Source organism: Trichosurus vulpecula, chromosome 2, assembly GCF_011100635.1.
Source record: "Trichosurus vulpecula isolate mTriVul1 chromosome 2, mTriVul1.pri, whole genome shotgun sequence".
In the NCBI taxonomy this organism is placed as follows: domain Eukaryota; kingdom Metazoa; phylum Chordata; class Mammalia; order Diprotodontia; family Phalangeridae; genus Trichosurus; species Trichosurus vulpecula.
In genome coordinates this window covers 6,493,590-6,565,678 of record NC_050574.1, presented here as the reverse complement: position 1 = coordinate 6,565,678, position 72,089 = coordinate 6,493,590, and the positions used below count along the sequence as shown (strand labels likewise).

At 40.7% G+C, this 72,089-nt stretch overlaps 2 protein-coding genes across 3 annotated transcripts; one reads left to right on the top strand and one right to left on the bottom strand.

Moving 5' to 3' along the window:
* Positions 1-24,171: 24,171 nt before the first annotated feature.
* Positions 24,172-43,718, bottom strand: LOC118835846 (zinc finger protein 665-like). 2 transcript variants are annotated; one of them, XM_036743125.1, is made up of 4 exons: positions 43,571-43,718; positions 35,850-35,919; positions 32,333-32,459; positions 24,172-27,556 (listed from the first exon to the last, which is right to left on the bottom strand). In XM_036743125.1, the coding sequence occupies exons 2-4, from the start codon at positions 35,880-35,882 to the stop codon at positions 25,158-25,160; spliced, it is 2,559 nt and encodes an 852-aa protein (XP_036599020.1). In that variant the 5' UTR covers positions 35,883-35,919; positions 43,571-43,718; the 3' UTR covers positions 24,172-25,157. The 2 variants fall into 2 exon arrangements, with proteins under 2 accessions (XP_036599020.1, XP_036599021.1); XM_036743126.1 differs by having other exon boundaries at positions 32,333-32,456; positions 43,571-43,655.
* Positions 43,719-52,765: 9,047 nt separating this feature from the next.
* On the top strand, positions 52,766-53,734 carry LOC118836168 (vomeronasal type-1 receptor 1-like). Its single transcript, XM_036743530.1, has one exon. The coding sequence runs from the start codon at positions 52,766-52,768 to the stop codon at positions 53,732-53,734; it is 969 nt and encodes a 322-aa protein (XP_036599425.1).
* The last annotated feature ends 18,355 nt before the right edge of the window (positions 53,735-72,089 follow it).

Below are 72,089 nucleotides of genomic sequence, written 5' to 3'. Positions count from 1 at the left end.
TCTTTGTTTATTTTCTGAGCTGATCTCCAGATCACAGGAATGTGGGTATATTTTAAACCGAAAGGGGCTTAGTTTGAGGTCACCAAGTCCAGCCCCCTCATTTTGCAGGGGAGAACATTGAGGCTCAGTGACTTAGCAGCCAAGGCTAAGTGGGGAGATCCTGGAGTCAGTTAGAGCTGAGAGAATCCTCCCTCTGACATGTCTTGGCTAAGACTCTAGGAAAGTTGCTGCACCTCTCAGCCTCAGTTTCCTCATCTGTGAAATAGGGATGTGTGGGGTGAGACCACCCCCCAGTTATTAATTAAAAGAACCAGAGGTTTCTCCAGGCAGGAACAGAAATCTTCTTTATTATGATCTCGAGAAAGGGCATCACCACGGCTAGCAGCAAGCTAGGATGAGAGGCCCTGCACAGGAAGTGAGGTACAACTACATGCCCTAACGTGCAATGCAGCACCCTCCCACCTCCCACCTCCACCTCTATTGGCTGGAGGGTTGGCCTTACATTCTATGCACAGGAATCTAACCCAATTACCAGGAAAAAGGAAATACAGAACTAGCCAATGTACATTCACCATTATCTCTCATCCTTATTTGATAGGGTTTATGCTGAGGTGGCAGTAAAGGGGGACAGGCCAGGTGATTTCGGTTTCCAGTTCCTAGAAGTCAGGTGACCCCTGGTAAATGAGAACTGAGGCCTAGGGTCTCATCTGCTTTAGTACAGTGTCTATTCTGAGAAGCCTTCAATACATATCTACATATCACTCAGGGATAACAACCCCTACCTGGCAAGGCTGTTGTGAGGATCAAACAGATCACATATGTAACACACTGTCTGGAGTAAAGCATTGGGACCTGGGAAGCTGGACTCGAACCCAGATCTGCTTCTTCATTCCTGATCACCAATGTTCTTGAGTTCTAGCTGTGTACTGAAATAATTTCTTTTTCATAAATAGTGTCAGTGTCTCTCATGCATCAGCTCAGTCTCCAACCCCAGCTCATAAAACATTACATTTGTACTGAATCAAGGAACCCTCCTTTCCTCACATAGTTACATTCATTTCTCTATGATTAAATAACACACTGAATGACTATATTCCTTGAGCAACTGCAAGCAATCATAAAGCAAGGGCTGCAGATGCTTTTGCCCCTGACACATCACAGCCAGTGTCATCTGAACCCCTCAGTATAAGAGTAGAGAACTCTTCTTCACTTGGCTGGAAACAATCACTTTCTATTCACTTAAGACCAGCTTGTCAGTAATATCTCTTCATGGAAGAAAAGATAGCATGGTAGCTGGTTTTGCTTCCACAGAAGCTATGCATACAGCTGAACTAAAGTTTACCTACCAAGACAATGGCCATCCTGTTGTCAGGAAAACTAAAGAGGCTAAACCTGTTGAAGCAGTTCAAGCTTATCATGTCAGTTCAAGCGTCAGGTCCTGGTCAAGTGTCCAGGTCTACTAATCTCCATAATTTGCATATGTTAAAGAGGGAAGGTAGGGAAATAAAGAATGTAGACTAATTCTAACTCATACAAGGAAGCTTTAATGACCCACATGGGGAGAACTTTTTAGTCCCTTATATTGGTTTTAATCAGGAGCTTCTGCAGAGCAAGAAAATGAAACTAGTTCATCGAAGTTTCTTTAGCAACCCCCCATCCCTCCATTCTCATCAGGCAAATATTCCTGGAAATTCTGGGCAATAGGGTGCCGGTTTAAATGATGTTGGAGGGGTCTGAAGCAATAAGTTCTGATGAATCCATGCTCATTTTCCCATTTCCAGGATGGTCCAAGAAAGACATCCTTCTGTCTTGAAGGCACTGGGGAAGAAAGGGGTCACAGTCCCAAGGCTCCTAGGTTCTTAGATGAAGGAGGAACCTCAGAGATCACCAACTTCCATGCCACTCCCAGCCAATAAGGCTGAACAGGCCAATCTATCAATTAGCATCCATTAGTGGTGCAGTGGACCCAGTCCCTGCTCTGGAGTCAGGAAGACCTAAGTTCATATTGCAACCTCTGACACTAGCTATGTGACCCTGGGTAAGTCATTTAACTCTATTTGTCTCTATTTCCTCATCTGTAAAAAGGACCTGGAGGAGATGGCAATTCACTCTAGTATTTTTTTCAAGAAGACCCAAAAGAAGGACCAAAAAGTCAGATAGGACTGAAAACCTTTAAACCTGCAACAAAATAAGCATCTATTATGTGCCATGCACTGTGCTAAGGCCAACACAGCTTCTTGGAACAGTCTTTGAAAATGGGTCAGTGCTACAGGGAGAGAAGGAGGGTATTTTATGTTTGTTCATTTAAAGATTCTAGGAGAGAATGACTAGGAGGCCAGAGCCTGTCCCTGAGAGAAGGGCAGAGCACAGAGGAGTGGAGAATGAAAAGATCCCACAGGAATCTAACTAGTCTGGGAAAATTGGAGCAGGAGGGAAAGTAAGTGGTTTGATTAGGATTCATTCAGGTCCCCAAAATGTTTGGGAAGGATTCTCCCAATTGAGTCTGGGAACCAGCATGGGCTGGGGTGCTGTCCAAGGTAGGAGAGTAGCAGGGAACCAGGACACTGAGGAAAAGAGATGGTTTCATAGGCTGGAGTCCACTATTCAAGTGGCCAACCCTCCAAGGACCCTGGGTGGAGCCAGGAAAGGCCTCAGGGCTCCAGGCCCTTATTTTGCCTGAAGGAACAACCATTGTTAAAGAGTTCCCCTACTTGTCAACCCAGATGTTGATGCTTTCCTGGTAACTATGAAATGTGATTTTTGTCTGTTTATATTGCGTATGTTTGTAATTTGTTTGTATCTGCTCTGAAGTTCAGGTTGCTGGCTTTTCTTCCTGAACTAAGTGGATGATATTTGTATGTTGCATTAAAGTAAGACTATTAACCCCCTAACATTACTTTCCTTAGCAAAGCAGATCAAAAGGACCTGTGCTGGCAGCTCCCGTATGCTGGTCTTGTTGGGTCTTATTCCCTACAACAGCTGCTAACTGGTCTCAGCTTCAGTAATTGCTTCCTGCTGGCAAGGGGTGTAGAGTTGTCCCTGCCTTGATGGGTCCCAGTCTGAGCAGTCATCTGGAAGTTGACAGCTCCGAGCCTGGAGGAGATAAACTTGGCAAAGAGGTTAAGCAAACAAGCAGCAAACAGGCAGTATAGGAGTATGGAGAAAGGACAATTTCCCTGGTGTAAAAGACAATTTCCCCAGAGGGAATCAAAGGTGACTATGTCATACCTAGCTCCCCTAACCACTTGTTCTATGTACCACACTGCTTCAGGGTCCAGAAGTGTGTAGCACATCCAAATTAGGTCGGGGGTATCTAAGAGCAAGGTTTGATATTTGGTGAACCTGTGGTTAGCCAGGCACTGGTGGCCATCTGCTTCTAGGATACTCTGGGGAGTCAGAGCTTCTAGGGGCTGGTCTGCTAGAGGTTTAGAAGCTTCCTCAATTGGAATGGCTGTAGCAGCCAGAGAATCTAATTGTTTTGGAAAACAGGCAAGTGGCTTGGGGTCAGGTCCTAAGGACTGGATTAGGATTCCCAAAGCCTGTCCTCTCCTTTCAGCAACATACTGAGTGAAAGGTTTTTCTAAATTACATAAGGCTAATGCTGGAGTGGTGGTCACTTTAGTTTTCAAAATCTCAAAAGTTTTAGCCTGGTCCAGGCCCCACTGTAGAGGGAGCAAGTCAGGGCCTTGAGTGGAGTCATAAAGAGGTTTAGCAATGGGACCAAAATTAGGGAACCAGAATCTACAAAATTTAGCCATGCCTAGAAAAGTTTGGAGTTGTTTCTTAGTGGCTGGAATAGGAAGGGGCAGTATTGTCCTCTTCCTCTCCGAGGTTAAGGATTGAGAGGTAGGCATTAGCTCATGGCCCAGATACTTTACAGATTGGCATGCTGTCTGGACTTTGTTGAAAGAGACCCTATAGCCTTGAGTACCCAGGAAGTTCAGGGCTTCTGGGGCCACAGCCAAAGAAGCCTTCCAGGTGGGGCTACAAATAAGAATATCATACACATACTGAATTAAGCTACTATCAGTTAATTTCAGGTCCCTTAAATCTTTTTAGAAAGCTCGGCCAAATAAATGAGGGCTATCTCAAAACACTTGGGGCAAAACTGTACATATTAGCTGACATGAACTTGATTCCCCTAGAAGTATCCATTCAAAAACAAAAATAAATTGTGAATCTGTGTGCAAAGGTATACAGAAAAAAGCATCTTTGAGGTCCAGGGTGGAAAACCATTGGGTACCCCAATATGGGTTGTGGCAATGCATAGGAATAACAGCTTCATTAACAGCCCTGAGATCCAGAACCTGTCGGTACTCTCCATTAGGCTTCCTCATGGGAAGGATTGAAATGTTGCAAGGAGATTGACAAGGGACAAGGATTTTATGCCTAAGGAATCTTTCAATTAATGGTTGCAGTCCCTCCCAAGCCTTGGGCTTAACTGGATATTGAAGGCGATGGAGGGGAAATATGGCTGGGGTGGCAGAAGTAGCTTGCCCAGGAATTCCCTGATCCCAAACAATTGGCTTGTTTGTCTCCCACACTTCTGGGGGAGGTCTGGTGAGCAGAGAGAAAAGGGAACTGGGAGGTTTAACTAGAGAAAATTGGCTCCCCAATTTCACCATCAGGTCCCTTCCCAACAAGGGGGGAGGGCCAGAGGAGAGTGTAAGGAAGGAGTGTTCCAACAACAGATCCTTAATGCCCATGACCTGATGGGTCAAGGGGCCTGTAGGGCCAGAGCAATTAGTTAAAACAAGAGAACATAGCCATGATAAAGTGGGTAACCTTACCTTCAGCCTCGATTTTGCCCAGGGCTCCGTGAGAGAGGTGGAGAAAGTGGGAGCACTGCCAAGCCCCAGGTTTTCCCTTCCTTCCAAGTCTTGAAAAGACTTGAGGACAGGGTACTGGGAGGAGGCTCTACCACTTTTTCAACCTTGGGGATAAACCTTCCTCCAATGTCCTTCCTGGTTACATGCTGGGCACGGTCCTGGAGGCGTGGATCCTGGAGGCTTCCTCCAGGGAGGCACACTAGAGGGGCACTCCTTGGACCAATGACCCTCCTTGTGACATCAAAAGCAGGTTTCCCCATGGCCCACACTGTCGGGCTTCCTCCAAGGGGGCCCCCTGGAAGGGCACTCCTTGGGTCTTTTCCTGGCCATGGCAGCAGCCGAGAATAGAGCATGTTCTCTGTCTCTAGCCCTTTCCCTGCGTTTCCTTTCCTCTGCTGCAACCAGGTCTCTATTGTTGAAAATTCTGAAGGCCAAGTCCAGTAATTGGGCCTGAGGTGTTTGGGGTTCCATTATCAATTTCTTCAGTTTCCTCCTAATATCTGGGGCAGACTGATTAATGAAATACATGCTAAAGATTGCCATCCCTTCTATAGAATCAGGTCCAAATTTGTATACTTTCTAGCTACAAACATCCTACAACCTTTTCTGAGGACAGGGTTCTTTTTAAGTTCTTTAGAGAAATTGAATTGAGTTGAAGGAACTGAAAAGGATTGACCCATTTTGGGCATGGGCTGGAAGTCTCTTCCTCCATAGTAAAGGAGAAGTTAGGAGTAAGTGCAGAGAGACAAACAAAATAAATCAACACAAAAAAAAAACCCATGAGAACGTACCTGCTGGAATTTCCCAATTCCCTAGTGTGAAGAGAATTGAAATAATCTGGCATATGCTTCTGGATGGGGCATCTGTCCATGTCCTCCATGCTTCAGAAGCCGTGCCTAGGTCCATGGCTTCCAATATAGCCACTGGACCGAGAACCACCTGAGAGCGTCAGGCTGAGTACAACAAGACCGCCTCCTAGCTGTCTGACCTACTGGGACCTGCTGAGGTCAGGCCCGAAGAGCACCTTCAAGCTTGGAAAGCAAGAAGGGGATTGGGAGAGGGGGAGGCCCACATACCTTCAGTCTTGGCTGGAGAAGAACTTGAGATTAGCAGTTTTCAGGGAACCAGCTGAAGAGGTTTGGGGTTGAGGGGTGCTCAACACCCCAAAATACCGATACACCGGGTCCTGCCGAAAGAATTCGACTCAAGCCTTCTCAGTCAAGGGAAAAGACAAAGTTTATTAAGGGTTAGCCATATTGGTCTGCTCCAAGAGATCCCACCCTTTGTGATGCTTGTAACAAGCGGGCCAGATCAATCTGAGCTAGATTGGATCTGAGCCTCTTCATGGAGGCAAGAGGGAGATTATATACACAAAGATTGTGGGAGGGATTGAGGGGTGGTCTGGGGTGACTAGAAGAGGAATTTAGGGAGGGACTTGAGGAGGAGTCTAAGGAGGAGCTTGATGAGACTGAGATGAGGTCAGAGACTCCAGGGTGGGAAATAGCTGAAGGCTACATGGAGACATACAGACAATAGAAGGCTGGGGTAACAGAGCTAGGGTATAGATATTTTGATCAGGATTGTGTGGGGAAACAGCTGGACATTAGAGGGCTAGGCTAGGCAGAGACTTTGGCCCAATGATAATGGAAAGCCCATGGCCTTAGGGGAAGGCCAGATACAGTTGGAAGACTCAAGGAGAGTTCAAGGGGGCTCCCAGAGACTGTATTCCGAGTTCAAGGATATTGCATATCCTTGTGAGGAAGAAGGGGCAGCAGGGGCAGAGCTGAGGGACCAAGAGATTCTGCTGAGTAGAGTTGGAGTCTCAGAGTTGGCTAAGGGAGGGAGGGAGAGAGGGGTGGAGCACTGGGGGAGGGGAGCTCAGAGATGACTAGCCTGGTTGGCTGTGTCCTTGGTGGGAAGATTGGAAGCCTGAGAGAGAAGGGGAGGGGAGAGTAGGAGAGGGCAGGGCAGGACTCCTGGGATTGGAAAGGCCAACCCAGAATAGGCTACCTGAAAGAGAAAGCCCTAGGATCTGTGATCTCTCTCTCTGCCTTCTTCCGTCAGAGCTGACATGTCTCTGCTTTCTGGGAGCCACCTCTGCACATGCAGCTGCCCGGTAGGTCTGCACAAGGGCCCCTTCTCACACCCCCACTTCTGTTCTCTGCCATTTCCGTTGGGCCTCCAATTCCCCCTCTGACCTCTTGTTAACTGTCCTCCAGGCTGGCCAAGAGCAGGCCTCCCTCCAAGTCCTTGCTCTGGGCCTCTTTGTGTATATAATCTCAGGAGAAATATAAGGTAAAAATTAAAGAGCAGCTATAAGGGGCTCAGTGAGGTCAAACTGTTTACTTTTTATAAAGGAAGATGTTATCAGTGCCCTTAAGAATGTCATCATTACTGGGGTAGTTTGAAAGAAAAGCTTAAGCTGAGCTGAGTATGATGGGAGTATAATATTGGATAGGTAGAATAAAATGGAGACGTTATTACACACTAACAAGTCCTGAAAGGAAGAAATGAGACAGAGGAAGCAGGTGGGAATGGAGGGCAGGTAGTACTGGAACATTATTCTCAGGGGATTATCAGAAGAAAAGATAGAATACTGAAAACATCTTCTCTTAGAAAAAGAAATTGAACTGGCCTGAAAGAGCTTCCTAAGAATAAAGCAGCAGGACCAGATGGATTTGCAAGGGAATTCTACCAAACATGCAAAGGTCAGCTAATTCCAGTATTAAATAAATGATTGGGAAAAATAGACAAAGAAGGGGAACTGCCAAAGTCCTTTTATGAAACAAATATACTGATATTGAAATTAGGAAAAATAAGAGAACGTCATATACCAATTTCATGAATGTCTATGGAAGCCAAAATCCTAAATAAAATACTTGCTAGGAAATTACAACAATGTATTGCAGAGATTGTACATTGTGACTAATTGGGATTTATACCAGGAATGTAGGCATGGTTTAACCTAAGGAAAGTTATACATGTGATCTGTTAGATCAATAACAAAAACAACAAAAAACAGATGACTACATCAGTATCTGAAGAAGCTTTGGATAAAGTAGAACACTCATTTCTATTAAGAACATCTGAAAATATAGGGACAGTGTTTTTTTTCCTTAAATTGATTAAAAGCATTTTCCTAAAAACTATAAGCAAGAGTTACTTGTAATGGGGAGAATTTAGCAACCTTCCCAGTCAGATCCAATGGCCAACAAAAATGGGCATTGTCACCAATATTGAAGAGGTTTAAGGTTGAGGGGTGCTCGGCACCCCAAAATATTGACGCACCGGGTCCTGCCGAAAGAATTCGACTCAAGCCTTCTCAGCCAAGGGAAAAGAGAAAGTTTATTAGGGATTCACCACAATGGGCTGTCTTAAGAAATCCCCCCACCTTGTGACACCTGTTTCCACAAGCGGGCCAGATTCAACCTACTGAATTAGATTGAATCTGAGCACCTTCATGGAGGCAAGATGGAGATTATATACACAAAGATTGTAGGAGGGATTGAGGGGTGGTCTGGGGTGACTAGAGGAGGGGTTTAGGGAGGGTCTTGAGGGGAAGTCCAAGGAGGGCAAGGTGAGGTAATGGGATTAAGGGTGGGAAGTAGCTGCACAACAAAGGGCGAGGCTAGGTAGAGATTTGGGCCTAATGATAATGTGAGGCTTGTGGCCTTAGGGGAAGGCCAGATCTAATTGGAAGATTCAAGGACGGTTCAAGGGGGCTCCCAGAGACTGTATTCCAGATTCAAGGGGGTTCCCAGAGACTGGGCCCTCATCAATATTATTCAATATTGTATTGGAAATCCTAGAATAGCAATAAGAGGAAAAAAAAGGAATGGAAGCAATCAGACTTGGAAATGAGGTAATAAATTTCTTTTTTTGTGGATGATATGACAATACCCATGGAAAATCCCAAAGACTCAACTAAAAAGTTTATTGAAACAATTATTTTAGTAAAGTAGCAGGATATAATGTAAACTCACATGAATCACCAGCATTCCGGTATATGACCAAGAAAACCCTGCAAGAAGAGATAGTGAGAGGTACTCTATTTAAAATAAGTCTAGATGAGGTATGTGGAATCTGTGGCCTTGAGGCCCTAGATCTAGGTCTTCAAGTGGGGCCCTTTCACTGAATCCAAACATCACAGAACAAATTCCCTTAATAAAAGGATTGGTAATGTAAAACTTGAACTCTGTCAAAAGGCAGCACCTAAGGACCTAGAAGGCCACATGTGGCCTCAAGGCCACAGGTTCCCCACCCATGCTTTAGAGAGAATAAATTATTGGGCAAAGACTAATATCCTCCATTTACCAAAATAAGGTCCAAATGGATAAGAAGGAGACATCATAAGAAATTAAAAGAACATGATGGAACATATTAGCAGTCAGACTTACAGAGAGGTGAGCAATTTATGCATAAACAAGAGACACCATGGTGAGGTGCAAAATGAATGATTTTCAATTACATTAAATTACAAAGGTTTTGGACAAGTAAGAGTAGTGTAGCCCAGATGAGAAGGAAAGGAGAAAACTGGAGGGGAAATTATAGACAGTGTCTCAGATAAAGGTCTTACATCTCAAATAATTAAAGAACTTGGTCAAATGTGAAAGAATGTAAGTCATTCACCAACTCTAAATGGTCAAAAGCTAGGAACAGGTAGTTTCTGATGGATAAATCAAAATCATACGAGAAAATTCTTAAAATCATTCTTACAGAAATGCCAATTAAACTACCTTGAGATATCATCTTATACTTGTCAGACCACAATGATAGAAGAGAAAAGGGACAAATGTTGGAGGGAATGTGGAAAATCTGGGACACTAATTCACTGTTGGTGGAACTGTGACCTGATCCATCAGTTTTCCAGAACAACCAGTATTATGCCCAAAGAATTAAGAGGTGTCTACCCCTTGATCCTGTCATACTATTCTTAGGTCTGCTTTGCAAGATGATTAAGGAAAACAGAAAAAAATGTTTTAAAATACTTATAGTAGATCTCTTTTTGGTAGCAAGGATTGTAATTTGTGGAGATGCCCATCAATGGCTTGACAGGGTTTGAGTACAACCTGCACTAAATGGACAGGAGCTTTAGCAGGGGTTGAAAATGGTCTCCTGAGAATACTATGGGAGCTTTCAGCCCAGCTCTCCAGGATCATGTTCTTATCACTAATCAATGTGGCTCCATTAGCACTGAGATGCCCCCTAGGTGGATAGTCATTTGGCTCATAAATAGCTTTCAGGGGCTTGGCCATCTCCAGCTGTTCAGATCTCTATCTGGCCACTGGACCCAGAGGGCTCTGGAGGAGAAAATTAAGCTGCTGACTTGGCATAGTCTTCCCCCTCTTATATGCAATTCAATTGTAAGTGATGGCATCATCTTCCTGATGTCATGGTCCTCCTGAGGACCAAAGGAGAAACCATAACCACACAACCTCAAACCCAATGTGGGGTGGGGGGATGGTGCTACTGGCTCAGAGTGAATGTAGATAGCAATTGTTTCTCCTTAGGCCAGTGACTCTGAGGGTCTTCCCATCAAAGTTTGATTTTTTTTTTATTGAAGGGGTCATCCTTTGACCCAGTTCTTAAAAAAGCCTAATCTCTGAATTGGCATTGCCTCAGTGAAAGTGACAAGTTGGAAAGACCTTAGCTTTAAAAGGTTAAGATGTCCCACTGTATCTTGGCCATCCCCAGTTATCCTGATCTATATCTGACCACTAAACCCAGAGGGCTCTGGGGGAGAAAGTGAGGTTGGTGACTTTGCGCACCTTTCTTTCATTTAAATCCAATTTAAATGCAAGTCATGATATCATCTTCCTGAACTCCTGGTCCTCTTTGAGAATGGAGGAGAAACCACACAGCCTTTAGGATGGTGATGAGAAAGTCATGAGCTGCACAAATCTTCAGTAACCATTGCTATTACATATTTTGATGTGTGTATATCATTTTCTGTCTATATGTTTGTTTTCTTCATATGTAGAGACCAAGTTTGAAGTAAATGAGATGTCTAAAAAACTGGGCCTTTTTGTGGAAGAATGTGACCTACAAAAATTCGTGAGTGATGCTCCCCGGCACTTCAGTTTGAGAGAAATTCATGACTTTATTCTCAAAGTAGACAAAGACCCAAAGAGTGACTGTGAATTGGATGAAATTGGAAAGAGATTCAGACAGTCTTCTATCCTAAATCACTGTAAGAAAATGACCTCAGGGAATGACTGTCCTCCAGACATTGAATATAGGAAATGCTTTACTGAACAGGGAAAGCTTTTTCAATCCTTGGAGAAGGCTCCTGGAATGCAAATGTGTCCCAGTAATCAGTGGGAGATGGCTGTGAGCTATAATTCAGACATCAGTAAACATCAGAAAAGTGATACTGGAGAAATGCTTTGTGTAAGTAAGAAAGGTGGAAAGGCCTTGAGTCAGAACGCTGAGCACATTACTCATCAGCAAATTCCCAATAGAAAGGAATCTGATGAATATAACAAGTGGGAAGCTCAGAGAATCCACGCTGGAGAGAAACTTAATGAGTGTCATCAGTGTGGAAAAGCTTTCACAGAGAGGGCTAGTCTTAATGCACATCAGAGAGTCCACAGTGGAGAGAAACCTTATGAATGTAATCAGTGTGGAAAGCTTTCAGAATGAGCTCCAATCGTTGTAAACATCAGAGAATCCATACTGGAGAGAAAACATACAAATGTAATTATTGTGGAAAGGCTTTCACGCAGAGATCTGGTTTTACTGCACATCAGAAAATCCGCACTGGAGAGAAACCTTATGTATGTAATCAGTGTGGAAAGGTTTTCACACATAGGAGCACTCTTACTAAACATCAGAGAATCCATACTGGAGAGAAGCCTTATGAATGTAATAAGTGTGAAAAGGCTTTCCCAGAGAGAAGCCATCTTGTTATACATCAGAGAAGCCACACTAGAGAGAGACCTTATGTATGTAGTCAATGTGGAAAGACTTTCGCACACAGGAGCAATCTTATTACACACCAGAAAATCCACACTGGAGAGAAACCTTATGTATGTAATCAGTGTGGAAAAGCCTTCACACAGAGATCCACTCTTACTGCACATCAGAGAATCCACACTAGGGAGAAGCCTTATGGATGTAATCAGTGTGCAAAGGCTTTCACACACAGGGCTGATCTTACTACACATCAGAGAGTCCACACTGGAGAGAAACCCTATGAATGTAACAAATGTGGAAAGGCTTTCGGACATAGCTCCCATTTATCTAGACATCAGAAATTCCATGGCCAAGAGAAGTCTTATGGATATAATCAATGACGAAAGGCTTTCACACAGAACTCCAATCTTGCTAAACATCAGAAACTCCATGGTTGAGAGAAGCCTTATGGATATAATCAATATGGAAAGGCTTTCAAACTCACTTCCATCCTTGCTTTACATCAGATAATTCACACTGGGGAGAAACTCTAGGAACTTCATTCCTCATATGTGGGAGCTGGATATAGTTGCTGTGTTCATGTGTCAATACTCCTTAGCAGTATTAGTTCAAATGCATCAAGTATTCATTAACTTTTCCTTGCTTTCAATATTCAACAACTTTCAGTGCCAAAATTCAGAGCATGCACATGTGTTCTCAAGTATATCCAAATAAGTTTTGGATAGGTTTTAAAATTCCAAACTTGGTCTGCTCTGTGGGTGGGCTTGATGAAGGGGGGTACATTTGGTGGGCTACAAAGGACAGCTTGCCAATAGGAATTAAAAATCTTAAATTCACTGAATAAGTAGAAGGGAACAACTAGCACAGGAAATGATGGAGAGGAAAACTAGTGGAATATTGGATAAGGAGGACAATCAGCACAAACAGTACATTCTGGAGTCTTACATGAATACAGTGAGCACTCGTGTACACCCAGTGAATACCTGGTTCAAAAATGTAACTTTCCTATGTGCTAATTATTAAAATAATATAATTTGATTATTTTCTAAATGATGGCAGGTTATTCTTATCACTCATTATTTAAAGTTTAACCCATAAGTTTCCTTACTTTGGTTAGCAGGGTCCTAGTGCCTTTGATTGCAGCCTTACAGAGTCACTGAACACTGTCAGCAGGGCTGGGGAGATCTGGTCACAGGTTAAGTCAGAAGTGCAAAGGAACCTCACCGACAAAGATTTCTTCAGAGAATTTTGCTATGCTTTTCTCCCCATAGTTAGTCACTTACAGTTATCATTAGCTTCTGCATTAAAACAAAATATCCTTCATTATTTTTCAAATATTTTGTCTCATTCTATAATAGATACATAAGGTCTAACAGCCTCCAGATCAAAGGTAACCTTAACAGTTTTTTTTTCAGCTGTAAGAGAAGAGAAACAGTTCAGTAGAATGCATTTTTGGTTATAATTCTTTACAACTGGACTGTTATGTAAATAAGTTCATTGTGAAGGTGAATATAGAACCTACATTGGATTACATGCCATCTTGGGGGGAGGAGGGAGGAGAGGGAAGGAGAGATATTGCAGAACCCCAAAACCTATGGAAGTGAATATTGTAAACTAAAAATAAAAATAAAAGATGTTAAAGGGAAAATTGGTCATCCCATCTCCCTTGACGTTTTAGTAATCATATATGATGGCAACAAAAACCCAGTATTCAGTGTGGAGTAAGTACAGTCAGTTAAAGAAATAGTGATACTCCATTTCTACAGGATTTACCACAGGCCTGGCTTTTCTCCCAAAGCATTTCAGAGAGCTGTGAGGGCTTCCACCCAGCTTGCACTTGCCTCCCCCTGCCTCTAGGTGACACACCTCTTCTCTCAAAGGTTTAAACTTGCTTCTTCTGGTTTGTCCTTTGTTCTAGAAGAGGACCATTGTATCAGGAAGGTGATGCCATGACATTAAAGTCTATTGCATTCAAGTGAGGCAGGGCTGTGCCAAATCACCAGCCTCACTTTCTCCTCCTGAGTCATCTGGGTCCAGCGGCGAGATGTAGATCAGGAGAACTGAAGATAGCCCAGGATGCTTTGGGGACTTTGGACATTTCAAGCTAAGGTCTTTTGCAAGTCTCTGTTTGACTGAGGCAATGTTCATTCAGTGATTCAAAGCTTAATAAGAATTGAGGCAGAGAATGGCCTCTTTACCTAGCAAAAAATCAAAACAAAACAAACAGGGTTCTGGGTGGGAAAGACCCTCAGGATTTATGGTCAAGACAGAAACAATTGCTATTTACATTTTTTTAAAGTGGGTATTAATATGACAGAAGAAAACTTCATCAACCCAGATGGGGGTTGAAGACATGGGAGACTCCTAGGTATGCTTTAAATGCAAGTAACCTTTTAAGTTCAGCGATGCTCCTCGCAATAAATCATTGTGCCATGCTTGGGCCTTCAGATCCATTTTATCAGGATCCATAATGAAAACCCTACATATAATTTAGCCTTTTATAACTACTGTTACATTTATTTTCTTGGGTACCACTATTTCAATTTTATAGCTGAGGAAACAGTTCTCCATACTTCCAACTAGCTTTGGTTGCAAATCTAGTCACCCTGGAGGATGATATTGCTTCCCTCGTTGTTGACAAATGCTCCAGAATGTGTAAAGCTGGCTTTGCAAGAGACAGTGCCCTTCAGGTTGTCTTCCCCTCCATTATTGGGCACCCCAGACATCAGGTTATGATGGTGGGTATGGGCAAGAAAGAGAGCTCTATGAGGGATAAGGCCTAGATAGAGCAAGAGTGATATTCTTACCCTGAAGTACCCCATTAAACAAGGAATTTTGAATCCATACTTCTTCCTCTGGATGTGGACAGTGTTTTCCATCATGAGTCTTTTGGAATTGTCTTGGATCTTTGCATTGCTGAGAACAGCTAAGTCTAAGAAAGCTGGTTATTGCGTGATGTTGTATTACTTTGTACGATGTTTTCTGGTTCTGCTCACTTCATTCAGCATTGGTTTATGCAAGTCCTTCCAGGTTTTTCTGAAATCTGCCTGCTCATCATTCCTTATGGAACAATAGTATTCCATTACATTCATATACCACAACTTCTCCGTTCCTCAATCCATGAGCATCCCCTCAAAACTCAAGGCAGTCCCCACCCTCCTGAGCCTTATCTTGCAATGGGAAGTGGTGGGCAGGGAGGGGCTCAGTGGTTGAAAAATCACTGAGCTTGAGTGTGGGGTACTGCAGTAAGGGTGGATTTTGGTCTTGCTTCCTTAGGTGATTTGGAGGGAGAATAAATTTGGGGATGAAAATGAAGCCAAAAAAAAAGGTTCATTTACATACACATGGACCTGTAGGTACACCACGGTGTGTTACAATACATAATACATACACGTTTATATACACACACATATATGTATGATGTGGTTTGGGGTTGCTGGGAACCCTGAAATGTCAGTGTATAAGGCGAGTCTGCCTGGAAAGAATTCAAGCACTTCTTTCAATCCATGTGGCAACCTTTATTATACTGCCAACAGAAGAGGGCTGGGTTCCCAATGAATCTGCCACTAAATGGGGATTAAAGATTGATACTTATGGACAGAAAAGCAACAGTAAAAAAGATTGGATGGGATTAAGGATGGTAAATAGCCTGTAGTGGCCCACGTGTAACAGGGGTTTGGGGTGGGTAAGAGAGCCACAGTGAAAGGCCTACTGACTATCTACAAGGACTGGCCTGGGGCACAATATCAGGGACTTGTTTGAGTGGGAAAATTCAGGGTCCAGGTCCCATCACCCCGCCATTCCTCCCTGGAGCAAATGGCACCCAAAACCTTTTGGCTTAAGTGTCACAGCTTCTGAAACTGCTTACTACTGGCAAGAGCCATAGAGCTGTCATGGCTTGTTTCAACAATCTGGCTAGCAGCTGTTGTAGGGGTAAAAGACCAACACAAGCCCAACACAAGCTACCAGCAGGTTGCAAAAGCCCAGATTCTTTTGATCTGCTTTACTAAGGAAAGCAACGTTAAGGGGTGCAAAAGGTTACTTTAATTCAGCATACAAATACCATTCACTTAGTTCAGGGGGAAAAGCCAGCACCCTGAACTTCAGCACAAATACAAACAAATTACAGACCTTGACAGATAGACCCAATACAATTCATAGTTACCAACATCTAGGTTCAGCCCAGGAGCCCATAACAAGGGCTGGCCCAGAGTCACTCGTGCCACCATGGCTGTGGGTAAGAGCTCCGAAAAAGAGAAAGCCAACCCCTGGTTTTATATCTTTTTCAGGGTCAAGGGTGAGTCACACATGCGACTCACCCAAGTGACCTGACATCTTCGAAAAGAGGCAGCTTAAGCCCACATGGTCTAAAAGCCTCTGATGTCCCAAACATGCCACTCAAACTTATGTAAGCTAGGCCCTCCCTTAGTTAGCCCCACCTGGGGCCCCACCTTGGTTACCAATTCACACCTACATAGGTTTAGCACCTAATTGGGGTTTGGGCCTGGGGCTTAGCATCTAGTAAGACTCAAGGACACTTAATTAATCATTTTAAAACAGTAAGAAAGTCCCAACTTAATTGATATTTTAGTGCTTTGAGGGGATCCCAGGAAGGAGGTTCACTGGGACCAAGCACAGGCTGAATCCAGGGGGAAAATGGGAGGGGGGTACATGGGCCAGTCCCCACTGTTTGCTACCAACTGTAGGTGAATGGCCTGTGGTCTGGAAGACATGAGTCTGACAGGCAGGTCTGACAAGCTTGTTCAATAAGTAAAGCCCAAATATAGGGAGAAGCAAAAGTAATATCAGAATGAGGGAAAACAAAGAAAGCAAGAGCCCATAGAGATCATTCTCATTTGACAGACAGGATTACCTTATGTTGTTACTTCCCCAAACTTCCACTCTGCTTCCAGTTTCATTAGATGGATCAAATGCTATTAGGAAGTAACAACCATTTTGCAGGTAGAGGTTTTCCACCCTTGGCCAGAGACTGACTCCAATTCTAACAAAAGACTTGAGAGGATGCTTAAGTAATGGCTAGGTCAAATATCCATTTTTCTATAGGTTACCTCCCTCTAACAAAATTGATTGCACTGAAATTCTCTTCCCCAAAACACACTGGAGATGTTTCTGATCTAATTTCAGCAATTAATAGGAATACTCAGTTGTTTGGGATATAGAATGGAATAAAATTTTAGGCTAAATAGCTCAGATCCCAAACACATTTTATTGTCCCAGGCTTAGGCTATGGCATAAGAATTCACAGGACTATGCCCACAGGCAGATGAGCACCCCAAGTATTAATTTACCCAGCTGTTTGGGATTTGGAATGTCTACACATATTCAAGTCAAAACAGCAGGATCTCACATACTTCCTTTGTGCTCACATCTTTTACTGACCATTTGCTCTGATTATAGAAATTTTCTATCAAAAGATAAAGCTGGGATAATACTATGCCAAGTATGCCAATAATGCCATATCATTCTCACCTCATAGCCAGACTCAGGAATGGCCAGGTGGGTAACATTCCTTTTCAAACTAACCCAATGGGGAAACTGAGTCAGGAGGCTGACTGAGGCTAAAATTGCCCTCTCAGCTCTTCCAGATGCACACCTCCAACTGTACCCCATTCTCTCTGAGTAGCTTGTGGCATTTCTCTCAGAAGGTAGACAATTGGTTATTGATTATGGATGGATTATTAACTTTTACCTCAAAAAGCAAGTTTCACTAATCACAGCTTGGAAAAAGTTTACCAAGACTTTCATCTCAAATGTAAATTTGTCCTAGTGTAAAAGCTAATCATTAGTGATCATTTCTATACACTTGACAATTATGAGCAAGCCAAGGTCATTGTTTAGGAACTCCATAACCCAAATGTTAGAAGTGCACTTACTTGACACTGAAATGTAAGTATTCAACAACTGCTGGTGGCAAACTTCACCACATACACATATGTTCCCAATTATATCCAAATAAGTATTTGAGTGAGATGAAGCCAATTTCCCGTGGGACAAATTACACTTCTGGAGTGTTAAATGTTCACCTGGCAGCTTAGGACATGACCCTGGTGGAGAACTCGACCAAGTATTCCATTGAAGTGGAGGAAAGCTATGCTCTGCCCACCCAGACCATGGAAGTATTGCAGATACAGCAGCAAAGCAAGAAGATGCTGCTGGATTCAGTCCTTACCACCCATGAATGAGTGGTCCAGATCAGCAATTTGAGTTCCACGTGTGCAGCAATTTTCTTGAAAATTCTTCAAAGCAATCTGCCAGAAGAAGTCAACCTGTCTGTAAGGGAGCACACTGAGGAGGCTTACAAAGGAAGGTTCAAAGCTCAGCCAGAACACCAGAGCTCCAAACACCGCCAAGAGTGTGAGCCCCCCCGCAAATGGCTCTGTCTTCTCTTCTTATAGGGTTTCAGACGTCATCAAAGGTCATCTGAATGAGCAGAACTTTGGCTGCTATGTTTGGCTCTTGAGTTAGCACCACCCCTTGGTACTCCAGGAGCTTCACCCCCACATAGGCTTAGCACCTAATAGGGGTTTGGGCCTGGGGCTTAGCACTTAGTAGGACTCAAGACAGGAATGGCTCTGGAGTTAGCACCTCCCCTTCCGTTAGCTCCACCTTGGGCCCCACCTTAGTTACCAATCCACACCCACATAGGTTTTACACCTAATAGGGGTTTGGGCCTGGGGCTTAGCACCTAGTAGGACTCAATAAAATACATTGAATTACTCAAAGGAAACAAAAGCCAAACTCTTCAAGGGCACTTGGTCAAACTAAGTGTTCAGAGCCCATTTTGCTTACCAACACACATGCCTATTATATGCCAGGCACAGTACTTAGTAGGTGCCATGAAAAAGAGGCAGTGCATGCCCCCAAGGAGCTCACAGTCTAAGGGGGGTGACAAGAAGCATACAAATAGATACGAATCAGCTATACACAGGTAAGTAGGATATGATTAAAAGGAGGGCACCAGAATGAAGAGGAGCTGCCAAAGGCTTCCTGTAGAAGGTGGGATTTTAGTTGACAGTTGAAGGGATCCAGGAGGCCTAAATGAGAAGGCAGAGAATTCCAGCCATTGTGGAGAGCCAGAGAAAACACTTAAGATCCTAGAGATGGAGCATCTTCTTCCTGGGGTATCAAGGAGATTGAAAAGAACATGGCAGGAAGTAAGGTACGAAAACACTGAAAAAGTTGTGGATGTCTAGGTCATGATGGGCTTTTAAAGTAAAAAAAAAAACAAAACTATACTGAGGTGACAGTGTCAATAAGCATTTGTTAAAAGCACCTTCTCTGTGCCAGGTCCTGTGTTAAGGTGTGGAGATTCAAATAGAAAAGAAGAAAGACTGTCCTGTCCCCACGGAATTTACACTTTCAAGGTGAGGACAAGACACCAAAGGAAGAGATTGTGGGAAAAGACAGCAGACTTTGGGACATGATGGCAAAGTCAGTGAGAAGTTCCAAAGTAGGGCAGCCAGATGCAAATATTGAGATGTGTAAGATGACCCTCTTCTTATATACAGGGTTAGAGTACATGAGCTCACTCCATGGTGGGGAGGAGAGAATGTGGGAGGATGGAGAAGGAAAGAGAAGTGGAAGTGCTTCTGATAAAAAGTTAGGGATTGAAAAGATGAATTATCAATGAATAAAAGCATGGCTTTCCTCTTCTGGTTGTTCATCCTGTGAATAAACTGAATACAAAGAAAGATCATGACTCAGAACACCAAGTGAAAAGTGTAATTTTGTGAATTCTTAGGAATCTAAAAAATCAGGAAAAGTCTAATAAATCTTTAATTGCTCAAAAGTTCAATAGTAGAAATAAAGGAAACTAAAAGTAAAATACAGTGTATAAACAGAAGATAAATGAGATGTCTCAAGAAATACTGAGTGCATTGGCTAAACGTGTTCTACATGTAGGAGGGTGTAAAATAGATGACCCATCCAAAGTATCACAGGATTTGTGGCCACTGTCTTGTATGTTATCCTCTATTATATTGTCTGCTTCTTCACTCCTGCTCCCCAATGTTAAAAGTTCTAGCATAGTTACCAACATCTAAGTTCAGCCCTGGAGCTCATAACAAGGGCTGGTCCAGAGTCACTCATGCCACCATGGCTGTGGGTAAGAGCTCCAAGGAAGAGGAAACCAATGCCTGGTTTTATATCTTTTTCAGGTTCAGGGGTGAGTCACACATGCGACTCACCCACGTGACCTAAAATCGTCACAAAGAGGTGACTTAAACCCACATGGTGTAAGAGCCTCTGATGTCCAAAACCTGTCACTCAAACTCATGTGTAAACTAGGCCCTCCCTTAGTTAGCCCTACCTGGGGACCCACCTTGGTTACCAAGTCACACCCACATAGGTTTAGCACCTAATTGGGGTTTGGGCCTGGGGCTTAGCACCTAGTAAGACTCAAAGACACTTAATTAATCATTTTAAAACAGTAAGAAAGTCCCAACTCAATTGATATTACACTGCTAGCTCTTGTCTTATCTGATTCTAGCTCCACAGTGTTTACCTCCTGTTTTTCTTGTTGCATCCAGTGTTTCCTACATAACTTGGGAGCTTTGAAACTTGGCTATAATGTTACTGTAAGTTTGCATTTTGTTATCACTTTCAGGGGCAATTTTCCTTAATATGTCTTGAAATATTGTATCTAGACCCTTAATTGGATCATACCTTTCAGGTAGTGTAACAGTTCTTAACTTGTGTCTCCTTGATCTATTCTCCTTATCATCTGTTTCTCTAATGATTCTTTTCACATTTATTTCTACTTTTTCATTCTTTTAGTGTTTAGCATTTCTTGGAGTCTTATAACATCATTAGCTTCATCTCACCCAATTCTATATATTAAGAAGTTATTTTCCTTCTTAAGGTTTTGGATCTGTTTTCTACATAGTTGATTTGCTTTTAATTAAGTTCTACAGAATAAGCAATTGAGTTGTGCAGAACAATTGCCAGTTTGAATAAAGGAGTAAAAATTAACCAGGATGAGGGTCCCCAGCCAACAGGAATAGAGATTGTGGATTTGCAGAAATCTCAGAACCAGGATGTTAGGAAAACTGGTCTAAATTGGCCAGATAAAGGTCAAGATTGAAGAGAAAACTGGGTCAAATGGCTACCATGCATGCTTAATTGGCTAATAGAATATTACCTCACACACTCCCAGGGAGGAGTTTTCTGTCATTTTTCAACATGGGAAGTATGTTGAGGAGAGGGGAACATACCAAGTAGATTCATGTTAGGGCCATAGAAGGAATATTGTGACCCAGAAGAGAGTGGACCAATCTGCTGTCTGAGGGGAGGTACTGAATTGATGGGGCAACAATCTGTGTTCGTTTAACTCTATGAAGCTGCTGTTCCCTTTGAATTCATTGCTTTCTCTTCCAACAAAGAGTGAAGCCTGCTTCTGCCAGAAATGCAGGATTGCATCCTCTGGTCTTTTCTTAAATAAATTTTCCTTGATACCTACATTTCAGTGTCAAGTGAGAGCATTTCTAACATTGGGGTTATGGAGGTCCTAAGCAATGACCTTGGCTTCCTCAGAATTTGCAAGTATATTGAAATGATCTCTAAAGATTTGCTTTTACACCAGAACAAATTTACATTTCAGATGAAAGTCTTGGTAAACTTTTCCCAAGCTGTGATTAGTCAAATTTGCTGTTTGAGGTCAAAGTTCACAGGACCATAACTGATTATGTCTTTATAATCCACCCATAATCAATAACCAATTGTCCACCTTCTGAAAGAAATGCCACAAGCTACTCAGAGAGAATGGGATACAGATGGAGGTGTGCATCTGGAAGAGCTCAGAGGGTAATTTCAGCCTCAGTCTAAGATGGGATCCTCCTGACTCAGTTTCCCCATTGGGTTAGTTTGAAAAGGAATGTTACCCACCTGGCCATTCTTGAGTCTGGCTATGAGGTAAGAATGATATGGCATTATTGGCATACTTGGCATAGTATTATCCCAGCTTTATCTTTTTATAGAAAATTTCTATAATCAGAGCAAATGGTCAGTAAAAGACGTGAGCACAAAGGAAGTATGTGAGATCCTGATGTTTTGACTTGAATAGGTGTAGACATTCCAAATCCCAAACAGCTGGGTAAATTAATACTTGGGGTGCTCATCTGCCTGTGGGCATAGTCCTGTGAATTCTTATGCCATAGCCTAAGCCTGGGACAATAAAATGTGTTTGGGATCTGAGCTATTTAGCCTAAAATTTTATTCCATTCTATATCCCAAACAACTGAGTATTCCTATTAATTGCTGAAATTAGATCAGAAACATCTCCAGTGTGTTTTGGGGAAGAGAATTTCAGTGCAATCAATTTTGTTGGAAAAATGGATATTTGACCTAGCCATTACTTAAGTATCCTTTCAAGTCTTTTGTTAGAATTGGAGTCAGTCTCTGGCCAAGGGTGGAAAACCTCTACCTGCAAAATGGTTGTTACTTCCTAATAGCATTTGATCCATCTAATGGAACTGGAAGCAGAGTGGAAGTTTGGGGAAGTAACAACATAAGGTAATCCTGGGTAAATTAATTCTTGAGGTGCTGACGTGCCTGTCTGCATAGTCCTGTGGATTCTTATCCCATAGCCTAAGGCTGGGATAATAAAATGTGTTTGAGATCTGAGCTATTCAGCCTAAAATTATATTCTACATCCTAAAAAACTTGGTATTGGGCATTGCTATTAATTGCTGAAATTAAATCAGAAACATCTCCAGTTTGTTTTGGGGAAGAGAATTTCAGTGCCATCAATTTTGTTAGAGGGAGCTAAACTACAGAAAAATGGATGTTTGACCTAGCCATTACTTAAAGATTCTCCCAAGTCTCTTGTTAGAATTGGAGTCAGCCTGTGGCCAGGGGTGGAAAACTTCTACCTGCAAAATGGTTGTTACTTCCTAACAACATTTGATCCTCCTAATGGAACTGGAAGCAGAGTGCAAGTTTGGAGATGTAACAAGATCAGATAATCCTGTCTGTCAAATGGGAATGATCCCTATGGGCTCTTGCCTTCTTTGTATTCCCTCATTCTGATATTACTTTTACTTCTCCCTATATTTGGGTTTTACTTATTGAACAAGCTTATCAGACCTGCCTGTCAGACTCATGTCTTCCAGACCACAGGCCATTTACCTATAGTTGGTAGCAAACAGTGGAGACTGGCCCATGTACCCCCCTCCCATTTTCCCCCTGGATTCAGCCTGTGCTTGGTCCCAGTGAACCTCCTTCCTGGGATCCCCTCAAAGCACTGAAATATCAATTAAGTTGGGACTTTCTTACTGTTTTAAAATGATTAATTAAGTGTCCTTGAGTCTGTCAATGTTTGTTATTTGTTTGTATTTGCGCTGAAGTTCAGGGTGCCGATCTTTTCCCCTGAACTAAGTGAATGGTATTTGTATACTGAATTAAAGTAACCTTTTGCACCCCTTAACGTTGCTTTCCTTAATAAAGCAGATCAAAAGAACCTGGCCTTTTGCAGCCTGCTGGTAGCATGCTTGTTGTTGGGCTTGTGTTGGTCTTTCACCCCCACAACAGCTGCTAGCCAGACTGTTGAAACAAGTAGTGACAGTTCCATGGCTCTTGCCAGTAGCAAGTCGAGACACTTAAGCCAAAAGGTTTTGGGTCCCATTTGCTCCAGGAGGGAATGGTGGGGTGATGGGACCTGGACCCTGAATAGCATCCTGGGCTATCTTTAGTTCTCCTGATCTACATCTCGCTGCTGGACCCAGATGACTCAGGAGAAGAAAGTGAGGCTGGTGATTTGGCACAGCCCTGCCTCACTTAAATGCAATAGACTTTCATGTCATGGCATCACCTCCCTGATACTATGGTCCTCCTCTAGAACAAAGGACAAAGCACAAGAGGCAAATTTAAAGCCTTGAGAGAGGAGGTATGTCACCTAGAGGCAGGAGGAGGTAAGTGCAAGCTGGGTGGAAGACCTCACAGCTCTCTGAAATGCTTTAAGAGAAAAGCCAGGCATCTATGGTAAATCCTGTAGAAATGAACTACTACTATTTCTTTAACTGACTGTACTTACTCCGCACTAAGTACGGGGTTTTTGATGCCATCATATATGATTACTAGATGGGATGACCAATTTTCCCTTTAACATCTTTTATTTTTATTTTTAGTTTACAAAATCCAGTTCCATAGGTTTTTGGGTTCTGAAATTTCTCTTTCTCTCTTCTCCCTCCTCCCCCCAAGGCAGTATGTAACCCAGTGTAGGTTCTATATTCACCTTCACACTGAACTTATCTACATAATAGTCCAGTTGTAAAAAATTATAACCAAAAATGCATTCCATTGAACTGTTTTTCTCTTCTAACTGAAAAAAAGCTGTTAAGGCAGGCTACCTTTGATCTGGAGGCTGTCAGAACTTATCTATCTATTACAGAATGAGACAAAACATTTGAAAAATGATGAAGGATATTTTATTTTAATGCAGAAACTAATGATAACAGCAAGTGACTAACTGTGGGGAGAAAAGCACAGCAAAATCATCTGAAGACATCTTTTGTCTGTGAGATTCCTTTGGACTTCTGACTTAACTTGTGAACAGATCTCCCCAGCCCGGCTAAGTGTTCAGGGACTCTGTAAGGCTGCAATCTAAGGCACTAGAACATCTGCTAACCAAAGCAAGGAAACTTGTGGGTTAAACTTTAAAAAATAATCAAATTATGTTATTTTAATAATTAGCACATAGGAGTTGTTTTTTTGAACCAACTATTCACTGAGTATATACTAGTGCTTACTGTATTCATGTAAGATTCCAGAATATACTGATTGTCCTCCTTATCCAACATTCCACCAGCTTTCCTCTCCATCATTTCCTGTGCTAGTTGTTCCCTTCTACTTTTTCAGTGGATTAAAGATTTTTAATTCCTATTGACAAGCTGTCCTTTGTAGCCCAGAAAATGTACCCCGATTTCTCTAGCCCACCTACAGACCAGACCAAGTCTGGAATTTTAAAACTTATCAAAAACGTATTCAGATATACTTGAGAACACATGTGCATGTGCTGAATTTTGGCACTGAAAGTTGCTGAATATTGAAAGCAAGGAAAAGTTAATGAATACTTGAACTAATACTGCTATGGAGTATTGACACATGAACACAGTAACTATATCCTGCCCTCACATATGAGGAATGAAGTTCCTAGAGTTTCTCCCCAGTGTGAATTACCTGATGTAAAGCAAGGATGGAGGTGAGTTTGAAAGCCTTTCCACATTGATTATATCAATAAGGCTTCTCTTGGGCATGGGGTTTCTTATGTCTAGATAGATGGGAGCTCTGTGCGAAAGCCTTTCCAAATTCATTACATTCATAAGGTTTCTCTCCAGTGTGGATTCTCTGATGTGTAGTAAGATTGCACCTGTGTGTGAAAGCCTTTCCACACTGATTTCATCCATAAGGCTCCTCCCTAGTGTGGATTCTCTGATGTGCAGCAAGATGGCTCCTTTCTGTAAAAGCCTTTCCACACTGATTACATTCATAAGGTCTCTCTCCAGTGTGGATTCTCTGATGTGCAATAAGACTGGATATCTGTGTGAAGGCTTTTCCACATGGATTACATACATATGGTTTCTCTCCAGTGTGGATTCTCTGATGTTTAGCAAGAGTGGAGTTCTGTGTGAAAGCCTTTCCACAATGATCACATTGATAAGCCTTCTCTCCACGGTGGATTTTCTGATGTGTAATAAGACTGCTCCTGTGTGTGAAAGCCTTTCCACACTGACTACATACGTAAGGTCTCTCTCTAGTGTGGCTTCTCTGATGTCTAACAAGACGGCTTCTCTCTGGGAAAGCCTTTTCACACTTATTACATTCATAAGGCTTCTCTCCAGTATGGATTTTCTGATGTTTAATAAGAGTGCTCCTATGTGTGAAAACCTTTCCACACTGATTACATTCATAAGGTTTCTCTCCAGTGTGGATTTTTTGATGTGCAGCAAGATTGCCCCTACGCTCGAAAGCCTTTCCACACTGATTACATACATAAGATTTCTCTCCACTGTGGACTCTCTGATGTGCAATAAGACTGAATCTGTGTGTGAAAGCCTTTCCACACTGATTACATTCATAAGGCTTCTCTCCACTGTGGACTCTCTGATGTGCAGTAAGATGGCACCTGTGTATGAAAGCCTTTTCACACTGATTACATCCATAAGGCTTCTCCCTAGTGTGGATTCTCTGATGCGCAGCAAGATGTGAGCTTTCTGTGAAAGCCCTTCTACACTGATTACATCCATAAGGCTTCTCCCTAGTGTGGATTTTCTGATGTGCAGCAAGATTGCCCCTTTTTGTGAAAGCCTTTCCACATTGATTACATACATAAGGTTTCTCTCCAGTGTGGATTCTCTGATGTGCAGTAAGACCAGATCTCTGTGTGAAAGCCTTTCCACAATGATTACATTTGTAAGGTTTCTCTCCAGTATGGATTTTCTGATGTTTATGACGATTGGAGCTCATTCTGAAAGCCTTTCCACACTGATTACATTGATAAGCCTTCTCTCCACGGTGGATTTTCTGATGTGTAATGAGACTGCTCCTGTGTGTGAAAGCCTTTCCACACTGATTACATACATAAGGTTTCTCTCCAGTGTGGATTTTCTGATGTGCAACAAGATTGCCCCTATGTATGAAAGCCTTTCCACACTGATTACATTCATAAGGCTTCTCTCCAGTATGGATTCTCTGATGTTTAGTAAGAGTGCCCCTCTCTGTGAAAGCCTTTCCACATTGATTACATTCATAAGGTTTCTCTCCAGTGTGGACTCTCTGATGTGCAGTCAGATGGCACCTGTGTATGAAAGCCTTTCCACACTGATTACAAACATGAGGTTTCTCTCCACGGTGGATTCTCTGATGTGCAGTAAGATAGCACCTGTGTATGAAAGCCTTTTCACACTGATTGCATCCATAAGGTTTCTCCCTAGTGTGGATTTTCTGATGTGCAGCAAGATTGCCCCTTTTTGTGAAAGCCTTTCCACATTGATTACATACATAAGGTTTCTCTCCAGTGTGGATTCTCTGATGTGCAGTAAGACCAGATCTCCGTGTGAAAGCCTTTCCACAATGATTACATTTGTAAGGTTTCTCTCCAGTATTGATTCTCTGATGTTTACAATGATTTGAGCTCATTCTGAAGGCCTTTCCACGCTGATTACATTCAGAAGGTTTCTCTCCATGGTGGACTCTCTGATGTGCAGTAAGACTGGATCTCTCTGTGAAAGCTTTTCCACACTGATGACACTCATTAAGTTTCTCTCCAGCATGGATTCTCTGAGCTTCCCACTTGTTATATTCATCAGATTCCTTTCTATTGGGAATTTGCTGATGAGTAATGTGCTCAGCATTCTGACTCAAGGCCTTTCCACCTTTCTTACTTACACAAAGCATTTCTCCAGTATCACTTTGCTGATGTTTACTGATGTCTGAACTCCAGCTCACAGCCATCTCCCACTGATTACTGGGACACATTTGCATTCCAGGAGCCTTCTCCAAAGACTGAAAAAGCTTTCCCTGTTCAGTAAAGCATTTCCTATATTCAGTGTCTAGAGGACACTCATTCCCTGAGGTCATTTTCTTACAGTGATTTAGGATAGAAGACTGTCTGAATCTCTTTCCAATTTCATCCAGTTCACAGTCACTCTTTGGGTTTTTGTCTACTTTGTGAATAAAGTCATGAATTTCTCTCAAACTGAAGTCCCAGGGAGCATCACTCATGAATTTTTGTATGTCACATTCTTCCACGAAAAGGCCCAGCTTTCTAGACATCTCATTTACTTCAAACTTGGTCTCTACATATGAAGAAAACAAACAATCAAACATATAGCAGAAAATGATATACACACATCAAAATCTGTAATAGCAATGATTACTGAAGATTTATGCAGCTCATGACCTTCTCATTACCGTCCTAAAGGCTGTGTGGTTTCTCCTCCATTCTCAAAGAGGACCAGGAGTTCAGGAAGATGATGTCATGACTTATATTTAAATTGGATTTAAGTGAAAGAGAGGAGTGCAAAGTCATCACCTCACTTTTTCTTCCAGAGACCTCTGCATTCAGTGGACAAATATAGATCAGGATAACTGGAGAAGGCCCAGGATACAGTGGGACACCTTAGCCTTTTAAAGCTAAGGTCTTTCCAACTTCTCACTTTCACTGAGGCAATGCCAATTCAGAGATTAGGCTTTTTTAAGAACTGGGTCAAAGGATGGCCCCTTAACAAAAAAAAAAAAATCAAACTTTGATGGAAGGCCCTCAGAGTCACTGGTCTAAGGAGAAACAATTGCTATCTACATTCACTCTGAGCCAGCAGGACCATCCCCCCAACCCACATTGGGTTTGAGGTTGTGTGGTTGTGGTTTCTCCTTTGCTCCTCAGAAGGACCATGACATCAGGAAGATGATGCCATCACTTACAATTGAATTGGATATATGTGTTGATAAGCAAAATGGCCTTTGTTTTCCTTGAATGATTCAATTTATCTCATTGAGCCTTACTACCTGCTAAGCCCCAGGCCCAAACTCCATTAGGTGTTAACCTAATCCATGTGGATGTGAACCTCCTAGGGTCCTAAGGGGAGGGGCCAACTCAAGAACCAATCACCAGGGTCTGAGCTCTGGTGATTGAGATAATGTTTGATGATGTCTGAAGCCCTATAAGAAGGGAGGACAGAGCCATTTGTGCAGGGCTCTGGAGATGGTGTTGATGAGGAGACTCCGGGCAGCCGTAGCTAAGGAGGCCTCCAGCTTGTAAACCCAGATGCTGAGACTGTTGATGTTGGTAATTTATTTCCATTTTGTTTTGAAGTTCAGGGTGCTGGTTTTTTCCCCTGAACTAACTGAATGATATTGGTATGCTGAATTAAAAGTAAGCTTGTCAACTCCTGCACCTTGCTTTCCTTAATTAAGCATATCAAAAGAACCTGTGCCGTTGGCAGCTTTCTGGGCACTGGCTGTGGGTGAATCTTATACCCACAGAAGCTGCTAGCCAGATTGTTGAAACAATATAAGAGAGGGAAGACTATGCCAAGTCACCAGCCTAATTTTCTCCTCCAGAACCCTCTGGGTCCAGTGGCCAGATAGAGATCTGAACAGCTGGAGATGGCCCAGTCCCTGAAAGCTATTTATGAGGGAAAGACCTATCCACCAAGGGAGCATCTCAGTGCTAACAGAGCCATATTGATTAGTGATAAGCACATGAACCTGGAGAGCTGGGCTGAACACTCCCATAGTATTCTCAGGAGACCATTCTCAACCCCTGATGAAGCTCCTGTCCATTTACAGCAGGTTGTACTCAATCCCTCTCAAGCCATTCACCCATTGATGGGCATCCCCACAAGTTACAATCCTTGCTACCAAAAAGAGATTTACTATAAGTACTTTAAAACATTTTTTTTCTGTTTTCCTTAATCATCTTGCAAAGCAGACCTAAGAATAGTATGACAGGATCAAGAGGTAGACACCTCTTAATTCTTTGGGCATAATACTGGTTGTTCTGGAAAACTGATGGATCAGGTCACAGTTTCACCAACAGTGAATTAGTGTCCCAGATTTTCCACATTCCCTCCAACATTTGTTCCTTTCCCCTTCTATCACTGTGGCCTGACAGGTATAAAATGATATCTCAAGGTATTTTAAGTAACATTTCTGTAAGAATGATTTTAAGAATTTTCTTGTATGATTTTGATTTATTCATCAGAAACTAACTGTTCCTAGCTTTTGACCATTTAGAGTTGGTGAATGACTTACATTCTTTCACATTTGACCAAGTTCTTTAATTATTTGAGATGTAAGACCTTTATCTGAGACACTGTCTACAATTTCCCCTCCAATTTTCTCCTTTCCTTCTCATCTGGGCTACACTGCTCTTACTTGTCCAAAAGCTTTGTAATTTAATGTAATTGAAAATCATTCATTTTGCACCTCACCATGGTGTCTCTTGTTTATGCATAAATTGCTCACCTCTCCATAAATCTGACTGCTAATATGTTCCATCATGTTGTTTTAATTTCTTATGAAGTCTCCTTCTTATCCATTTGGACCTTATTTTGGTAAATGGAGGATATTAGTCTTTGCCCAATAATTTATTCTATCTAAAGCATGGGTGGGGAACCTGTGGCCTTGAGGCCACATGTGGCCTTCTAGGTCCTTGGGTACTGCCTTTTGACAGAGTTCAAGTTTTACATTACAAATCCTTTTATTAAGGAGATTTGTTCTGTGATGTTTGGATTCCGTGAAAATGCCACAATTGAGGACCTAGATCCAGGACCTCAAGGCCACAGATTCCACATACCTCATCTAGACTTATTTTAAATAGAGTACCTCTCACTATCTCTTCTTGCAGGGTTTTCTTGGTCATATATAAGAATGCTGGTGATTCATGTGAGTTTACATTATATCCTGCTACTTTACGAAAATAATTGTTTCAATAAACTTTTTAGTTGAGTCTTTGGGATTTTCCATGGATACTGTCATATCGTTCAGAAAGAGATTTTTATTACCTTATTCCCTGGTCTGACTGCTTCTATTTCTTTTTTTTCTCTTATTGCTACTCTAGGATTTCCAGTAAAACATTGAATAATATTGGTGACAACGGCCATTTTTGTTGGCCATCGGATCTTACTGGGAAGTTTGCTAACTTCTCCCCATTACAAGTAATTCTTGCTGACAGTTTTTAGGAAAGGGCTTTTTATCAATTTAAGGACAAAAACACTGTCCCTATATTTTCAGATGTTCTTAATAGAAATGAGTATTCTACTTTATCCAAAGCTTATTCTTCAGATACTGATGTAGTCATATGGTTTTTGTTATTTTTGTTATTGATCTAATAGATCATGTGTATAATTTTCCTTAGGCTAAACCATCCCTGCATACCCAGTATACATCCCAATTGGTCACAATGTACAATCTTTGCAATATATTGTTGTAATCTCCTAGTGAGTATTTTATTTAGGATTTTGGCATCCATAGACATTCATGATATTGGTCTATGATGTTCTCTTTTTTATTTTTCCTAATTTCAGTATCAGTATTCTATTTGTTTCATAAAAGGACTTTGGCAGTTCCCCTTCTTTGTCTATTTTTCCCAATCATTTATTTAATACTGGAATTAGCTGACCTTTGCATGTTTGGTAGAATTCCCTTGCAAATCCATCTGGTCCTGCTGCTTTATTCTTAGGAAGCTCTTTCAGGCCAGTTCAATTTCTTTTTCTAAGAGAAGATGTTTTCAGTATTCTATCTTTTCTTCTGATAATCCCCTGAGAATAATGTTCCAGTACTACCTGCCCTCCATTCCCACCTGCTTCCTCTGTCTCATTTCTTCCTTTCAGGACTTGTTAGTGTGTAATAACGTCTCCATTTTATTCTACCTATCTAATATTATACTCCCATCATACTCAGCTCAGCTTAAGCTTTTCTTTCAAACTACCCCAGTAATGATGACATTCTTAAGGGCACTGATAACATACATCTTCCTTTATAAAAAGTAAACAGTTTGACCTCACTAAGCCCCTTGTTACTGGTCTATAATGTTTACCTTATATTTCTCCTGGATCATCCATGTCCAATTTGCCAGCAAGCTTTGCTCTTTTTTTCTCATAAACATCTGAATGTCTCTCACTTGTCCTTTTTTCCATTCCGGATCAGACACAGCTTTCCTGAGTGACTTATTTTTGTTCACAACCGCAGCTCCCTTGCTCTATGAGATATAACTTCCCAAGTCCTTTTTAATGTAGAAGCTGCTAGGTCTTGCGTTATCTGATTCTAGCTCCACAGTATTTACATCCTGTTTTTCTTGTTGTTTCTAGTATTTCCTACTCAACCTGGGAGCTCTGAAATTTGGCTATAATGTTACTGTTATCACTTTCAGGGGCAATTTTCCTTAATATGTCTTGGAATGTTGTATCTAGACCCTTAATTGGATCATACCTTTCAAGGAGTGTAACAATTCTTAACTTGTGACTCCTTGTTCTGTTCTCCATCTCATTTGTTTTTCTGATGAGTCTTTTCACATTCACTTCTACTTTTTCATTCTTTTAGTGTTTAGTATTTCTTGGTGTCTTACCATGTAATTAGCTTCATCTCACCCAATTCTATATATTAAGAAGTTATTTTCCTTCTTAAGTTTTTGGATCTGTTTTTCTAAATAGTTGACTTTCTTTTCATAATTTTCTTGATTTCCTGGACTGCTGTTGTTTTTCCCCCTAATTTTTCCTCAGTCCCTCATTTGATTTTTGAAATCCTTTCTAAGTTCTTCCAAGAACTCTTTTTGGGCCTGTGTCCATTTGAAATTTCTCTTTGAAATAGGAGTGTTTTTTCAACTCCAGTTTCTTCCTCTGAAAAGGACCCCAGATCTTTATCTCCAGCTACCTGAGTGAGGCTAAGTTATTTAATTTGAAAATGCTGAAAGCCAAGACCAAAGTTGATGGAGAGTTGGTGCACACAGAAGATTGTGCTGTCACGTCAGCTTCTGAAGCTGACATGGGACAGAGTATGAATCAGTTCTCTGCTGCTTGGATAAATTTTGGCCCGGCAATGAACACCAATAAAAGAAATTAAATGGTACTTACCCAGGGACAGCAGATTCTGGATATTCTCTAGCATGACCTCCTTGTACAGCTCTTTCTGAGAATGGTCCAAGAGGCACCACTCCTCCTCAGTGAAGTTCACTACCACATCCTTGAAGGTCACCAACTGCTAAACCATCAAATTCACATGATTTAGAACTGAAAAAGAGACTCCAGAATTCACCTAGTCCAACATTCACCAACTTAGAAGAGGAAACTGAAGCCCAGAAAAGGGATTTGCCTAAAACTCATATAACCGTTATGAATGTCAGAGCCAGCACTTAAAATGAGTCATCAAGAGCCCAACGGTATATGGAGAAAAGCATTTTACATTTGAAGTGAGAATAATGTTGGAGTAATAAAAGCTGGAATAACGTCCTATTATTAAATGTTCCTCCCATTAGAATTAGGGAAAACGTATGTATTCTGTCAGATCTAAGCATCTGTGCAGAAAGACACAAGGGCATCGGAAATTCTTCCCCTCCAGAAAAGTCATTTGTGACATATTAAGAAAACTGAAAGAACACACTGTGAAAAGCTGGTATGTTATGTGTATTCTTCGGGGGTTTGAGGGGATTGGGGTTTGAGGGGATTGAACAGTGATACTGAGGAAAGAACAAAGAAAAGAAAAGATCTAGTAAATTTCCTTAGAGTTGGAAATAAAGTCTTAATTAGATGAAAGTATGAAAAGGATTCTAAAGAGACATCCCTCACAATGTGGCCTCAGCTGAGTGGAATGAGCCTGTTTCCAGCCAAGTGAAGAGTTCTCTATTCTTATACTGAGGGGTTCAGATGACACTGGCTATGATGTGTCATGGGCAAAAGCATCTGGGGTCCTTGCTTTATGACTGCTTGCAGTTGTTCACGGAATATAGTCATTCATTGTATTATTTAATCATAGAGAAATGAATATAACTATGTGAGGAAAGGAGGGTTCCTTGATTCAGTACAAATGTAACGTTTTATGAGCTGGGCTGGAGACTGAGTTAATGCATAATAGACACAGTTACTCAAGAACACAGGTGATCAGGAATGAAGAGACAGACTGATGGATATCATAGAAGAGAGTGGGGACATCTGTGAAGTCTCTGATACTTGGGTGGGCTCATCTATTTATCCAAACCACGACATGTGGAACACATGTTCAGTCAGTGCACATGGCACTCGATGCTCTTCCATTTCACTTTCTTTCATTTCTAGCAGAAGGATGAATCACTGTTTTAGTTTTTCTTTTATTTTAGAGCAATTTTCTTTCATGGAGGTAAAAATCTCTTCTCCCTTTTTGTCACTTTGATTCTATTTAAATCATCTCATTTATCTATTTATAATCTCAATTTTACTTTCAGCTTCCTTTATTTCTATTATGAAACCACTGAGCGAATAAAGAATTTATTAGACTTTTCATTTTTTTAAGTTCCCAAAAATCTACAAAACTTTCCTTTTGACTTGGTGTTCTGAGTCCTGACCCTTCACTGCACTGAATTTATTCATAGCACTGATGCTCTAATGGCTGTTCTTATATCCATGTGCTGAATGTCCCCCTCAGTACCTTCCTTCCCCCATCCCTTTGAGAAAACTCATAGGCTTACTTCCTGTGCAGTAATTTTGTCTAAGACGGCACAAAGGGCTTAGCAAATGTTGATGAACTACCTGACTAATCAAGCAGACAGTGTTTTCTTTGGACTGACATATGCTAAAGACCTTTGTACCAGACCTTTCTAACTGCCTCTAAATTCACAGTTTTTTTCCTTTTCCTAAAACTTTTTCTTTTCTTCTCTGTATCCCCTGACCTATTCTTATCCAAAACTTCTTTGTAGGCTTGCCTACGCTGATCCTACCCAAAGGATGGCTCCTATACTCCAGGGGGACAGTGTCCCTGTGTCCTCTGTGGAACTGTGAGAGTTTACGTACACATGTCCATCACCTACTCCTGGAGTGTCAGGCTCTTGAGGGGATAAATGAAGCAGTTCACTGTCTGGCTGTATCCTGCACTCCCTTATTCTGCCTATCTCTAGGTGACCCTGACAATTCCCTCAACAGGATTAAATGAAGGAATACTTATGTGGTTCCCAGCACATAGCACACACCACGACCAGCCTCTTCACCTTTTTCAGTCTTCTTACACCTTGGACTTTTTCTTCCCTCTGACTCAGGGACACTGGCATCCTGGCTGAACATTGACCAAGACTCTCCATGCCCTGACCCTGTGCCTTTCCAATGGTTGTCTCTCACGCTTGGAATATCCTCCCCCTACACCTGGGCCTCCTGGCTTCCCTTCTAGCTCAGGTAACATCTCACCTGAAAACAAGCTTTTCCTGACCCCTGAAAGTACCAGAGCCTTCCATCTCAGGGTGCCTCCCATCCATGCTTTATAGAGCTTGTTTAGAAAGCTACTGATGGAAATGTTCTCTCTCCATTGAAGTGTAGGCTCATAGAGGGCAGGGACTTTTTTTTTTTTCAACCTTCCTTTGCATCCCCAGTAGGTGAGCACAGTGCTTGCCACAGATGAGCCACCTTCTAAATGCTTATTGACTTAACCTAAGAAATGGTAAATGAGAGGGATTCAGAGAGACCTGCGTGTGAGGTAGTAAGAGGATAAAGTGTGAAGACTTCACAGGGTATATGTGTGTATGTATGTGTATACGCACACACACACACACACACACACATACATGTATTATTAATGTTTGAGAATCAATATTTAGAGAAAAGGGAAATAGGATACATTTGAGTCTGTGGGAATCTGATTATTTAGCCTTTAGGAATGTCTTTCTCCCCCTTCTTCTTTAGATTTGTAGATGTCACCTCAGTTGTGAATGGAATACAAGATTGTGAAAGCTTCCCTACGAATAACTCAGGCAAGGTGGTACTCAAATAGTACAAATTTAGTTAGGATGTGGACCTCACTAGGCCTAAGTTTCGTTTTCCTGTAAATCATATGATTTCGGGGAAATCAGGTGATATTCCCCTCTCCCCCTCCCCTGGCCTACCTACAAACCGCCATCTTAACGTTAAAGTTTCCCTATAAGGCAATTCTGTAGTTTCTGTGCTGGTATTGGGTAAAACTTATTCTTGGTTAGATTGTGAGGCCACCTGTCCCCGCAAATGGGGACAGAGGTCCAGCCTCTGGGGTGGGATTTCTTAGAATTGTTTGTACAAGGATATATATCCCCTTGATTGCCTTCTCCCCCTTTGCCTCTCTTCACTACCTTCTCTGCTCTGGTAGTGGGAGATGCCCAATTCTCGCGAGACTTGCTCAAATAAAGCTTGTTTTGTTTCTACCTTGAGAAAGCCAAGTCACCTCTGTTTTTTTATTTGAGTCAGTGGTCTGTTGACCCACACACCTGGGAAGGCTTCTGTGGCCTGAGGCAGGAAGAAATGAGCAGAACCAGGAGGACAATTTATGCTCTGCTGACAGCACTGTAAAGGCAACCTACATCCAATAGGATAAAGCTTCCTTGGCTCTCTTGGATTCCAGGTTTGCTGATGCTGGTCTGGTCTGTGGATGGACTGCACTCACCTGGGATGAAGGTCTCTGGGTGCCAGGGGCCATTTCCTCTGGTTCTAGGCTTTGGGATCTACAAGCTGACCTGGGGAAAAAGACGAATCTCAGAATGGAAGAGACATGGTCTTTACCTCCTCTTCCTAGAGTGGATGCTGAAGACCTGCCTGGAATGTCACAATCCAGACCTCTCAGAAGGGTTACAAAGACCAGTCTCTGCCCTCAGAGGAGAGACTCCACCTCAGGAGGAGGGCAGCAGGCAGGGTCAGGCTTGGAAGAGAGCTGAGTCTGAGCAGAAAGAGGAATTGCCACCCTTTCTAACTCCTTCCCTTAGACCTCATGCCCCTCCCCCATCCTTCTAGAGGGACCCAACAGACAGAAGGGATTTCAGATTTCATAGGGGATGACACCAGTCAGACCCTCAATCACCCCAGACCCAGAGCTCTGCCTACACCTCATACTTTGTGTGAGATCTGTAGGTCAGATCAAGATGACCTAATGGTAAAACTGGGGATGGCACCCTAGGACCTTTGGGATATGACAAGGAGACTGGAGAAGTAGCAGGGGCAACCCCCAGAGCCAGGACTTGGAGGAAGGCCTGCTCTTGGCAAGCCTGGAGGACAGTTAACAAGAGGTCAGAGGGGGAATCTGAGGCCCAATGAAAAGTGCAGAGGCCCTGCACTCCCCTCCACCCCCTCCCATGCTTCCAATCTTCCCCTCAGCGACACCACCCACCAGCCTAGTCATCTGAGCTCCCCTCCCTGACTGCTCCACCCCTCTCTCCCTCCCTTCCTTAGCCAGCTCTGAGACTCTACTCAGCAGAATCTCCTGGTCTCCCAGCTCTCCCCCTCCTGCCCCTTCTTCCCCACAAGGATATGCCCATCCTAAGTCTGATGAGGGCACAGTCTCTGGGAACCCCTTGAACTCTCCTTGAATCTTGCCACTCGACCTGGCCTTGGCCTGAGGCTATAACCATTAAGCCCAAATGCCTACCTTGCCCAGTCCTCTATTGTCCAGCTGTTTCCCACCCTTAATCCTGATCAAAATATCTATACCCTAGCTCTGCTACCCTAGCCCTTTATGGTCTGTCATTTCCATACAGCCTTCAGCTATTTCCCCCCCCCTGGAGTCTGACCTCATCCTTAAGTCCCTCCCTAGACCCCTCCTCTGGTCACCCCGGACCACCCCTCAATCCCTCCCACAACCTTTGTGTATATAATCTCCATCTTGCGTCCATGAAGGTGGTCAGAACCAATCTAGCTCAGATGGGTTTGGCCAGCTTTCCTTACAGGTTCTGCAAGGGGTGGGATCTCTTGGGGCAGGCCTATTTGGCTAACTCTTAATAAACTTTATCTTTTCCCTTGGCTGAGAAAGCTTGAGTCTAATTCGGCAGGACCCGGTGTGTTGGTACTTTGGGGTGTCGAGCACCTCTCACCCCAAACCCTCATCATTTATGGTTCCCTGAACCAGGAAGCACTGCTAATCTCAAGTTCTTCTTCAGCCAAGACTGAAGGTATGTGAGCCTCCCCCTCTCCCAATCCCCCTCCTCGCTCTCCAAGCATTTTGGGTGTGCTTCTCGGGCCTGACCTCAGCAGGTCCCAGTGGGTCGGACAGCTCGATCTAGTGGTCTCTCACCCCAAACCCTCATCAAGTCCATCCAGGTTCTCCCACCCAATCCCCTCCCCTGAATCCCTCCCCCTCAGGCCTTCCCTTTCTTCTCTGCAACCTGGACCCAGACCTGTCCACCCCCACTGAACTTTCCTTCAAACTGAAGACATTTGCCACCTTGGCCCATATCTCCATTCTTGACCCCAATCCCAACGCTGAGGTGATGTTTCCCACTTTCTAGATTTTATTTCCTTGTTCCTATTTTCTATGAGATGTTCTTTCACTGGAAGACCTCAACATCCTAATGAGGAACTGAGGCCAAGACAGCAGGAGACCTGGTCCCAGGGCATATGTTACAGCTCACATTACAAACTTATATCTACTGATATAAACCTTCACATTTGCCTCTATGACAAGGGGTTTGGCTGGTACCTGATTAAGCAACTGAAACCCATCCCTGGGAGGTCCCACTATTTCCCTTTTCACCCTCAAAACCCAGGTTCTAATGGGAAGGGGAGAGGTGCAGAAAGCAGGACATGTTGGTCCTGGGACACAAAGATGTCAGGAAATTAGGAGGGAGGCCACAGAAGGACTGGGGTGAGACTGCTGGTCAGGGTGGGGGTGAGTGTTGGGGGGGAGGGGTGGGAGACCTCCATAATCCAGCACTGAATCCTTAATGATCCTTCTGGCCTTTTTTCTCTTTTTTACAAAAGTAAAGACAGTTCCCACCCTTCAGGACCTTTTCTAAGTCCCAAGGAGTGGTGGGCAGGGTGGGGTTCTATGCCAGTGCTGGGGAATGCGGCCTTAGGGCATAGATTGACACTCCAAATCTGGGTACTGCAGCAAAGTAGGTATTGATCTTGTTATCTGGTGGCTGAACTGGGAAGGAGAGGGAAAGTTTGGGGGTGAAAATGAAGCCAAAAGAAGGAAGAGACAAGAGAAAAATCTAGATATATACTGCAGACCCATCCCCAAGGCATTTGGAACTCCCCCACCCCCACCCCAGAGAAAGGCCAAAAATCAGGATGGGTGGCAAAGCCTAGAAACTGCCTCAGATCTGTCAGATTAAGATATAATTATGGTGTGGGTGTGGTTGAATGTACTTACATTTAAAACACTCAGGCTCTCTTCCAATACAACCAAGAAGTACCCTTTGAATGGACTGCCCTTCAGTCATAACTTGAGTCTCCAATTGGTTTGCACTGTCACAGATTCCTCCTCCCTTCTCTATTGGTTTCTTTCTTTGGATTCCCAACTTGGCCAGAATTAGGAACCCAAGAAGGACACCATATCCTTTGAAGCTTTGAGACTTTACACACAAAGTGTGACACTCCTTTGACCCCCTGCTTCCTTTGGCTAATCAAATCATACACAAGAAAAAAGGTCAGTGGCTAGAACACAAAATCCAGACAACGCTAATGGCATATAGTGTACCTGACATAAAACAAAGTAACACAGGCAATAAGTCTCAGGACACACAATCTTTTCCCACTGGTCTGAACTCCCTTCTCACAGGACATCACAGTCAGCTGATCAAGGCTGGGACAAGGACCTTTGGCACATGCACAGATACCCTGATGAGCAAAATGGCTTGGATTCAGGTCACAGCCAAAGGCTTGGGGTCCTCAAGCCTGTGCTTCAGTCATAGAGAAGCTCCTTCTGTCTTTTGAGCTCCATGAGTGCTGACCCAGGCTACCCCTAGGTTTGGGCTCCTGCACTTTCTCCATCACTGGGCACTATTCATACACTGCAGGTGATTAAATGTTCCTGCTGTTCTTCAGTTGTTTTAGTCATGTCAGACTCTTCATGGCCCCATTTAGGGTTTTCCTGGAAGAGATATTTGAGGGGTTTGCCCTTTCCTTCTTCAACTGAGGAAACTGTACCTAAACAGGGGGAAGTGACTTGCCCAGGGTCACATAGCTAGTAGGTGTCTGAAGCCAGACTGGAATTCAGGAAGATGAGTCTTCCTGACTTCAGGCCAGGTGCACTATCCACTGTACCACCTAAGTGCCCCCCATCTATTGATGAATAAATGCATGCACCCAAAGGGTGAATTTCATAATGGTCATTGGTGCAAGTCATGGGCTTTATGGTACTGGTTGATGGTCCCTCTCTCTCTCTTCTTCAGGGAGAGAACCATAATACCAGAAGGTTCTGAAGGAACTGAACTGGGTATCATTGATGGGGTACAGTCTCTGGGAACCCCCTAGAACTCTCCTTGAATCTTCCCACTTGATCTGGCCTCAAGCCTTTCCTTATTGCTAGGCCTAAATCTCTACCTAGCCTAGCCCTCTTTTGTCCAGCTGCTTCCCACCCTTGATCCCATCAAAATCCCACTCTCTTGTTTCCTGGAGTCTTGCCTCTTGTCACCCCAGTCCCATCAAGATCCTCCTTAGACTCCTCAAGACCCTCCCTAAACCCCTCTTCAATTCACTACAAGCTACTTGACCACTCCTCAATCCCTCCCACAATCTTCCTGTATATAAGCTCCATCTTGCCTCCATGAAGACACTGTAACAACAATTTGGCTAACAGCTGTTGTAGGGTGTAAGACCCAACAATACCAGCACATAACAGCTGCCAGCACAGCTTCTTTTGATCTGCTTTACTAAGGAAAGTAACATTAAGTGGTGAACAATCTTACTTCAATCCAACATACAAATATCATTCACTTACTTCAGGAGAAAAGGCAGCAACGTGACCTTCCGAGCAAATACAAACTAATTACAAACATACATAATAGAAACAGATCAAATCACAATTCATAGTTACCAGGAAAGCATCAACATCTGGGTTGACAAGCCTGCTTCATATCTTTTCTTATTCTAGTCCAGCCTCAAAGTCATTTTTCTAATGTGCAGATCTGACCATGTCAGTCCTGTCTCCCACTCAATAAACTCCAGTGGCTCCCTATTGCTTCCAGGAGCATATACGAAATGCTCTGCTTGGCATCCAACACCCTGCCTAATTTAGCCCTCTGCTACCTTTCCAGCCTTCTCACACCTTTCTCCCCTACATATACTCTTCAGTCTGGTGACACTGGTCTCCTGGAGGTTTCACTCACAAGACTCTCCAGCTCCCAGATCCCAGCATTTTCTCTGGCCTTCCCCAAGACTGGGACACTCCCCCTCCTTTGCTGTAACCAGTCATCTTCCTGGCTCCCTTAAAGGCCCAACTAAAATCTCCCCTTCTACAGTAAGCTTCTCCAACCCCTCTTCATTCTACTGTTAGTTATTTCCTATTTATCCTTCAAACATGTCACTGTGCAAGCATTTACATGTTGTCTCCCCCATGTGACTGTGAGCTGCTTGAGGGGCAGGGATTGTCCTTTGTCTCTTTTTGAATCCCTGGTGCTTAGCCCTATACCTGGCACATTGCTGTAGGTCGGTTTTGTTTGACTCTCTCTTACCCTGTGGACCACAGCTCACCAATATTGTCCATTAGGTTTTCTTGGCAACTATTCTGGGGTGATTTGCCATATCCTTCTCTAATGGATTAAGGCCAACAGGGTTAAGTGACATACCTAGGGTCACATAGCTAGTAAGGATGGGCAAGGAAAGGGATGTGGAAGAGCTCATGGTAAGAACAAGTTAGGGATTCAAGGGATGAATTATCAATGAAGAAAAGCACGGCCTTCCTCTACTGATGGTTCATCCTATGAATAAATACAGTGCAATGAAGAATCATGACTCAGAACACCAGGTGAAAAGGAAATTTTGTAAACTCTTGGGAATTATAAAAAATTGGGAAAATATTAGTAACTTCTTTAATTGCTCTTAAGTTCAATAATAGAAAAAAGTAAAGTAAAATACAGATAAATAAAATACAGATTACGAATAGAAGATAAATCAGATATCATCGAAGTGACAAAAAAAGTGAAAAGAGATTTTTACCTACATGAAAAGTGAGTTGCTCTAAAACAATACAACTTCCAAAAAAGTGAATCCTATCATTCTGCTAGAAATGGAAGAAGATGGCTTGGAAGAGTATCGAATGCCAAGTGCATTGACTGAACATGTGTTCTCCATGTACCACGCTGGATAAATAGATGAGCCTGCCCAAGGATCAAAGGCTTTACATTGGCATCATTCACATCCATCACTCTGCCTCTTGACTCTTGATTGCCAAAGTTCTCGAGTTCTAGCTGCATATTGAAATAATTTAATTTGTTCATAAAGTGACTCTTTCCTCTTCTGATAATCCCGAGAATAAGGTTCTAGCACTACCAAGCCTCTCCCCGACCTGCTTCCTCTATATCACTTCTTCCTTTCAGGACTCACTTGGATGTGATAATTCCTCCATTTTACCTCTCCTTACCCAATTTTATTTTTTAGAATCACCCCATCATACTCAAGTCAGCCCAAGCTTTCCCTTCAAACTACCCAAGTAATGACGACATTCTTAAAAGGACTGGTTACATTTTCACATATAAAAAGTAAACAGTTTGACCAATTGGGTCCTTTATAACTGGTCTTATTAGTTTTAAACCTTGTTTCTCCTGGATCTTCTATGTCCAATTTTCCACTGGGTTCTGGACTTTTTGTCAGAAATACCTGAATGCCCTTCAATTCATTTTACATGTCCAATTTTTTTTTTTTATTCAGGATTACACTCAGATTTGCTAGGTAAGTTATTTTTGATTGAAACACCAGCTCTCTTGGTCTATGAAATATAATGTCCCAAGACCTGAGGTCTTTTCATGTAGAAGTTGCTAAATCTTGGGTTCTCCTGATTGTAGCTCCACAGTATTTACATTGGTTTTCTTTCCTTGTTGCTTCTAGTCTTTTCTCCTCAACCTGGGAGCTTTGAAGCTTGGCTATGATACTATTTTGAGTTTTCACATTGGTATCTCTTCCAGGGAGTGAACACTCAAATTTTTTTCTATTTGTACTTTACTCTCTTGTCCTAGAATTTCAGGGCAATTTTCCTTAATAATTTCTTACCATATGTTCGCTAGACTCTTTATTGAATCATAACTTCCAAGTAACCCAACAATTCATATACTGTCTCACCTTGAACTGTTGTCCATATCACTTGTTTTACTCAAGAGATTTCCACATTTTATGGGGTTTTTTTATTCTTTTAGTTTAGTTTTAGTACTTCTTGGTGTCTTCTAACTTAGTTAGCTTCCTCTTGCCAGATTCAAACTGTGAAGTTAATTTCTCCCTTAGGTTTTCTTGGATCTCCATTTCTAATTGGTGGACTTTCTTTCTACAATTTTCTTTGGTAATTTTATTTATGTGATCAATGATCTAAGACCAGATCAAATAAAAGCAGGCACTTTAAATGTTTCCTTTTTGGTTTCTCAGTCATTCCTTGAACCACTTGCTAACTTACATCACGGGTAGTTATAAATAGGAAGCCTGATGTCCTTCCTTTCAAAGGGCTAGTTTAGAGGAAAACATAATCCAGTGGGGATTTAGTTGTCGTTTTAAAACAATCCTGCTATCTTTACCAGTCCATTTCATGAGATTTTAACCTTACTTTTGCCAATTTAGTCCATTTCAAAACAACTTCATCGAAGCAGTTATAAAACTTAAAAAGTCGAATTTAAACGAACAGATTCCCCATTACACTCACTGAATTGTGAATTCACCAAATTAAATATACATGTTTAGTTACTAATGGCAATGACTTAAAAATCTCAACTTGCACGAGGGCTGTTAGGCGCTAATATTTCAAATTTCAGGATCCAATATTAGCAATGTACTCGTGCTTTGTGCTTGAAGGAGGCAGGAAAGATCCTGAAACAATCCGCAGATTCTCTTTTGTTCTCTCAAAATACCAGGTTTTTATGCCCATATGTACACGCCACATACTCTTTCTCATTTGGCCGTTTGTAGTCTGAGCACCCTCTACAACACGTGCACGGACTTGGCTCACTTTTACACCTTCCTATAATGCCATGTCCTCTGGAGGGCCCGGACATTTAAGAGGCCTGCGCGGAGCTCTGCACTGCACCACCATCCTACAGCCGGATCTCTTCTGCCGCTGGGAAGGGAAATTTACACAAGTTCCCTACGTCCAGGCTTTCAGGTGCCTTTCCCAGGACCCAGAACTGCGGGAGCAGTGTAGGGAGCCCCTACTTAAACTGACTCCAGCAAAGGGGAAACAGAACGAACCTGACCTACCTGATGGTACCCTTCTTTCAGACCCACGACCTTCGGCTCCGGGAGCCCCTACGCAGCCTCCGGTCTCAACAGCTCCTCTATCAGCCCCTTCCGCAACACATGGACCTTACCAGGAAGCTAGGGGGCTTCCACAGGATGTCCCGCCCCCAATCCGCCGGCACCTCCCGCCCATTGGTCCCCCAAACCAACATTTCCAGGGCATTTACCGCCAGGAGCGCTTCCGGACTCCATTTCCCAGCAGGCCTTGAACCTACCTGCCCCGCCTGCTCCTTGGTCTCCTCGACCTCCGCAGCCGGACTCGGTTTCCCAGAATCCCCTGCTCCCTAGTGCTTCCTTTACAAGAGGTGGAACTCCCTATCTCCCTCCACCCCAAGCTCCTGATTCGTGGGTTCCCGCCAATTGCTTTTGCTGGAAGTAGCAGATTCCAATCTCTGATCTTGGTCAGGTTAAGAAAAACTTGGCCTCTTTATTCAGAAAATCCCACCCAGTTTGTAGAGGGTTTTAAAGTGATCCCCCTCCAGTTTGAACTATCCTGGGGAGACATTAATATCATCCTGTCCTCCTGCTGCACCATTGAGGAAAAGAAGAGGATCTGGGATTTAGCCCAAAAGTTTGGGGATGATCTGGCTGTGTCCTCTCCCACCAGGCACCCCTAGGGAGCTGTCGCTGTCCGCAGTGCTGATCCTGGGTGGAATTATGGAAGGGATGCAGACAGGGAGAAGAGGGATCATATGTTGTTATGCCTAATAGAGGGGATGAAGATGGGATTTAAAACGGCCGTGAATTATGATACGCTTGGGGGAGGTGTGGATGGTGGGAGCCAGGGCTTGAGTGATTATTAGCGTGGCTCCAGACTGTGCTGAAACGGTGAATGTTTTGAGATTGTATTATTATATGTCCAGTTTTGAAACAAGAGCAGAGAACTTGCTATTATCTAACTTCAGAGAAAAAGCAGAGAACGTCCTTCGTTCAGACCAGAGGGGCTGGGGAGGAGAAAGAATGCTGCTTCAGATACTCATCAGTCATGTCAGGTCACTTGATCTCTTAGCCTCAGTTTCCTCATCTGTATGTTCCAGACACCGCAAAGGAGAAACAGTATCTTGACTCCTCAACTTCGAAGAGGAAACTGAATCTCAAAGAAGAGATTTGCCTAAAAATCATGTAACCTTTATGAGTGTCAGAGCCAACACTGGAAACTAGGCATTAAGGGCTCAATGGAATATTAAGAAAAGCATTTTTTATTTAAAGTGAAAATCATGTTGGAATAATAAAAGTTGGAAAAAAATGTCTTACTATATAATGCTTCTCCCAAAAGAATTAGGGAGAGGGTATGTGTTCTGTTAGTGAGATCCAAGAATCTGTGGCGGGGGGGGGGCGGGGGAGGGCGGGAAGTGATGTCAAATTCCTACCCACCAGAAGGGTCTTAAGTGATATATTAAGAAAATTCAATGAAAATTTTGTGAAAAGTGGCTAAGAACTGTGTGTTCTTGGTGGGGAGAATGGGGGAATGAAACAGTGATACTGAGGAAAGAACAAAGAAAAAGGAATGTTCTAGTAAATTCCATTAAAGTCTGAAATAAGTTCTTATTAGCTGAAAGTGTGAAAAGGATTCTAAAGTTGACTTCGACTGAATGAAAATGAGACTTTCCAGCCAAATGAAGAAGAGTTCTCTATTCAGATACTGAGGGGTTGAGATGGCACTGGGTATGATGTGTCATGGTCAAAAGCATCTGCTGTCACTGCTTTATGACTGCTTGAAATTGTTCAAGGAATATATTCATTCATTGTATTATTTAGTGATAGAGAAACAAAAGTAACTGTGAGGAAAGAAAGGGCCTTTGTTCAATAAAAATGTAATATTTTATGAGCTGGGGTTGGAGATTGACCTAATGCATCAGACACCAACACTATTAATGAAACATAAATTATTTCAATATGCCACCAGACAGAACTCAAGAACATTGGAGATCAAGAGTCAAGAGGCAGGAGTCAAGAGGGACATCTGGTCACCTTTTGATATTTGGGAGGGCTCATCTATTTATCCAACCTCCTACATGTAGAACATATATTCAGCCAATTCACTTGGCATTCAATGCTCTTCCATTTCGTTTTCTTTCAATTCTAGCAGAATGATATATTCACTTTTTTAATTCTATCATTTTAGAACAATTCTCTTTCATGTAGGTATAAATCTCTTCCCACTTTTATATCATTTTGATTTTTATTTAAGACATCTGATTTATATTCTATTTGTAATCTGTATTTTATTTTAGCTTCTTTTTTTGCTATTATCTAACTTCTGAGCAATTAAAGAATGTATTAGACTTTTCCTGATTTTTAGATTCTCAAAAATTTACAAAATTTCCCCTTTCTTTTGGTGTTCTGAGTCATGATTCTTTATTGCACTGCATTTATTCATAAGATGAAGCATCATCAGAGGAAGGCCATTCTTTTCTTCATTGGTAATTTATATTTTAATCCCTAACTTGTTCTTATCAGAAGCTATTGCACATCTCTTTCCTTCTCCATTCTTACCAGCTGTGTGACCTTGGGCATGTCACTTAACTCTGTTGGCTTTAATCCATTGGAGAAGGAAATACAAACCACCCCAGAATAGTTGTCAAGAAAACCCTGTGGACAATAGTGGAGAGCTGTGGTCCACAGGGCAAGGGAGAGTCAAACAACCCTGACCAACAACAATGTGCCAGGCTCAGTGGTAAGCACCAGGGATAAAAAAGAGACAAAAGACAAGTCTCTGCCCTCAAGGAGCTCACAGTCACATGGGGGAGGGAACATACAAATAAGTTCAGTGAACCTTATAAATGACAAATAGGAAATAACTAAGACTGAAATGTTGAGGGGTTGGAGAAGCTTCCTGTAGAAGGGGGAATTTTAGCTGGGACTTAAAGGGAGCCAGGAAGGTGAGTGGTCAAAGCACAGAATGAAGAGTGTCTCAGGGATGGGGGAAGTCTAGAGAAAATGGTGGGAGCTGAGAGCTGGAGGGTCTTGTGAATGAAACCTCCAGGAGGCCAGTATCACCATACTGAAGGGTACATGTCAGGGGGAACGGTGTAAGAATATTGGAAAGGTAGCACAGGGCTAAATTAGGCAGGGTGTTGGGTGCCAAGCAGAGCATTTTGTATTTGCTCCTAGAAGCAATGGTCATGGTCAGACCTGCACTTTAGGAAAAGGACTTTGAGGCTGGACTGGAATGGGGAGAGACTTGAGGCAGGCTAAAGTTTTTTGTCTCCTCTCAAGCACAGAAGAATAAGGTCTCTCAGGAGTCCTAAATCTGATTCGGTCTGGGGTGGGGGCCGGTCTGGGATCAGATCCTCCAGCCCAAAGGAAGGAAGGGTCTTTGTTTGGAGATATCTCTGCATTATTTGGTAGAGGGTGGCAGCACTGACAGCAGACCACTTAACTAACCCAGGCTGGGTAAAGGGAGCTTTAGACACTCAGCCTTCCCCCAGCCTCACCCACACACACACCTGGGCTGGGAGGAGGTGGGGCAGGGTGGAGTCAAGTTTAACTTTGCCTGGCTAGGAAGGACATGGGGTGGAGGGAGAAGACATGTAAATAAAGGAGTTATAGAAGGCTGTAGGACAGATTCCTGGAAGCAGTGAGTCTTTGTCATCATTCAGCTGTCTAGCCAGACTGAGAAGACATCAAAGGAGCCAGAATCTTTGGCCAGAAAAAGTAAGTCTGGGTCTCCAGTGCTCCCTGGTCTGGGCAGCCCCCAAGGCATCTGCCCTCTCCTCACCTCCTTTGGTAGATAGAACACTTCAGAACCAGGAAATAAAGCATTTTTCATAATTCTTTTGTCCTATGTTCCCCCCAAGAATCCTTCTCCTTTCCTCCCAAGAGAGAACTCTTTGGGGCCCTGCCCCCAACCCCAGGATGGGAGGCTGCCTTCTTATTTAGGATTTATTAAGTATCTGAATTTAGGTTTTGAAAATTTTTAAATATTTATCTTATTGTGATACAGCACATATAGCATAAATTTAGCTTAACTCTTTTTACATCTATTAGTAATTTCTTTGTGCCATAAAATTTGTCAGAATTTTTTCATATATATATTTTTTTTCCTACTTATTCGCCCTTTCTCCTTTACTGATTCAATCAACATTAGACTAATTTGCTAAAAAAAAAAATATAATCAAATCTTAAATTGCATTTTATAGAGTAGAAAATCCACATGATACACAGCATTCCAATATAAATGTAACCTCTGACTCAAAAGGACATTTTTGTAATACTCTCTTCATTGCTAGACACTGACCATTCAGTGCACCATGCCAATGTGAAGTGAGGAGTTGGTAAGAACAAGAGAGAAGAGAGATTCTAATATATTGGTTTTGAGCTTGAAGAGAAAAGTCATGTTGTTTCAGACTCTCTTCAGACACTTGAAAGTAGAATGTGACTGGGAGGAAACCATGTAGAAAAGCAGATGCCTTGATCACATCCCTATTCCCTTTGGAAAAGATCTAAGACTCCCTCTCCATCTCTTGGTTGAGCTGACTTATCTTGATCCCAGTGAAACAGATTATTCATTTGATCTTATCTGATATACATATTCTGTGATGTACATTTTTTCTGATTTTTGTTTTGCTATTAATTTGAATAAGTGGGTTTATTTGTGGTTTGTTATGCATATACCTTGTGGAACTGACATCTAAGGGAGAGGGAGTCCAGTCTTGAATCAATAACTAGGGACATTTCTTTCTTGTTAAGGGATAACAATCATAAGAATAACTTGAACCTAAAAATTACTTCCCCTGGACTAATCATCATTAAGGGAGAAGACAGATCTAATTCAAACCTAGTACTATCTCTCTCTCTCTCTCTCTCTCTCTCTCTCTCTCTCTCTCTCCAGCAGAGTGGCCAACCTCTGCCCTAAAATTCCTGTTTACCTTTAGGAAGGGGATCAAAGTTTCCATGGAGAAGGATGGAGGAAGGTGACTCTAGAGAAATGTATTGGCCAAAGCCCTTCAGGAGCAAAAAGACTCCTGGGGTCCCTGCCAGTCTAATCTACATAGATTCCTGTGGACACTGATAAGCCACATGACAAAACAATTCAACATAGTGCATACAGAGAGAGACAGACAGAGAGAGAGACACACAGAGACACTGACAGACAGAGACTGCATTGGGAGGCTGAGAACTTAAATGAAAAAAAGTGCAGAAGCAAGGCCTGGGATACCTCAAGAAAAAACCAAAGCCCAGGCCAGGCCAAGGTTACTAATGGAAGTACCCATAACAAGATGTTAGTTCTCCCCCTTCTACCTATGACAACCTCTTTAACAGCTACACTTCTGGTCTCTTGGTGCCCGGGAAAGTTTCTCTCCTCTTTGTGTTTAGTTCATGACTTAGTTATAGTCATTATTCACTAGTAATTGCAGATGGGGGATTCTTAATCAGTGGGAATCATTGAAAACATTTTCATCAGGGACCTAACTTTACTCTTGTAGACATATCCCTTTTTCCCTTGGCAGATTAATGTCACTGGTCCTGCTGAAGACATGATAATCACAGCTCTGGGCAGATGAGCTCAGACAATACAGTTCTTATAACTAGGACTGGTATGGGCCATCACATAGACACACAAACACACAAAGAGAAGGACATACTCAGTTTTGTACAGCCTTTTCCTCCATCCCAGAATTAGAGATCAACCAGGTGAGGATCTATTTATTTCGCAATTTTACACGTAGAAGCTTAGAAGCAGAAAATCGCTTCCTTGAGCCAATTAGACAGTTAGAATATTGTTCAAGACCTGTATGTCTAGGGACAGGAAACCATTCTTGGAAAGACTGTGGAACAGGCCTTGGAGTCTTTCTTTGGTATCTTAATGAACTCCTGTTTTTTGAGGCGCTCTCTTCTATATCATGACCTCATTGCCCCTCATAGCTGACATTTCAACATTCCCTAGATAAAAATGTTTGCAGTGAATCACTATCTCTTAATACCCTTCTCACCTTTGTTCAACGTCCTTTTCTTAGTTTCTGTAACAACTCTATCACCATTCTCTTCATCCCTTAATGGTGGCACCAGCATGTTATCTCTTTTTCTAATCTACTCTACTAATTTAATCCATCAGTTTGATTCATCTTCACATTTCCCTCTTACCTATTTTTAAACTTTTGTTTCTTGGAAGCTTGACTTTTCCTTATTCAGTCTTCACCAAGTCCTTACTCCTCTAGCCTCTTTCATCCATTTATATTCTACCTAACCTTCTTTGATCTTGCTTGTCTTTCAATCTTCTTTCACAGAATTTAGAAATAGAAGTAAATAAGTGGCATTTGCCTTGGTTCATAGTAACTTCCATCTCCCCATCTCACTTTTGTATCTTTACAAGCTTTTCTAACCTCTAACACAGTTTTCTTCCTAACAGACTTCATTTGTATGATATTGTTTTTTTCCATCTTTTTTTGCCAATTTTTTTCTTTTGTTTCATTTACATTTCTTCTAAAAGTTTATGCTAAAATCCAAATCCAAAATACAGTGTCTCCACTATTTAGTACAGAGTTATTTGCATAGCATCTCCTCCATCAGATTGTGAGCTCCTTGAGTACAAGGACTATCTTTTACCTTCCTTCGCATCCCCAGCTCTTAGCACAGTGTCTGGCACATAATAAGTGCTGAATAAATGTTTGTTGAATGACTGACTGACCAAATGATCTCTGAGGTCTATTACACCTCTAAATCTGTGACATAAATTTATCCCTGGCAACTAGTGCATAAGGGTCAATCATTTTGCATGGTGTTTTTATTGCTAATACATATTGTGGTTACTGCAATGCAAAATGATAACATATGCCACAATGTTATCTTTCCTGTCCATGGATATGTTTTGTCACTTCATTCATATCTTCATGGAAAACTTTGGACCCAGTCTTCCATCTACCTCAAAATTTCCTTTCTGTCTTCTGTTCTCATTTATAGCAAGGATGTCAAGATCGACACAATGCATTTCTATTTCTAATGAACCCCTTTTCTGATCACTGAATAAGCATCACACATTTAGAGTAACAAGATGTAAGTTGATGGGTGGGAGTTGTCTAAAACCTTTGTAATTGTTCACACGTGTAGTCGTACTCTGCCTAACTTCCTTGTTGTCATCATTGAAACAGAAGTTATTGTACAATGGTGATAAATATTGTGTATTTTCTTTATTTTATTGGTTGCCATGACCAAAGGAAATGTTCATTCTGTTTCCAGGAATCTATTGAAGATTTTCAGAGTGGACAAATTCAATAGAAGATATGTTCCACTCACAAAGACAAAGAGAGCCCAAAGTTACTTCTACATCAGCATGAAATGAGCAACTTTAAAGTAATTACATACAAAAAGTAATAGAATATTATGTTTTAGAAGGTATGCATTTGCTCAGAGCTTTCTGCGATAATATCTGGGAAATCACATAGCACAGACTGGCAAAGGAGAGGCGTTGTTTAAGTACTAGCTCATACTATCGTTTTCCTTGTTATTATTACTGTTGCGTTGTTTCGTTTTATTATTACTTTTCCATGTCTTCTGCCTTTCTCCTTCTGTCTGAGAGAGAGAGAGAGAGAGAGAGAGAGAGAGAGAGAGAGAGAGAGAGAGAGAGAGAGAGAGAGAGGAGAGAGAGAGAGAGAGAGAGAGAGAGAGAGAGAGAGAGAGAGGAGAGAGAGAGGAGAGAGACAGAGAGAGAGAGAGAGAAGGGACAGAGAGACAGAGAGAGAGAGAGAGAGAGAGAGAGGAGAGAGAGAGAGAGAGAGAGAGAGAGAGACAGAGAGAGAGAGAGAGAAGGGACAGAGAGAGAGAGAGAGAGAGAGATAGAGAGAGAGAGAGAGAGAGAGAGAGAGAGATAGAGAGAGAGATGAGTGAGAGAGAGTGAGAGAGAGAGAGAGAGAGAGAGAGAGAGAGAGAGAGAGAGAGAGAGAGAGAGAGAGAGAGAGAGAAGGAGAGAGAGAGAGAGAGAGAGAGAGAGAGAGAGAGAGAGAGAGAGGAGAGAGAGGAGAGAGAGGAGAGAGAGAGGAGAGAGAGAGAGGGAAAGAGAGAGAGAGAGAGAGAGAGAGAGAGAGAGAGAGAGAGAGGAGAGAGAGAGAGACTGTGCATGCACACTGCTATAATTCTCATTTACATCACTTTTGACGTATTCATGTGTTCTTGCACAGCTATTTTCAGAGGCAGTTCTGGGGACCTGTAAGTTTGGGGCTCTCTCAAGGTGGTATGACCTAGGGAGAGGTGTGTTTACTGCTCTGCTGTATTGTGGACTTGTTTGTAAACAACAAAAAGTACTCTTTTGAACCCTGGAAGTGTGAGCAGGGCCCCTGCTCTCCTGTGGCCACATGCTCTGCTGTGCTAGTGCTCCTCTTTGCACTGTGACTAAGACCCAGGTCTGCAATCCACATCCAAGTATTGGCAATGAAAGAGTCCTGACCTGGGGTCAGCAAAGGGACCCCTATTAATCTCCTTCTGACATGTCTGATCCCCTTGCCATTTGAGGGCTGACAGGTCTGGAAGCAGAAGCTGCCACGGACTCAGTCACTGAAGGCCTACTCCTAGTTCGCTGGGGCCAGGTCTATGCTTGTGGTGCAGGCGGTGCAGGACTGGGCTCCTCTCTCACCCTGGTGCAACACATCTTTCCTGCCAACCTTCAAAGTTGTCTTGGGCTGGAAAATTGTTTCATTCTTCTTGTGAGTTCTGCTACTCTAGAATTATTTAGAGTCATTATTTACAGGTATTTCGAGGGGTTTGAGGGAGAGCTCTGGTGAGTCCCTGCTTTCCCTCTGCCATCTTGGCTCTGCCTCCCTATATTATTGTATTTGTGAAAGACCTTAACTTAATTAAGGCTCAGAATTATATCTTTATTGGCATCCCAAGCACCTTGGACATTACCTGGCATACAATTTGTATTTAACAAATGCTTATTTATTAACTACTTGTGTCTTTATATTTCTCTTTTGTTATAGAACTATGATATTCTTTTCATCAATATACAAATTTTAAAAACATTATAAAATTAATGGACTTATTGATGCTCCCTCCAGCTGAATTATATCAAAATTCAGCCCAACACACAGGCTATCCCAGTGTTCCCCAAATGGAGCCCAATTCTCTAGGATAGCTACCTTCAGAAATTTAACAAATCTTTCATTTTCTCCTACGATTTTTCAGCACTGGCCACAATACTCCTTCCTAAGGCTTGGAGAAATGATGCTTACTTACCTACTGTTAGTCACTCTCTTCCTTATTCAGATGGGAGTTGGGATCCTCGGAAATTTCTTCCTCCTGGGCCAATACACCTTCACTTTACTCATCAGCCAAAGGCTGAGGCCCATAGAATGCCTTTTTGCCCACTTGGCCTTGGCCAACTCAAAAGTGCTTCTCTCCAAGGGAATTCCTCACATCATGGCTTGTTTGGGCTTCAAAAATTTCTTGGACCTGGTTAGGTGTAAACTTATAATTTATCTTTTCCATGTGGCCCGGAGTGTTTGCCTCAGCATCACCTGCCTCTTGAGTGGTTTTCAGGTCATCACCATCAGTCCCAGTAACTCAAGGTGGGTAGAACTCAAAATCCAAGCCCAAAAGTGCCTTGTCCCCTCCTGCTTCCTCTGCTGGTGCTTCCACCTACTGATAAATTTCACTTTGCTTGGAACTATGCATAACTCAAGGTATCTGACTAATAATACAAAGATGCGGAATCTGGGATATTGTTCAATTTCAACTCCTGCCTCTTTTAATGCTGCACTTTTTGCAATTGCCTTTTTTATGCCTGATGTTATGTGTGTCGGGTTCATGATCTGTTCCAGTGCCTACTTAGTAATTCTCCTACACAGACACCATCAGCAAGTGAAACATATTCACAGTCCTCATCTCTCTTCCACAAATTTCCCTGAGAAAAGAGCCACCCAGGCTGTCCTCCTGCTAGTGAGCACATATGTCCCCTTTTATTCTATTAACTCTAGTTTGGCATTGTATCACTTTAAAATGGAGAAAGATGAGCCCTGGCTCATGGCCACCTTATACTTTCTACCAGCATCATTCCCAGCTATCAGCCCTTTTGTGCTGATCTTCTCTGACTCCCAAGTTCTCAGATATTGGTTTGCTCTGTGGCATAGGAAACAATGTCTCCTTTGCCACAATGTCCTCAACCATGCCCATTCCCAGCATTCTCCCTAACACTATGACAAACAAGTGTCTTTTGGAAACTGATGGGAGGGGGCAATAACAGTGGAATCTAAGCATTTTAGTACTTAGGGCTAGAAAGGACCACTGTGATCATGTATTCGAACTCTTTCCTCTTTTAAAATCAAGTGTTCTTGTGTCCTGCTTTTGATGACACTGATACAAGTGACATAGTTATTTCTTAAACTCATGTCTCCTGATTTCAAATCTACTTTTCCTTTCATTAGATCAATGATGTACAACTCAATAGTAACAGAGGCTCCTGAACCACACATAAGGGTCTCTGTGAGTTGCAACAATAACTTTTTCATAAGATGCAATATTATCTGTGTTTTAGAGGCACCTCATGGCTTAGTGGTTATAGCACTGGACCCAGGGTCAGGATGACCTGAGTTCAGATCCAGCCTCAAAAACCTCTTAACTGTGTGACCCTGGGCAAGTCACTTAACCTTTGACTGCCTGACAGAATGGATCCATCAGAGAAGCAAATGGAAACCATTCTAGTATCTTTACCACAAAAACCCAAATGGAGTCATGAAGACACAGACATCTCTGAAATCACTAAAAGACAACAACATTCTCCATATTTTGTAGTATTCTTTTTATTAATTTTATTAAATATTTCCCAATTACCTTTTAATCCAGTAGAAATCACACTCGTGAATGTCATGGATCACAATATGGTCCCTTGGCAGTGACAAAAGAATTTTAAATGTAGTCTGGACTAGGCCAATCTCTAACCTGTGGATGGCCAGAGTTGAATAAAGCAGGCCAGAGGCCAGTGAGTCAGCTTTCAAATTGCAGTTTAATTTCATACTTACAAAAATAGGCTTCCATGCAAAGTCCTCCTGAGAAGGAGGGCTTACTTACTTGTGCAAGATTAGGATTTTTTTAAGCATGAAAACCACAAAAAAGCAGGACCCGACACAACCATTCTTAAGTCTTGAGTAAGCATTTTCCATGGCAGGCCCATGAATTTAGGCATTTGGGAGACAATACAGGCATTCTGGGAATGTGGGAAAAGTCTCCAAGTTATTAGAATTGTTAAATTTTGGAATGTCTCAAGTCTTAAGGCTCCTTGAGCCTTTTGATCTTTCAGCAGGGTGCAGAACCTGTGTTAGAATGGCAGGAAGAGGACCGTAGTACCTGGTTCAGTTCACTTAGCATTTACAAGCGCAGGAATTGTTAAGGGTATGAGGTGGTGTTATTGATCAATTTCTTCTGCAGTATATCACCTGCAGTTCGAGCTCTCAGATCAGAATCCCCTGGGAAATAGGGAAATCATAAATCCCAATTCTGGGGTTTTGCTGACATTGAGTTATCTGGATGGCGAGCACAAAGGATCATTGTTATGCCAAGCTCAGGGTACAACCTTAGCTCTGGAAAACAGCTGTCTCCTAATACATATTCAGTAGTGTGTTTGACTTCTGCATTAGACCACACCAGTGTTCATGTTGTTTGAGCAACATTTCCCATTTCTTCCCCCTCGTCTTGCATTCTCTAAATTGAAAAATTCTCCAAATATTTGATGAGGAAATATGGTATAGAAAATAAGGTGCTTCATTGCAACCTGGAATGGCTAATATGAACTGATACTGAGTGAGGGGAGCAGAAGCAGGAGATCAATATACACGATTTCAGACACATGGTCTCTATAAGGACTAACTTTGATAGACTTGACTCCTCTCATCAATGCAAGGTTCAAAGACAGCCCCAAAAGGCTCATGATAGAGAAAGCTATCCACATCCAGAGAAAGAATTATGGAATCTGAATACAGATGGAGGCAAACCATTGCTCTCTTTTTTTTCCTTCTTTTTTGGTTTCATTTCTCCATTCTCATGATTGATTCCATTGGTTATAATTCTTCTTTACAACCGGACTATTATGTAAATAAGTTCAATGTGAAGGTAAATATAGAACCTACATTGGATTACATGCTGTCTTGGGAGGTAGGGGGGAGGAAAGGGAGGGAGAGAAACTTTGGAACCCAAAATCCTGTGGAACTGAATGTTGTAAACTAAAAATAAAAATAATTTTAAAAAAAATTTAAAAAGAAAATAAGGTGCTGAGCTCAAAAACAGGAATGCTTGAGGTCTAATCCTGTCTCTGTCATTTAGAGGCCCAAAATATTTTAAAGTCTCAAATTTACATGAGTCTCAGTTTTCTCATCTGTGTAATTGTGATATTAATACTCTTTGTAATGTCTTTGCAAGGTTCTTTTTGAGGCCCAAAGGACCTTATACAAAAAACTTTGAAGAATTGAAACATTAAGTAGATACTTTTATCATTATTATTATAAACTTTTATTCACACTTTATTCAACTTTAAAAATTTTACTTTGCTCTTAAATATACAATTTCTCTTAGACTCACCCTTTAGCCTATTATAATTTCAGCCCTATACCATGGATTAGCAAGAATCATACTATTCAGCTTCTGACAGAGAGGAGATAAATTTATTTCTACAATGTCAACATATGCTTACAAAGATAGATTTAGAAATGTATGTAGTTCTTGATATATGTGATATATCATATGTATATGTTAAATATATACATTTACATACATGTATACGTACTATATGTGAGTATGAGGATTAGGTATTTTTCAATGTCTATCTATTGCGAACATATTAAATCAATGTTAACTCTGATTTATTCTGTGTTGATGCCTAATGTATTCATTCTACAATGTAACAGATTGTATTCCATTTTAATTTTGAAATTGGATCTGCATGAATGTTTTGAATTATTCTCAGGAATCCAGCTATGGTAGCTCAAAGATTGCTTAGTTTAAAGGAAAGATTGTTATCTCTCGTTCCAGTATCCATTAGGACATTTCATAAATATCTGTTTATTTCACTCCCACAAAACTACCATCCCCAAAAGATACGTCATCTGTCCTTTCATGGTTTTATGTAATTAAGGAAGTTTTTATCTCTCCCAAACAGGCAGAAAGTCTGTTAGTTGTGAATCCTTAGCAAAAACTACAAGATATAAATGGACCCCATTGAACAATTAACATTCCTTAATTATTAGAGAGGGTCATGATTAGCCTTTCCTGAATGCCATCCTACCTTAGCTAAATGCCAGTCACCTTTCTCAGTATAGTCAATTGTGATATTCCTGCCCCATCTCTAAAACCTATTATTTTTTCCTCCATGACTACCAAGACTGCTTCTTCGTTGTGCGTTAACGATGAGGGTCCCTTCCTTCTCCGAGGGTCACTGGCTTTGTGGAGGTTCTTAGACTGACTTAACTAGTTAACAGCTACACAAGTCAATGTTAATAACTGATCTTGCTCAGGCGGCTGTATCTAAGTCTAGCTTTATTGCGTTTACTTGCCACACTATTTTCATATGAACCTTTATATATTTTCATCTATCTAACATCTAGCTATCATGTCTTTACGTGGGCAATGTAGGAAATATTTTTGCATTACTTTGAATATTTCTATTATTTTTTCCAGTGGGTAGAGAAAGAAAAGAGTCATTTTAAAATGAAAAAAGAAATAATATTAATATGAAAAGTACACAATAATATTAGTGTAATGATATTGTAATGAGGAGTACAGGTGAAGAAAACCATCCTTATGAAACAGTCCTATTTCATTTGCTCTTGAGTTTCAGTAAGGTTGCCAGATAATTATGGGACTGGTAGGGATATGGGGACAATAAATGGTTGGGAAGAAGTATTACACTTACTCATTTGATACTTCACTCAGAACAGTACTATAAATGAATGAAATACTATAGAATTTTCAGACTGCTGCTATCTCATTTGAAATTATGCTATTAACTTAGAAATTGAGGGATAATCTGGCAAAAATGGCAAAGTGACATTCCCTTAAATCTACAGATAACATTAAAAGCATCTTGAAAGCTAAAATTGTGAAGTAAGAGATTTTAAGAAGAGGTAGATTTAAAAAATTCTCCACAAGATAACTATTAGAGGACAAAAAACTGAAGGCCAGCCCCTAGTATAGTGATCATGATTCTCTCACCTTCACCCACCCCTCACCACTGACCCATGTGAGCCTCTAAAAGTCTGTTATGCTTAGTTCACAACTTGCTGAGTTCTTTTTTAATGAACAAGGATATCATTTTTTTCTTAATGAAAAAAGTGGCAAAGGAGAAGACCTAAGAATACCAATCTCAAATAATACTAGAAAGTAGTAATCATTAAGACAAACTACTACAAATGAACAAACATGGAGATTTTTTTCCATTGGAATGGATAAAGTACACAAATGCAGGAGCAAACAAATATTGTGATATAGTATTTGATACATTCCAAGATCACAATTACTTGGCTATGGACTTCACTTTAAAAAAAAAGATAGAAAGTTGGAAAGCTGTTCAGAAGAAATCCAGTACAGACTACATTAAAATACTAATATAAACAGCATAAAGCTGTGCAACTGAGATGTAAAAGGACACATAAGCAAATTAGGGGAGTAAGGAACAAAGTAGCTTTTAGATCTAGGGATAAGTTTATGATTGAAGGATAAAGAGGATTTTAGCAAAGCAAAGGAACAACTTTGATTTTATAAAATTTAAAAAGGTTTTGTATGAACAAAACTAATGTAACAAATTCAGAAGAAAAATTAGTAAGTGGAGGAAAAGTCTTTGCTGAAAGATTTTCTTTTTTATTTTTGCTTTATAAAAATCTCCCATAAATATATACATAAGGAACTGATTCAAATCAGCAAGACTGGGAGATATTTCCCAACAAGTAAATGGATAACATTATATACAGGTAGTTTTCAAAGAATGAAATAAAAGCTGTCAACAATGATATTTAAAAAATATTCTAAATGTAAGTAGAAGTAACATCTCACACTTGTTAAGTAGGCTAAGGTGACAAAAGATGAAAATAAGCACCATAATAAAAGCTCATGTTGATAAGTCTTCTGAGGTTTCCAAAGCACTTTACAAATATTTTATTTAATTTTCCCCCCCAAAAAAAATATTCTGGGAGGTAGCTATTGTTATCTCAATCTTACAGAGAAAGAAACTGAGGCAAAGATAGGTTAAGTGCCTTGCATTTGAGTCATCCTGCTGTTAAGTGTCTGAAACTTGACTGAACTCAGGATTCCCTGATGCCAGGTCCAGCTCTCTATCCACTCCAGCACCTAATTTCCTAAATGAAAAATGTTGGAAGGGATTCAGGAAAACCAGCACCTTAGTGCACTACTGGTTGAGCTGTGAATTGGTCCTGCAGCGCAGGAGAAGAAATTTAGAACTCTTTTCCAGAAGTGACTAAACTGTTCACGTGCTTTGATCCAGCAATGACACTAATATGTATAAACACTAAAAAAACTCAAAGAAAGAAGAATATTTTCCAAAATGTTTTTGCAATTCTCTTTGCATTAGCCTAAAACTGGAAAATTAGAGTTGTCTATCTATTAAAATTTTGGTGTATGAATGGAACGGATAATAATTGTGTCATAAAAATTACAAAATGGACAAATTCATAGGAGATTGTAAGGATTTTCACAAATTGATTCAAAGTTAAGCAACCAGAGCAAGGGGGATAATGTATATATAATAACATAAGGAAAAACAACAACTTTGAAAGACTTTAAAATTCTGAACAATGAAAGGAGAAATCATAAAGTCTAAGGACTCAAGGTGAAGCCCAATGCCCACCTCCTGAGAGATGATGGACTTCAAATGCAGAAAGAGACACAATTTTGGGTGTGGACAATGTGGGAATTAGTTTTGGTGGACTATTTATATTTGTTATGAGTACTATACTTTTTGTCATTCAATCAATAGGACAAATGGAAAGGGTTGCTACTAATTATATGATACAAACCACCTAACCAACCAAAAGAAAAATAAAGACAAAAACGGAGATTTTTAAAAGTAGGTGTGTATGTGTTGGCTGAGTTGGGGATGGAAATCTTTCACATCTCATTTGCTTGGTTTGGTTGGTTGGTTGGTTGGTTGGTTCTTGTCCTCTGTACCTGAAGAGGACTTAAATGATATCAGTATGTTAGGTTTAAGGTACAGTGTGTCCAACTATGGCTGATCAGACCAATAGTATTTTGGGCCACACACAAATAGTCCATAAGAACATTTCGAGGGGAAATGTCTCTAAATTTGCTGCCATGTTTCTTTTGAGCTACTGTGATTCTACCTTGCTCATAGAGCACAGCGCTTTCCTTGAAGCAGGCACACCACATTGAGTGGTACTGTTCCAGTGTGTCCCATGTCCCACAATCCATTCCAAAGTTCTTCAGAGACACTTGGAGAGTGTTCTTGTATCGCTTCTCCTGACCTCTGTGTGAGCACTTGCCTTGAGTGAGTTCTCTATAAAACAGTCTTTAAGGAAAATGTACTTTTGGCAATGCAACAATGTGGTCAGCCAATAAAAGGTGCACTCTGTGCACTACAATTCAGATTCCTGGTAGGTAGCTCAGGAAAACAACCCCAGTGTGCAGTAACTTATTTTACCAAGTGATCTTCAGAATTTTCATAAGACAATTCAGATGGAAGCAGTTGATTTGAGTTCGCCGGCATGGCATTGGTATTGTCATGGCCCAGATATCACAGGCATACAACAATGAGGTCAGCACAATGGCTCAACAGACCTTCGTTTTACCAGGCAGTCTAATATCTTTTCTGTTCTACACTTTCCTTCCAAGTCTTCTAAACACTAAGCTAGGAGTAGCAATACTTGCATCAACCTGATGATCTATGTGTATATACCTGGAAAGTATACTGCCAAGGTAAGTGAATTTATCAAGAGCATTCAAAATATCTCTATTTGCTATAAAAGATGGTGTGTAGTATGGGTTAGTGGATAGCCAGTGTTTTCTTGGGGTTAATTTTCAGGCCAAAATTGGCACAAGCAGCATAATGCCTATGCTGGCATTAAAGTCACCCCAAATTGCAAGCTTGTCCTCTTTTGGCAAATTGATGATGATGGTCTCCATGTCTTCATAAAATTTTTCTTTGCCTACATCAGGATTCAATATAGTAGGAGCATACACAATGATGATGCTGGTGTGGCACTTTCCTGCAATAGTATTGAATTCTTAGAACCTATCTCTGTGTGTCTGGGAAACTAGAGTACCTCTTCCTGTTACTCAGAGACTCTAAATGAAGGACTTAGGCTGTGCTGACCAGAAGCTCAGTGAGGTCCAAAGAATGATACAAGGAGTTTTCTCACAATTAGACATCTCAAGCAACCCATATATCTCTGTTGAAAACTGTCACTCTGCTGGTTAATTAGTTACTGTTTCTGTGTTCCTTTCATGGAATACAAACACTTTGGGGTGGGGGGCAGAAGGGGGTGGAGTTGAACACCTCCTTTGCTGATTTCAAAGAATTGCACCTTTTCCCTCTTCCCCTTTGAATTCTCAAAACTCACTCATCCCACCCCCAATTCAGAAAACCTTTCCTTCAGTTAGAAGTCAGATTGCCTAATCATATATCCGGGTTTATTTTTGGTTATAGCCTGTTAATTGTTTGCTTTTAATCCATAAAATCAGTCTATCTCTGTACTGGGGGTTCATTACCAAGCTAAGGGGGCCTGGTCCCCATTTGTTGTGCAATTGGTATGCATTGTTTAATGAATCATTATGCTCAAAAGATTGAACCTGTGTTTTCTCAGCCATTTCAGACTCCATCCACCACAGTTTCCATTTGTAAAGGTAGACGATCCAAGGTTCTGCATGATCGACAGCCTAGAGGAAAGGAACTTTCATTTGCAGAAAGTACAGAAATGGTGAGCAATTTAGCTGCATTTGCTGCTCATTCCGCATCCCCTAGGCACAAGGTCTAGCATAATAACATACATTCTGGATATTTCAGAATTGTGAATACAAGGTCATAACTGCAACTTCCTTCTACATTCAACAAAAGCTTAGAGCAGATCCAATTTCGTGTTCTATGTCTTAGGTTATATTCATACACACATCTATACACGTATTCAAACTCCTACAGCTATATGCACGCATTTATATATGCATATGGTATAAACACATACAAATATATTTAGGCACGTATATGTTTTTACCTGCATTTCTACAACTCTTTCAATATTAACTATGCCTATAAATATTATTTTTTACATTTTTCACTTTTTTTGTGCTCTCTCTGATCTGTATGTTCATTCACAGATTTATTACTGATGTTATGGTAGTTTTCTTTAACCTACTTCTGATTTAGAACACATTACATATCCAGATTTTTTTTATCTTTTTAGATTTATATATTCATATATATATATATAATCTGTCTTATTCTGATATAGTATGCAAAGTAAGTATTTAACATCTGTGTTTTTACAACTAGTTATAATTTCTCTGTGCCCTAGCTTGAAGTGTAAATAAAATTGCATTAAACCTTTTTCCTGTATTCATTTTTCCCTGTAATTTTTCAATTAAGTAATGAAAAATAAAGAGTAAAGGAAGGAAGTTTAGCAGTACCAGATCTTAAACTGCACTATGAGACAGTAGTTATCAAAAGTATAAGTACTGCATAAGAAATAGGTAGATAAATGAAATGGCATACACATAAAATTTACAGGAACAAATAAACATAATGACTTTGTATTTGACAAGTGTAGTCTTGAGATTAGGAGATAACAATTCATTTTTTTCAAAAAAAAGTGTTGGGAAAACTGAAGAACAGCAGAAACTGGGCATGAACCAACATCTCACACCATTTATCAACATAAGGTCAAAATGCATACATGACCTAGATACAAGGAAAGATTGTACAAGACAATTAGAACACAGATGTTCGATTAAGCTAAGTTAGGTTCAGATTTGGATTCGCACTGGCAACAAGACACACTCCCAACAGAATAAAGTTTTTATTTAAAGACAGGGGAAATACTCTAACAAACACAGATAACACAACAAAGATAAAGACACAGACGACATAGATTCATCACCTCTCGGAGGAACTCCAGCACTTGATCCTCTCAAAGCTATGGGGATCCCAGTTTTCACAGCTCGATCAAGGCCCTGAAATGGAAGGTGGTCCCAGTTGAAGCATCCTCCCCATGGGTGAGATCCCAATGTGACTGTCCCACGTAGTGACTTTTGTAGGACCCCGAACAAAGAAAGTTTTTCCTGCCAGGGAGGGGAGCCACCCTACCCCTGCCTCATTCCTAAGAACTAGCCAGGTTAAAATTTCTCCAGTGGGAGAGGAGTTATTTCCTATCCTTTGTCTTAAGAGTTTCCTGTTCTTTCTTCAGGCCTGTCAGTCTCCAAGCCCGAGAGTCCAAAGCTTTGGAATAGGGGGCAGGGAGCTTGACACATACATGCTGGGCTTACACTGTAATATTGAGGATCTTCTCTAATGATTTATCATTCAACAGAACATATTACTTATCAGACTAATGGATAGGTGAACAACTTATGAATAAACAAGGGATGGAGAGCAAACTTAGGTTTAAAATGGATTTCAGTTACATTAAATTAAAAAGGGTTTGAACAAATAAAACAAATATAACCAAGATTAGAAGGAAAGCAGGAAATTGGGGGAGGGGGATTAATAGTTTCTCAGATAAAGGTCTCATATCTAAAATATATAAAAAACTTTTGCAAATCTATAAGAATATAAGTCATTCCCAATTGATAAATGGTCAATGTATAGGGACAGGCAATTGTGCGATGAAGAAATTAAAATAATTTGTAGTGATATGAAAAATTCTCTAAATCATTATTGATTAAAAAATGCAAAGTAAAACAACCTTGAGATATCATTTTGCATCTGTCAGACTGGCTAAAATTATTTAAGTGGAAAGTGACAAATGTTTAAGAGGACTCAGAAAAATTGGGACACTAATTCATTGTTGATATAATTATAAAATGATCCAAACATTTTGGAGAGCAATCTGAAATTATGCCCAAAGAGTTATTAAACTCCCTATACTCAATGACCCAGAAATGTCACTGCTTGGTCTATTTCCAAAGACAATTAGGGGAAAAAGAAAAGAACCTGTATCTTCTAAAATATTTACAGCAGCTCTCTCTGTGGTGTAAAGAACTGGAAATTGCAGGGATGCCTATCAATTGGGATACAGTTGAACAAGTTGTGATATATGATGATGATGTAATACTATTGCGCTATAAGAAACGATGAGCTCAATGACTTTAGAAAAATATGAAAAGACTTGTGCAAAATAATGAAGAGTGAAATGAGAAGGACCAAGAGAACATTGTATACAGTAACAACAATGGTGTTTTAAGAAAGACTTTGAGTAAAAAAGTTTTTGTCTAAATACCCAAATTATAAATACCCAAATTAACTATAAAGGACATGTGCAGAAAGACACATGCAAAGGACATATGCATCCAAATAGGGAAAGAAGGGATAAATAGAAACATGTTTAGGATAATTTTACATATGTATTCTTATTTGTATCTAATGGTACCATCTGCAAGGATGGGGAGAGGGAAGAAAAAAAAGAAAAGAATTTATGCGATAATTTTGTTATATATTTGAAGAGAATAGGAAGTTGTGCATGGTATATTTGCAGTTTCATTTATGATAATCTTTTTATTGGACTGCCATGGAAATACTTGTTTTATCCCACAAATTAAAAATCAAATTTTAAAAAAGTCATTATGGTGACAGGGAAGATCAAGACAACAATTCAGAAGAGGACAACAGTGTCAAGACACCTACATATAAAACCTCACAGAAATATGTGAATTGGCATCAAGCCCAGAAAGAACACTTGAAAGGGCTTTAAAAAAGAAAAGGAGTTTAAAAATCAAATAAGAGAGGTAAAAGAAAAATTGTGGAAAGAAATGAAAGGGATACAAGAGAATCATGAAAAAAGACTCAACAGATTGAAAAAAGAATAGAAAGGGAGGTACAAAAGCTGCCTGAAGAAAATAATTTCTTAAAATATTAGAATCAGGTGAGTAGAAGGTACTGACACCAATACATCAAGAATCAAACAAAATCAAAACAATGGAAAAATAGAAGAAAATGTAAAATATATCATTGGGAAAACAACTGAATGGAAAATAGATCAAAGAGAGATAATTTAGGAATCACTGGACTACCTAAAAGCCATGATCAACAACAAAAAAAAGGACTATGGCATCATACTTCAAAAAATTTTTGAAGAAAACTGTCCTGATATCCTTGAACCAGGGGATAAAATAGATAGTGAAAGAATCCACTGATCATCTTCTGAACGAGATCTCAAAAATTCCCAGGAACTTTATCACCAAATTCCAAAACTCCCAGGTGAAGAAGAAAACATTGCAAACGGCAATGAAGAAAAAATTGAAATACTGAGGAACTACAATGAGGGTTAGACAGGATTTGGCAGCTTCAACACTAAAGGGTTGATAGGCATGGAATGTGATATTCTGGAAGGCAAAAGAGCTAAGACTACAACCAAAAATTACATACCAGTGAAGCTAAATGTAATCCCTCAGAGGGAAAAGACGTTTCAATGAAATAGAAGGCTGTCAAGTTTTTACAATAACTATATACTCACACACATATAAATAGTTGAATATGTTGTAAATAAATACACACTCATGTATACATGCACATACATATATTGAATAAGCATGTTGCACATATGTACAAAATACATAATATCAATGTATTAAATTCTAAATAGAGAACTAGATAAATTTGTATTATATACAATTATAAATACATGTGCAAATATGTATATCTACATAGGGTACTTATATAGGATATACTTACAGACCTGTATATATAGATATATATATATATACACATTTCAAACACAGCATTTTATTGCATTCCTTTGCAGTTTCCTTCTGATCTTCCTTCTTTTTTTTCCTCTGTGCATTGAAAGTGGTTCAATAACCCAGATTTTTGGCATCACTATTATTAACCTTTCCACCCTACTCTCCAACCACCAATTAAAAACTAAGATAAAATTATCTTCTAATGAATAATCATGCAAAGAAAAATTAGTTCCCAGTATGGCGATGTCCAAAATGTCACAGCTCTTTCTGTACCCAGTTTGATCGCCTCTTTGTCAAGTGGTGGATACCATGATTCATCATAGGTCCTCTGGACAGAAGGTGGAACATTGAATTCATCAACATCGTTAGGTCTTTCAAAGTTCTTTTTTGTATTAAGTATCTGTTGTTGTATAAAATGTTCTGGTTCTCACTTCATTATTGCCTCAGTTCTTTCGACATAGGATTTCTGAAACAATTTCTTCTGTCTTTTTTTCAGATGCAATATTAGTCCATTCTTTTCTTATGGCACAATTGGTTTAACATTAGACTGTAATCTTTTCTTGCCCTTCATTTCCTATTCTGTCCTTTCCTTTCTTTTCTCTTCCTTTTCCTCATTTTATTTTTCCTTGCCTTGTCGTGCCTTGCCTTCCCATCCTTTCTCTTCCATATGCTTCCCTTCCCTTCCTCTTGCGTGGCCCCCCATCCTTGCTTGTTTGCATCTTGAGACTGACTCATTTTCACCACTAATTGTTTAAGTGTTTGTCCAATTTGGAAAAGATTGAGGTTACTCTAATCTTATTTCCCTTTCCTTTCTCTATCTTTTTCTCATTAAAAATATGCGAAATGGCAATTTCCACACGCTTCCACCTTGTTCCCTAGTGTATTCCTCCCTTTATTCACCCTTTTTTATTAAGACCTCAGAACATAACCAATTCACCCCAATTCTTCTGGTTTTGCCATTTATGTCTATGTCCCTCAATACTCTGAAGATATTAAGGGTCTAAGAATGCTTTTCCTCTACTAGATTAGTAAAGCCATATAATTCAGGTCCTGCCAATGGATCCTTTTCAGATCATAATGACATTTCTAGGTTTCACTTCCCTCTTGTATTTGTTTTTCAAAGTATCTGCTCAATTTTGGTCTTTTCATCAGAAATGCTTCAAAGTCCTCCATGCCCAAGAACAGGATGACACACTAGATATTTTCTCTGATCTCCATGGACCTCTCAGACTTTGCCAAAACAGAAATAATGCTCCAAATATAAAGCAACTCAAAGATGTTTATAGTAGCTCTTTTATGGTGGCTAAGAATTAGAAATCAAGGGGATATTCATCAATTGGGGAATGGATGAACAAGTTGTGGTATATGAATTTAATGGAATACTATTGTGCTATAAGAAATGATGAGCAGACAGACCTGAGAAAAACTTAGAAAGACTTCTATGAACCGATGCTGAGTGAAGTGAGCAGAACCAGGAGAACATTGTACACAATAACAGCAATATTTTTATGACGTAGAGCTGTGGATGACTTAGCTGTTCTCAACAAAACAATGATCCCAGACAATCCCAAAGGACTCATGTCCAAGCATGTAATCCACCTCCAGATATAGAACTGATATTGTCAGATTGAAGCAAACTGTTTCTCACTTTCTTTCTTTCATTCTCTTTTATTTTAGTTTGAGTCTTTTTGTACAAAATAATTAATATGGAAATGTTTTACATGCTTGCACATACATATGTGACTCAAACCTGGATCTCATTCAGTTACCTTTTATTCAATTATGTGTTTACTCCAATTTCTGTCTTGTGAGAAAACTTTAGTCACTTATGGCAATTGTGACAAAACTATTGCATTGTTTGAATCTAGCTCTTTGTGGCTGGGAAGCTAGACCACCTCTTCCCGTTCCTTAGAGACCCTAACCTAAGGACCTAGGTCATGATGACCAGAAACGCAGTCAGATCTGAAGATCAATAGGTGCTTTTTCACAATTACACATCTCAAGAAACCCATATGTCTTATATGAAAACTGTACCTGTACTGGTTTATTAGTTACTGTTTCCATATTCTTTTGATTAAATATGGGCACCTGGAGAGAGTAAGACACTTCTTTTTCTGATTTCAGGGAATTGCATCTGTTTGTTCCCCCCCCCCCCCATGAATTCTCAAAACTCACTCATCCCCCTCCCAACCCAGAAAAGCCCTAAACTTTCTTCAATTGGAAATCAGATTACCTAATCTGGTATCCTAGTTTATATCCTCTTATCTTGTTATATCCTGTTAATTGTTTGCTTTATATACATAAAAATCTGTCTACCCCTGTATTCAAGTCCAGCAAAAAGCTGAGGAGGCCTGGTCCCAATTTTTAATGTAATTAGTATACATTGTTTAATAAATGAATATGCTCAAAAGATTGAATCCTTGTTTCCTTAGTCATTTCATATTCCATCCACCACAGTTTCCATCTGTAAAACTAGACAATCTGAATATATATAATCTAAACCCTAGGAGAAAGAAACTCATTTCCAGGAAGCAGAGAAATTCTGAGTGATCTAGTTGCATTTGCTGCTCATTCAGTATCCCCGAGGCAGAAAGGTCTAACATAATAATATAAATTCTGGATGTTTCAGCATTGTAGATACAAGGTCATAACCATGACTTTCTTCTACACTCAACAAGAGCTTAGAGCAGATTGAATTTTATGTTATATGTCTTAGGATACAGTTACATGCACATCTCTACATGTATACAATCTCATATGGCTGTATATATACATCCTTATAAGTATGTGGTATAAATACACGATATGTGCGTACACACATATGTATATGTATACATGTATTATAAATATACATGCATATATTTTTATGTATGGGCATTACTGATGAGGAGGAGGATATCTAACATGTGTAACATTTATTTTTTTTTCTTGGAGGGGAGAAGGGAAGGCAATTGGGGTTAAGTGACCTGCTCAAGGTCACACAGCTAGTAATTGTGTGAAGTGCCTGAGGCCAGATTTGAACTCGGGTCCTTCTGACTCCAGTGCCAGTGCTCTACTCACTGCACCACCTAGCTGCCCCAATGTGTAACATTTGTATAGCGCCAGATGCTATGCTAAGTATTTTACAACTATAATCTAATTTGATCCTCACAGCTAGGTAATCATCCTCAGGAGTTGGGTATTGTTATTTTCTCCATTTAATAGATAAGGAAACAGAACCAAATATTGGTTAAGTGACTTGCCCACAGTCACATAGCTAGTAAGTGTTTGAGGCTGGGTTTGAACTAAGGTCTTCCAGACTGCGCACCTGGAACTCTATCCACTCTGCCACCAGCTGCCACTAATGCATGTATACATCTCTAATACATGTGCTTGTATCATACTTATGTCCTTGGCAATGTTTTCATTACCACTTCTTTTACTCAAGCCATGTTATCATGTGGACTGTCAGGGGTAGTCTCATTTTAATTCTTAACTTCAAAACAATAAATGAGCTTTTATATATTCACAGAAGGACATAAGAAGTGAATTGCATGTGACATGGTGAATCTCAATTTTATATCACTGTTTATAATATCAATACACACATTTAAAAATTACATATGTTAGTTTATATGTATATATACATATTAAAACATATGTACATAAAGAATATATTGCATACATTTACACATTCATATTATAAATATAATTTATAATAAATATAATTACATTATAAATATAATATAAATATAAAAACATACATATTATAAATATAATATGCTCTAATAATATGGAGAATTAAATAAATTTAAGTTTGGGGTAAATGCTTTTTATGAATTTTTAAGATAAAATCCACTTTTGCCCACACTTCTAAGTGTTTTTAATAGAAAGGAGTGCTGGTTTTCATCAAAAGCTTATTCTTCAGCAATTGATATATTCATATGATTTTCATAATTTCTTATTGATGTCATAAATCACATGAATAATTTCCCTTAAGTTAATGCATCCCTGCATTCCTAGTATATACCTCAGTTGGTCACAACGTAGAATATTTGTACTATATTTTGTAATCCCCTAGTTAGTATTTTATTTAGGATTTTTGCATCCATATATAATAATGAATTTGGTCGATAATCTTCCTTCTCTTTTTTCTTCTTATTGATTTGAGTATCAATACCATATTTGGTACATAAAAGGAATTTGGTAGGATCCTTTCTTTGCCTATTTTTCCAAATCACTTATTTAATACTAGAATTAGGTGATGTTTAAATGTTTGGTAGAATTCCCTTTCAAATCCATCTGATCCTGATGCTTTATTCTTAGGAAGCTCATTCACGGCCAGATCAATTTTGTTTTCTAAAAACAAAAAAAGAAAAGATAAGTTAGATATCTTATTTCTTCTTCTGTTATGCCTATGAGAATAAGGTGTCAGTACTACCAGCCCTCCCTTGCCACCTGCTTCCTCTGTCTCCATTATTCCTTTCAGGACTTGCCTTATTTTACCTCTCTCTAGCAATTCTCTTTTTTAGAATCAACCCATCATTCTCATATCAGCTTAAGCTTTTCTTTCAAACTATCCAAATAATGCCAACATTCTTAAGAGTACCGATGACATTTTCACGTATAAAAAGTAAGCATTTTGGCCTTATTGAGTCCCTTATGTGGCCTTTAATCCTTACCTTATAGTGCTCCTGGATCATCCATTCCCAGTTTTCCTCTGAGTTCTGCTCTTTTTGTCATAAATATCTCAATGTCTTTCGGTTCATTAAATATCCATTCTTTTTCTTCATTCAGGATTATACTCAACTTTGCTGAGTGAGTTATTTTTGATTTGAAGCTCTATGATCTCTTAATGTAGAAGCTACTAGGTCTTGTGTTATCTTGATTTTACCTCCACAGTATTTACATGGTTTTTTTTCTTATTAGTTGTAGTAATCCTCCTTAATTTGGAAGCTTTGAAACTTGGCTATAATGCTCCTGTAAGCTTTCTTCTTCGGATGTCTTTCAGGTGGCGAATGGTGAGGTTTTTTTTTTCTATTTCTACGTTACCTCTTCTTCTAGAACTTCAAGGCAATTTTCCTTAATAGTGTCTTGAAATATTGTATCTAGACTCTTTTGCATCATAATTTTCAGGTAGTATAACAACTCTTACATTGTGTCTCCTTGATCTATTCTTCATCATTTGTTTTTCTAATGAGATGTTTCACATTCTCTTCTACTTTTTCATTCCTTTGGCTTTTAGTATTTCTTGGTGTCTTATGATGTCATTAGCTTCCTCTTGCCCAATTCTAGTTTTTAAGAAGTTATTTCCTGTCTTAAGTTTTTGGATCTTTTTTTTTAATCAATTGACTTTCTCTTCATAGTTTTCGTGATTTCCTGTACTGCTTTTATTTTTACCCCCTAATTTTTCCTCAATCCCTCATTTGATTATTTAAATCCCCTTTAAGTTCTTCTAAGAATTCTTTTAGGGATTGTGACCATGTGAAATTTCTCTCTGAAGTAGCAGAGTTTTTGTTTTTTAAAACTTCACTTTCTTCCTCTGAGAATGAGCCCAGATCTTTATCTCCAGCTACCTGACATCATCATTAACTTGAAAAGGCTGAAAGCCAAGACCAAAATGGATGGAGAATTGGTGCACACAGATGACTGTGAACTCAATGTAGCTTCTGAGGCTGAGATGCAACAGAGTATGGATCTGTGTTGGCAACCAAAAATGGGCCCCTTAGCACTTAGTCAACAAGTGCCCTTGACTGGTTTGGCTTTTTCCCCTAAACTGAATGCTGTTTGTATGTTGGACTGGAGTAAGCTTGTCGGCCCCTTCACCTTGCTTCCCTTGCTTAAGCTGATGGAAAGAACCTGTGCTTTCCCAGTCAACCCCTTCACCTTGCTTAAGCTGATGGAAAGAACCTGTGCTTTCCCGGTCAACCCCTTCACCTTGCTTAAGCAGATTGAAAGAACCTGTGCTTTCCGCGGCGTACCTTACACCCACCCCCCCCCCCACCCCCCGCAGAAGCTGGATGGTTAAAAGCAGCTCCCGTTGGAGCCAGAGGCTGCTACAGCTACAGCCACAGTCACAGCCGAAGCAGGAGCTGCCAGTAGCAGAGCTGACCTACGGGAGGAAGCTGAACAAAGACTTCAGGCCAGTGGGTAATCTTTTTACCATAGAGGGGGAAGCATGATTTTGCTTTACGCAATCATGCTTCTCTGTAGCCTCCTGGTTACTCTTTCGAGGCGTACTTATTGGGCCTGGAAGCTTTTGATCAATATATCAAAATGGGGTTGCTGGTTCATGGGTTGGTTACTGTGGAGCCTAAATATATGTTTTGATTCTTCTGCCTTCTACTTTGAGAGTTTCTTATATCCGGCGGTTCCGAACCTTTCAGACATGTTTATGATCCTCTTTGAGATTATAAACTCTGCCCTCCTAATACAGGATCCATTCTCTGCCACTTGTGAAAATTTTGGCCTGATCATTAACACCAAGAAAAGAGGGAAAATCATCCTAACCAAGGGACAGCAGGTTGTGGACATTCTCCAGCATCACCTCCTTGTCCAGCTCTTTCTAAGAATAGTCCAAGAGGCCCCCATTCCTCCCCAGTGAAGTCCACAGCCACATTCTGGAATGTCACCAACTCCTAAATTATCAAAGGTCACATGATTA

Coding starts and splice junctions, on each gene's coding strand:
- LOC118835846 (XM_036743125.1), bottom strand. CDS start 35,882: ATGGCCCCTGGCACCCAGAGACCTTCATCCCAG. Junction 32,460..35,849: donor CCCAGAGACCTTCATCCCAG/GTGAGTGCAGTC, acceptor TTGATGGTTTAG/CAGTTGGTGACCTTCAAGGA. Junction 27,557..32,332: donor CCAGAATCTGCTGTCCCTGG/GTAAGTACCATT, acceptor CTTCATATGTAG/AGACCAAGTTTGAAGTAAAT.
- LOC118836168 (XM_036743530.1), top strand. CDS start 52,766: ATGATGCTTACTTACCTACTGTTAGTCACTCTCTTCCTTATTCAGATG.